Here is a 72,089-nt window from a genome sequence, read left to right on the forward strand (position 1 = left end):
ACGAGAATATAATTCATTCTGATTAGCTTCATGCAAATACAAAATTAGTTCAGATTTTTCATCCAATGTAGTGTACAAATTCCGGCCTTAAAGGACACTGATCTTGACGCTGTGTTCTGTATTCACAGTGAATACATCAATCATTTACAAATGATAGCATTTATAGATTTTTTTTTTATGATTACTTGACTCGAAGCTCTCCTTAAAGTTGAAAAATGAAGAGGATTGTCGCAGATTAGAACAAAAATATAATTTAACTCTCTTGCTGTATTTTGTGTAAATAAATAAATACATACTACAAAAGGGTAAGTATTATGTTTTTATTAAAGCTATTTAAAGGCAAAAACATATTAAATTTGTCTTGTTTAAGAAAAAATTAAATAAAATTAAAATATTTTTGTTCTGGTCTATTACTTTTATTTTTATTTTTATTTGTTCCTTAAATTCAATCATCGAAATACAAAATATTATTGAAGTACCGGTAAAGAAAAACGAAAAGTAAGTTAATGTAATTTAACTATTTTATAATAAATTAATTATCGTTGTTGCTTAATCTTAAGGAATAAGTATACAGACATTTTTCAGACAAGAAATTATGCTCCAACAGATAAACAATTTAATTTTTTGAATAATACCAAATAGTTATCTGAATTTCTTACTTTATAATTTTATAATTGAAATACCTATTATATCTAAGGTAATAAAGAACTGAACAAAACACGATACAATTTTAACTTAAATCATAATTCAAAAAACTCCATTTATGTTTTTAATACTACTGGCGTCGCCGTGCAATCTATCAAGGTTGCATTACAAAAAAATGACTTTTTTTATTAAAATTCATTTAAAAAGAAATAAAAAATTAATGTTTGCTTGGAATTTTTTGTAATTATACTAAAGAAGATTAAAAATTGAATTTTATCTAATGGTAAAAGTGATTTATTATCACAAGACTTACGAATATCTGATGTCAAACTTTTAACACAATCTGGACAAATTTAAACCTTGAGTTTGAATTTTGACTTCAAATTGATAAATTTAAATCTTATTTTTCAATGGTTGTGTTTTTATTTTGACGTTTTTAACTTAATTTATTAAAACAAAATTTATCCTTTTAAAATAAAATTGAAATTGAATCTCAAAAACAAAACGTCTCGTCGAGTAGTTTCCTTGCTTTCTTAATTTTATGTATGATACTGTTTTAGTGTTAAAAAGCTTAATCTACTAAAAACGTTTATGCAATTTCCGTGTTCATATAATTTTAAAACGTTGTCTTCAAAATGATATTAATACCTTTTTTTATTTTGTCAACTTGGAATCCAATTTTATATCAACGATGGGGTCAAGTAGTGGAATCCCATTTTTAAGTGCTTAAATTAATTTTTGGGACAGTAGAGAAAAAGAGGAAGGTTGGTACACTCTTTACACAAGTTTTCTTCATAAAGGTTGAACTTATTTTGACACTCTCGTTTTGTGGACGTTCCCATCGAAAAGCATTTAAACCTTAGATTTTTATTTTCCAACTTCCTGATATGATATGGCAATTTTTCCATTTTAAGCTTATTATAGTTATGTTATTACATAGAAATAAAAAAATCGTAGGATAACAATTAACACGTGTTCTTTTTTTTATTATTATTTGAGTTTTGTTTGGATTTAACAACATATAATTTTGATTTACTTATTTCAATTAACATATACAGTTTAACAAACCCATTTATTTCACAACAATATATAAATATGTATGTATATAAATATGTAGTATTCATAACAATAACCAATTTGAATGTAGGTACACTGTTTGTTTCTCTTCTTCTTTATTTCTAAATAAAAATAAAATGTGTAACTTTAGTATAAAAGATTTTTAATATTTTTAACAACTTATGGCAGAGAAATGTTTTATTTTTTAATTTCAAATATTGACTCATTTTGCTTTTAGATTTTAGAAAGTAAAGGCTGGTGACATCAGTAACAGAATTGCCAAACAGTCAATCTTCGAGTTTTAATTATAAAACAAAACAGTTGTCGAAACATTGCAGGCATTACAATCTTTTACACACGCTTCACTTGCGTAGCCGATGCGTAACAAAAATTGTGATCGTTCGAAGTGAACAAATGGTGAGAGGGAGATATGTAGGTAGTAGTAAAATAGAAAGAGAGATAGTTACGTTCCGTATGCTACTGTAGCAAGGGAGAGCAGTGCCCGTTCACATTTTCTTTCTCTCTTTCTCTCATAGCCAGTGCATGGAATATACAAAAGTATTATATTCCTTAGCTAGTAGTTCGTTTGCGAATTTGCTCGTTACGCGAGCCGTGATTGCTTTCTTTCGAAACTTCATTTCATTCTTGAACAATTTTATGAGTTATTATTTATATAGAAAATAAATTGTAAATTTGTTTTGAAATTTTTATTGCAAAAAAATGATAAATAAATCGCAAGAAAATAACAACAAATAGGTACCTAAAGAAAGATAAAAAGTAGTCGTTGTTTTCTTGCGATTTGCTTAACTTATTAAGAACAAATTATCCAGGTTAAATTATGAATTTGATATATTTTCCAACTGATTTATAAATTAAGCCATAGTAATACTTTTTTATAACCAATATTCATATTCAATTAATGTTTTTCGAGTGGCTTTTTACTTTTGTATAGGAAATCTATTATACGAAAAACCAAGCCATAAAAATGTATCAGCATATATATGGTGTGAAATCTGGAGAGTAACTAATCAGGTGCCAATAGACCAAAGTAGGATAATTCTGCTACGATCTATACGAAAGAGATTTCTGAAAACTAAATATAAAAATATTTAACAATTCATGGATTTAAAAACATAAACTTTCATAAAACGTTTTATTTTTCTATTTTTAAACAGTCTAAGTTGCCAAACAAATCAACGAATTAAATTGCAGGCAAAATAGAGTAATAATCTAAATGTGGAAGACCGAATACTATTTTTATTTATAGGTACACGGGAGCTTTTGGCTTCAAAGCTTAAAACGCATAAGGTTTTACATAGAGTTTCCAGAATCAGAGCTAGCCAGAATTTATTTCATTATAAAAACTTTATTTTTTGGTGATTTTAATCGTTTTTCGCTGACTTTACTAAATCAACTGGCTGGAAAATTGTCTCTTGGCAGGTAAAGCTGTGTTTACACTTAAGCAATAGGCAATGACTTTTTCTCGCTGAATTGTTTCACAATTTGTATGTTATCACATTCTTAAGGTTTATTTTAAGAGTTGTCAAAAATGTACTAACCATTTTTCCTTGGAATTCTTTTTATTGGTTCTAAGCACTAAAAGCTAAACATAAACATTATTCTCTGCCTCATCCAACCATTTCTCTTTTCCTAATTTCTTTCTTATCCTAATTTAGTATTCTAAAAGACAATAGTAAAATAAAAATTCTGTGTTTTTTTTACAAATAACAATGTCACACACTAGGCGTCTCTTATTTTTAAATTAACTTTAAAATTTTATTTTTATTTTGTCCATTTTTTGTAAGTTTTTACTCATGTTTGTTATTTTTTTTAATTTTAATTTCTTAGGCGTTTTAGTTTCCATCGCTATCTACTTTTCAAGTGCCGCTCTCGTGAGATTTTTATTTTCATTTAATGTCTTTATTTTTTCAACTATTTATCTTCTAAGCAAAATATTATGATTAAAGAGAGCGCCATTTAATTCAAACTGCATTTGCTATAAATTATAGCAAAACAGTTTTTGTTTTTATTGTTTTACTTGTCTTAAACTTTTTTGTATCGATTTTTTTTTATTTCAATATTCATTCTAATTTTTCTTTTTTTTTTGTAATTATTTAAATTTTTAACTTTTCAATTAAACTGACTTTGTGTGCTGAATACAATTACTAGATTTTGTTGTGTATATTTTCGAATAATAAAAAGTTGACAAAGTGTAATGACTGGTGAGAATTTTTTTTGGGTTTAACATTAATTTAAGTTGTAATTGAATTTTTGTTTTTGCTATAGGTAAATAAGTTTGAAGGGATATTTTGTAAAATAGGAAAAACTAAAATAATAACACAAAATAAATTAATAATACTTAAAACAAAAGTGTATTAGTTATGTATACTTGGGGTTGACTACGTCGTCGCTTAAACAATTTCGAAGGGCTGTTTGCGAATTTTTCAAATATATTAAAATATATATTTATTCAATTTAAATTATTTTCATTTTAATTTTTTTTATTGTCAGTTATAGTACAAGAAATAAAATATACAAATTAAACAATCTACAACCAATTAGTTTCAATTTAAAAACTATAAGCACTTGATTATAAAACCTATATGAGAACAATATTTTTGTAATGTTAAGTATTTTAATTTTGTTGTTTCTAATTTTTTTTTAATTTTTAGTTCTTCTTTGAAGTTTGATATTTGATTTTTCTTTTTTGATATATATATATGTATGTATGTATATCTACGTTTTTATATCTATTAAGCAGTTTTCGTTCTTTGTTATTCAGTTTTTTGTTTTCTTATTTATTCAATCAATTTTAAATGTATGTATTTTTTAAGTTTATTGTAATTTCTTGAAGACTACCAAAATTACAAATTTTGAATGAATTTATGAAGAATTTTGAAAAAAATCAAAACGACACGTAACAACAGTTAATAAAGCTGTAATAAATATTAAGGGCAGTGGACGTAGCAGGGAGTATCTATTTAATTTTAAGAGCGATTCGGCATTGTTGCACAAATCGGTTGTACAAGCACAATAAATAGCTTGCACATCGTGAGTACCTAATCGTTTATTGCATTCGTGGTCATCACGATCATCTGGGATATATCCGCAACCACGAACAATACGAATTTTGCCATAGACTGCAAGAGAAAAAATATAAACATGAATATAAAATATAATGATATTAGATATGGTTTTTCTATAAAAAAAGAAGATATTTATGTGATATGTAAGATTGGAGAAAACTACCTCCCACCTTGAGCTTTTCTACTTTTAAACATTCCGAATCAAAACATTTCCAACTTATTATAATCGATGGTACACCGAGTTTCAAAAATAGACACATCAAATTATATTGGGACTTTAAAGAGCTTGTACAGAAAAAAAACTATTTAAATCGGTTGATTAGTCCTTAAGAGCTCTTATATTTCTTTTGGCGGTACCCCTCTAAAGCAATACGAAAATATGTGTATATATTGAAAGAAGCTAAATTAAGAAAAAAAATTTGAGCGAAGATTAAAAAAATATCTATCGGTTCCTTACTGAAAAAAAAACGAACTTTTGATTCTTAATAACAAACATTTTTATGGAAATTACTGTTATTCTTAGACTTAAGAAATGAGATCATTTATCAAAATGAGAAAAAGGGTCGGAGACAATGCGGAGCCCTGGGGCACACCATTTTTAAATTATGAATTATTACCATGGTTCAATTTCTTAGGAAACAGAAAAATTGATGGTCGATGTTTTTTTTTAGTTTTTACTCCTTCATTATTAATGTTTTCCTTAACCTTATGCACATATGATTTATATAACACATGATTTAGGAACTTAAATTTAAAACAGATTGACCGAGTTACTTTGAGAGACCCGTACAAGGCAAATTTGTGTAAAGTTTCATCAATATCCATTCAGTTGTTTGCATAAAAGAGTTAAAAACATCCTTTCTTAAAAACTCCCACTTTTATAGTATTATATGGCGTTTTTCTTTTTTAGTTCAGATCTGAACACTGAACAGAGTGTTAGCGAACAGAGTAGAGTATAGTAGAGTTCTGAGCAGAGTATGTTCAGAGCTTTCTGTTTTAATTATGAAACAACTTGAACACTAAACTGTCATGATTTGAAATGTCGTCTGTTTGAATGCATTAAAAATTTTCTTTAATCAAATTAATTAAAAAAAAAAACAGTCATAACGTTGGTCCATTTGACCGCTAATATAAATTTGATTCATAAAAATGGTATATGCAATTTCTTTTTTCTAAATTATCTTTCCTTTTGCTCTAGAGCGGCCAGACTCTTCCACCATTTTTATTGTTTTGACGATGATTGTTTTTAATTTTCCGCCTTTCAAATATCAAATTGTTTGTGTTCAGCATTTTACTCCGTTTACTCTGTTATTTTATTCTGAGCTCACAGAGCGCGCTCGGAACATGTTCAGAACTTAAAAAAAAACACGAATTAGAAAGCTCTGGATGGTCAGAGCTAAAAAAAGAAACAGAATTATTTTTTTGACAGTTCGAGCTCTGCTCTGATCTTTAAAAGAAAAACGCCAATATTAGAATAAGTAAGACTAATAGGATTAGCAGGAGAGTTTCAAAACATTTTTGGAGAGATGGGTTTGGTTAAATATCGTATTGATGAATAAATATTTGATACCAAATACACAACTTTTATTAGTTAGTGATCCAGTCTTGGGAGATGGGATTTTATATAAAACCAAAAACTATCATTCAAATAATTGTATACACATGTGGTGGATATAACAACACTGTTGTCGATGTACAGAAAGTTCGAGATTAAGAACAGGACTCTACCACCGGCATCCAGTACAGTAAAGCAACACCGACTCCTATTTTCTATAATTAAGTAAAAATAAAGAATTTAACTCAAAGCTTTTCTTTTATTTTTCGCACCACCAAACATAAATCACTTTAATGTCCTAATTTACTTGAGCTATACTCTATTTTTGAAAAAAATGTCAAAAAGTACAAATAGGCTCAGATCAGGCCTTTTAAATAAAACAGTTTATCATATGCTAGTTTCGAATTAGATCTTCCCTGTCGCCAAAATATAAAGCTAACAAATTTTAAACAACCTATTTTTAGGTTATGCTAAATGTTTAGCAATTTGCTAAGGGACTCTAAAATTTTAAACTTTTGCTAACTAGTAAATTGCTTATTGTCCTTTAAAAACAAAACAAGCACCCAAACATGTCTAAATAGTGACCGTTCTTGAAAATTAAGAAAGCAAATTCGCTTAAACGGACCTAATATGAAATTCCCAACTGTTGACCGGACCATTCCATCCACTGCTCTCATAAGAAAAATTTTACGGATGTCATATGGGTTTCGAAAATTGCTAAAAGTTAAAGTAGCGTTTCCGTGATTTTAACTTTCGCAAAATTGTTAAAAGAGTAAGATGTTGAAATCGTTTGAAATTAAGTTAATCGTCTTTTAAGCTAAATCGTCTAAAATTTTTCGTCAATGTATTTACGTTTACATAAACATAGGCGACCCAAGGGACTTAAATATGGAAGCGTTTTTTATGTATCTACATAATAACATTTAATATTTTCTATGGTTAGCAAAGAAAAGTTCCAAAATTGAAATTAATAAATCTGAAAATCAAATTCGTTGCTTTGGTCAAAATGTTTGGTCAAATTATTCAGTTGTAAATACATGAATGCAAATATAAATTAAGCTTTCAAAAACGTTCAATTGAACAAAATATGGATTCGCGCGCTGAACGAAGCGAACAAATTAAGATTGTTTCTATCTGTCTAATGGATCTTTCCGCTTAAGGTCTTTAAAGAAAGTATGAATAATTTTTTTGATAAGATCACCAAATATATGATTTTAAAATTATTATAAAATTCATCAACTCTATTACAATGGTAAATAGATTTTATTAACTTACTCTTTTGTGTTGTCTTTCGGCATAAAGATGGCTTGTATTTGTCTTTAAGATGTTCAAGAGGTTCTTGTTTGCTACAATTTACTTCACCTATGGAATATGGTTCGAATGGGTCTCCACAACGTGGATCATACTCGCTGTTGCAATCATAGCAAATTAGTGCAGTACATTCTGAAATTGAAATACAAAAAGATTTTTTTTTCTTAAATACATGAATATAAAAACCACAAAGAAAAAAAAAATAAAAACGTCATTAGATTTCAATGCAATTTGTATTTTGAATTTTTTCTTTCCATGTTTACGACCAAAAAAAGCGCACTCGCTATCTAAAATTGGCTATCTTTGGTTGCAACTAATAATCCCAAAATAGCTGCCAACTAATTACTGTGAAGACCATTTTCATACATTAAAATAAATGCCTTCTTATATGCATTTAATATTCAGGGTGATGCTCCTGAACGAGTAAAAGGTTAAGGTTGATGTTAAATAAAAACTAATATTTTAAGCATGCCAAAAATAATATTCGAAAATTATTTTGTGTGTCCAACATTTACGTATGCCTATACAGTAGTATAGTCGCAAATAAAAAATAATTAAAGATAGAGGAATTTTAAAATTGTTTCGACTTTATGAGCTGAGCGTTTGTTATAAAATTTAACAAACTCTTATAATATTTACTGTGTTTTTATAATCTCAGTCAACTTAACAGCAGACTTGTAAAAAATGCAATCTTTTGTGAATTTTATTTTTTATTCCTTTAATTTTCCTTGAGACATGAGGCTTCAAATTTTGTTACCAAATTTTCCTCCAACCACTCGACTGTAATTATTTTTCTTGTCTTGTCGGTCTTTCTTTGTATATTAAAGACTGCAAAGACTATAATTTCATTTAAAATCATCAAATGAATCCAAGGAATCTTAAATGATTAAAATCAATTGATTGCAGTCAAACTATTGTAATCTCTTTCCGTTTCCAGTCTCAAAGACAATTCAATGAATGCAATCTTAAATTAAGATTCAATTAAGCTTTAAAAAATATTTGATTAACTGTTGTGGTAAGGATGTGCCCTCAATACATCTAACTACTTTTGAAAGAAAATAGTCTTTTATAAATTAAATACTAAAGGATTTTTGAATTTAGTTGCCATGTAATTATATAAAATTTGACGTTTGCTTTTTATTAGCTTGCAAGGGTAGGTATAAACGTCAAAAAAGTGTCAAAAGCTTCACTAAACTAAAGAACTCTAACCTAACATAATTAAAGCATTCGTGGAAAATAGGACTTAGGTGTATTTTCGTTACACAATATAATGATTATTGTATGAAGAACAATAGTTACGTAAAAGTAAAAGTTTTTTTTTGTAACTAATGGTTACCTCCACTCCATATAAGGAAAACCATACCTATCACGTATAAATTATGCGAAACCGAATTCCATTTAAGCTACTTTTAGGTATCGATTTGTGCTAAATAATTTTTGTATTTTAAGCAAAAACAAGCTGCAGGCATCTAAAACAAATCCATTATAATGTAAATACGCAAAACAATTTAAAAAAAATATGTGTAAAGCTTCTTCTTCTTTGACAGAGCGTTAATTACACACAAACACACAAAGATACAAATTTTATATTTTTTAAGTTACGTAAAAAACGAACATCGATTTAATTGAAATCAATTAACTCATTTAAAAATCATTGAACAATATCTTATGCACTAATTTAGGAAATTAAGAAACAAAATAACTTTAAATTTAATATTAAAATAATTTACGATATTACATACCTTGTAATTGAAGGCAGAAAACAATCCCAAGTAAGATGAGAATTTTTTGAACAGTAGGTGACATGGCTTAAAAGTTGTTGTTTCTATTTATTTATTTATTTATTAAAGTTCAGATTTTAGTTTTTCACCACTTAGTTTAAGTTTTTTTCTGTAGAATCACTGTTGTTTTTAGTTCTTCAATTTAATTTAAAATCACTTAAATAAACTTCAAATGAAAATAAGAAAAAATGTTTTAAATTATTACATAATATTAAAAAGTTTTATGATTTAATCTATTTATTTAAAGTTTTAAAAGGAAACTTTATTTTATTTTATTTTATTTTTTGTTATGTAGTTTCACTTCTTTTTTTAACGTTTGTCTTTTTTAGTTTTATGAATAAAATGTTTAGTTTTAACTTAATTTAAATTTGGAATTAAACTATCGGAAGTAGGAAGTTTGTTTTTTTAAACAAATAACTTTTTCATAACACCTTATTTTTCTTATTAATGTTTACGTAAGCCCTCATTCCCAAAACGAAGCACGTCGTCGTCGTCCTTTCGACAATTGAACACACCACTAGTTTAGCTAACAAAGATATATTTGACAATTTTAGTTAAAAATCGAAGGCAAACAACAACAAACGACAACGACATAAAACTCAACTCAAAAGGGGAACACCATGCAGCACATTTTAAGATAGTGTTGAACTTGCGCACTTATGAGGAGCTTCGGTTCTTTTGAAAGCTATTGCACATACTATAATAAGGGATGTGGGAAAAGAAAAGAGAAAAGCATACCGTTCTCTGGCTTCTCAGAAAAATGACAAATGTGGTGACCCTTTTTTGGTTTGATTTGGTTACGGTTTATGGATCACCCGCACTGCGAGAAAATGAGAGAGTGACCTTATGGTAGGTATGGTATCTTTTTTCCAAGGACTCACCAGTTAAAAGGTCACCCAATTTTACCTTTGACACTTACCTATTAGATGTCGATTGGCACACAAAAACGGAAGATGAATGTGAGCTTTTCAATTGTTTTCTTTAACTTAATTGGCTTTATTTTTGTGGAGGTAAAATAAGTTTAAACATAAAAAAATTATACTGATTGGCAGAAAAAGAAACAAACCGGTCATGTTTAGATTTTCCTAGAGGGCTTAGAGTTTCCGCCATAAATAAAATACTCTGAAGATTATTAACATAGTTAGAGCCTACAAGTACGTAGATATAAGGGTTTTATATATATATGCTTTATGGTCAAGCTATTATGTCATACAAATATGAACGATTTTATATGTGAAAGAACTCATGAATCCTATGTATGCCGAAATAATAGTTTTACGTACTTATGGAAAGTATCTTTATTCATGCGTTCAACATTTGTTTAAAATAAAAATAGTAAAATTGCATACTTATTTCTTTTTTAGAAATAATATATATGAAAATGTCAAACTTAGGATTTCTTAAATTTTTGAAATTTGAAATTTACAAATTCACAAAAAAGTTGCCGTCTAAGGCCCAACGTTGGGCGCCACAGCTTTTAGTAGCCCTAAACACTTGTGATCTACTCCAACAACTTTGGTCATTTTACACTTTGTGTGATCATAACTAGTTTAAGTTGATTATTCCGAATTTCGCGCCTTTTCAAAAACCTCACATAAGAACGTTTTTGTACGTGACTTATAGCTTACAGAAAAAAATGCAAAAATACAATAAAACGGGTGTCAACGATGTTTTTTCTTTTGAATTTGGGACTTACAGAAAAAAACACTGATATATTTTAAACTTAAAGATTATATCGGAAATAAAGGAGATGAAATATTTGAAATCCATGAGAGTTTATTAACAAAGGTGGTATCGGAAGAATGGTGAGTATTAGTACATGGAACTGGTTTAGTTTTTTTTGGGATTTAAAGAAATTTGATTTTAAAGTTGGAAACAAAGATACTGATTTAAATGAGAAGATTATTTAAAGGAAACAGGTGTAATTTTTGTTTGACAATGACTATATGCACAAACCTTTACGAGCTTGGTAAGCTTTTTCAAAAGAACACGCAAAATTGATTTGACCTATAATAACTATAGGGAAACATTCAATCGTTAAGAGTTGATATACATAGTTTGAATTTTGAGGACTTAACCTCTTTCAATCAAGTAAGACTTATGTAAATATGATTATACTTGTATTTTGAGTATTAACCAAGCTGTTACCAATTCGAAAAACAATACTGCCGCGGCATATCGTAAAATCACAATCTTAACCGACTTATGACACGAACACCCTTTTTGTGTTCTATTTTTTCCACCTTATTACTTTTAACAAATCAACGAAAATAAGGATAGATAGCCTGATAATATTTGTCTTGAAATCGAAGTAGATGGAATAATCCATCAACATTTATCAGCCAATTTATCGGGAATCTAAGACAATGTTATAAGGTCACTGTGGGTATTTCTGAATAAAAGCGATTATTCGAGTACTTTAAAAGTCTTTGAAAGTCCATGTATGATAGAAAAAATTTAAAAAATCTAATTTTTAACAAAACCTGGTAAAAACGGTCAGTTTCGTTAAAAGAAAAAGTTGTCAATATTTAACTTCTCTTTAAGTAAAGCTACTCAAACAAAGAAATTTAACATTATGCAACCACTTCCACAAGCTTTAAATAAAAAAGGAGTAAATAGACCCTTGGAAGCAAAAAATGTTATTTTCTAAAAGCGAAATTCTTTATTCAATTCTTATTAAAGTGGAATGAGATCATATTTTGTGAAAAAAATTGCATTATGACTTTATAAACTGCTCTTTTTTTAAAAGGAAAGTTAAAACCTCTCGCAGTTCTTGGTTTAAAACTTTTGACACACAAGAAAATAACTAAGGAAAAAACCATGTGATGTAACTGCGTGTAACTAAGGATGCAAAAGAAGGCAAAAGGTCTATGGAGGAGGAATTGAGGGCACTTTATTTGTTGACCCGGAATGATTGTAACAAATTTTCAAGAGCTTATCCTACTTCTGAGCTTCTGTGAAGGAAATCTAGGCATTGGATTTTTATTTATTTTCTTTTCATTGAAAAAGTTAAATCCTTTTCCAGAAATGGAAACAATCTTATTACCGAATCCTATTAGCGTTTTTTTCTTCGATATTTATTGTTAGGATATTTCCCGTTTTTGAAAATGTTTAGTATAAAGCAACCACTAGACGAATACCATCTATTGGATGATTCATAAAATACTTATTCTGAAGGTTCTTATACTTCCAATCAAAAAAAATAACATTTAATGTGAATATTTTTCTTTTTTTTAAGTTAGAACAGACTTTTTGAACAGAAACTATTCAGCAGATATATATTTCTAATTCACCGTAAAATGATTACGTTCATCATTAGAATTAAATTAAAAGTAAACATTTAACGTTTCAAGTTTGATAGGTATATATCTTAATAGTTTTTTCTTTTTATTTTTTAATATAACTTTTAGTTAAAAATCATAATACACGCACTCTTTGTTTACATTAATTTTGAAAATAAAATTGAAAATGTTTATAAGATTTCTTCGCTAAATATTTTTATATTTTGAAAATATCGTTGAGATTCGTTCAAATAACAGTACACACAATTCAACACTTAAACCCAAACTGAATAAGAAGGAAGCATATTATTTGGAAGGTCTTTTCGTTTTCGCCAATATTCAAGTTATCCATTTTCCAACAAATACACGCTACGGTCGGTATCTAATATAGGTGTACCTGTGTATGTGTGTATTTATGCTTTTGTTAAGCTCTCATAAATCTGTAGATACGTTTTTCTTTTTCATGCTTTATTTTAAGCTCAATAGATATTGCTTTTTCCATCCGGTGCTACTTAGTAATATGTATTTTTATTTATTTTTTCATTGACACTATTAAATATATATTTATATTTTGTTTACAATTATAAACTTAAATCTTTCTTTCTATTGCTGGTAGTCTCGGTCTGGTCCAGTATACTTTGGAGGGTAGTTTTAGTTTTGTTTTTGTATGAACAGGGAGTATTTGGGGTTAGAAAAGCTTTAGAGAACAGTTATGAGCGTAATAATGTTTTTTTTTTTTTTTTTAAATTAATAGGTAAGTATATAGAAGTGTTTTTGATATGTGTACTTTAATAGAAGGGTCGGAACTATTCTAAGGTACGTTCTTAAAAAAGAACAAAGAACTAGAGGGCTACCATTCTCAGTCATTGGTTGGAATGTTTTATGGGGGGGCCTATACTTTTATATCAAATCAAAATGGCTAATTTCACTTTGTTTCCGAAAAATATTAAAAAGTAAACCTAGATCAGTAGCATGACTATCCTTTTAACTATCTATCATAATTGAATTGAATCAATATAGCTTCGCATAATTTCAAAAAAATCCTTAAGGTAAGTTATCATTCAAAATATCTACCTACGTGATTTCTAAAAACAACAAGGCTTAGGTATAGGAACCAATAATGACTCGGATTGTTTCCTTGAGTCGGGCGCACAAGAAGTAGCATGTAGCTCCGACCCATTCCAAGTCAGTTTCGTTTTGCGGATTTCTAATTTTCTAGGGGTCCAAATAGATGCATTATATAGGATTAAGATCTTTTGAAGAATTAGATTTTCAAACACTTTAAAATTAAAATTAACTTGAAACAATTTTAAATAATCCAATTACTTTGTTCTGATTCAGATGCCTCTACTGTAGCAAGTTTTTTACCTTATCCTCTTTCCTTCCGTTCTATGCTCCCATAAAAGAAATCCACTAAAGTAGTAAATTAGGTAAGCTTTTTCTTTTCTTAGGTTGTGTTACACTCATACACACAAATATATAATTTTGAGGATATTAAAGCTCTTTCGTAGTGACGGACGACTGTAGCGCAGCGCAGCAGCGGCGGCGCGGCGCGGAGCAGCAGAGTCGCTCGTCTTGATTATTGTTTTATTTTTTATCATTTGTATTTTCTGCAAAGGAATTCATGTTGAGGGGTTGTTGGCTAAAGATGTATATGTATACGTGACACGTGTATCCCTTCATGCGCATATTATAACCTTAATGCATGCTGTTTGTCCGTCGAACGTATGCTGCTGTGGAGCTGATGACGAAGGGCATTTTATTGTCAATTGGTTTGTCGGGTCGCGGGTGGGATAAATGGAATCTGACGTCACCAAGTTTTATTTCCTTGCATAACGGTGTTCTTCACAATCGCAACCCCATTTCCCAAACAAGCATACATAGGTATGTAGTGTAGGTATCTCGTGAGAAATAAGAATATATAGGATTGCAAATTTCCAATTTTTGTGAGGGGTGGAAATAGACAGAGTAAGTGCAGAATTCACTGAAGATAGCCCAACATACCTATTTGGTAAATAAATATGCACTTAAGCACACACAACATGTATATACGTATAAGAATACAGGAAAGAACATAGTACCTACTAACATAAGCCGTGTTAGCTTCTCGAATAGCTTTTGTGTTTTATAAGGGTGAGAATTTGTTAACATTTTTTTTTCATACCAAACAACTTTGCTGACCAAAGAAGTTGCTAATACCTACCACAATACCCTTGTGAATCGTTTTTATGTATTAAGTTGTATTCTATACCCTACTACCCATCCTATCAGCTAAATTAGCAGCAAACGGGGTAGCGTTGAGGCGAATGGGAGCATTGACACAAATTTATATTGATTTTGATTTCTGATTTTAGTGCTTTTATTTCTCTGTCTCCAAAATAAAAAAAAGACTAGATAACAGTTTTGACATAATCTGGTTATTTTGGATGTGGTGCATTTGACATTAATATAGCTATCTGCCTAATTATAAATTATTGCATTTTATTTCTTACTCGTATTACATAAGTGCCGAAATAGTTAAACATACATCCTTTTGATCTAGGACGTAACTGCATAATAGCTACTATTTAAGCTAACAACATATCATGGAAAAGCTATATTATATGATAATAACGGCTTATATGCTGTCAAACTATTCAATTAAAAATTTCAGGAGTAGGTATATAAGAGGATAACTGTTTTAGTGGTGGATAAAATAGTTAAAACAATTTTGAAGTAATTTTAGCATTGCGTAATAGAGACATATCCATAAATGAGAAAAATTATGTTACTCTTTTTCACGGAAATGGTAAAAGAGGTTGGAATGCAACACGCACTGACCTCCTTCTGTTGATTTTTATAAAAACTCAATAACTTTTTAATAACAACATTTTGTATAAGATAGAAAAAAGTTTTATTTTTGTTCTCACAATACTTTTTAGTCGAAAACCATTTCTTATCAGTCTTTTTGTTGTTTTTCTTGGCTTTCCTGTTTTGTAAAAAAAAAATTAGATACAATATAGAAACAATATTTTGCATATGATTTTGATGTCAAAACATATTTTTGTTAACGAGATTTTTAGTTTTATGAAGGTTCTTTAAAAAATAACTAAATAAATTAAGTGGCGTAACAGTCCGTTGAGAACTAGGACCTAATGACTTAATATTCTCCACCATTCCTGTGTGCGAGTAATTTTGACAGGAATGAAGGGGACCTACAGTTTTAGGCTGAATTCGAACGGCTAATTTGAGAAAGCACTTTTCATGACAAGAATTACTCTTGGAGAATTTGTTAATTCCTCGCAAGAGGCAGTATCCGTGAAAAAAGTTAGGTGGCACAGGCAGTACTTCTACGCAAGACCTCTAGCATGACAGTCCAACGCACTTTTTTTTTAAATTTATTTTTATTAATTCTATCTCAAAGCTATCTTAAAGCTAGACAAAAATTCATAAAACTAGCCTAATTAACCATAACTTACAACTAACTAACTGTTCCCATACGGACACTCTAAGTTAAACGATACCACTTAATACTAATGCCTTTCGGCCCTTAGATTTATTTTAGTTCATTTGAATTTTATTTATTTTGTATTTAATAGAAAATTTAAAAAAAAACTAATACCAATATCTTTTTTTTTTATTTTTTACTTAAAATTAGGTCCTTAAAATAAAACTTAAACTAACTACCTATTCTCCCTATAAACTACTTAAAACTAGAACAACCACAGCAGCAAATACATATAGGTTTATTGTTTTCATTTTTCATTTTGTTTTTTTCATTTTCTTCTTTCTTATGTGTTTTTTTTTTTATTATGTTTTTGTGCCACCATGCCTCTAATACTTAAAACTAAACCCTAAAACTATAAAACAAGTATGAAAGCCGGCCAAGGCTTAAAACCTCATCCCTACTACCCACTATCAAGTGCCGATTGAAGCCACCAAAACTGGTTCTTCTGCTTCATCCTATCAGTTAGGGCTCAGCCCTACTGAACCAAAGGAGCTCAGCTTCGCCTTGTGCCATGACGTCCCGATTGTACAGGAGTCGCCTATCCACAGTTCGTCGTCTTACGTGGTAGATTAGCGGAACTGCCAATCTATCCTGTATCAGGACCGCATCTATATAAAAATAGGAATGCTTCTAGTGGAATGAAGCCTCTCAAGCGTGCACTCTCAAGATACTTGTCGTTGTCGTTCGGATAGAACGCCCCGACAATTAAATTGTTGTTCAAATACATAGCTCTTGCAATGTGATCTCGAACGAGTTTTATCACTAAATTGTCAATTCTGTTGATTCGTGGCCCGTTGTATATGACCTTGTTGAAATAGTAATGCACGAAAGAAGATTCGGCTGTTCGATATAAACCGGTACAGCGTCGTAAACACTGCCCCTCGAACACCCGAAACTACTCCATCTGGGAAGGGTCAACGTTGAACCACACGGGACAGTCATAAACGATCATTGGTCGTATGAGGGCCATGTAGCAAATTACCTTCACTCTGGGGTCAAGCCGATTACTGTAAAATAGCCGTTTAGTCAAAGACAGGCTCCTCTGGCTCTGGTCAAAGCAAGATTTATATATCTGTCGAAATATAAAGACTTATCTAACCAGATACCGAGGTACTTCACTACACTTTTGCTCGTTAATCGCTGTCCGTCAAGATCAACGATGACCATCTTGCGCCAATTCTTGTACGTATCACTCGTGAGCCTAGCCAACGAAGTCCGGAACAGAATTGTCTCCGGCTTCTGGACATTTATTTTCAGTTTCCAGTCGTCCCAATATCGCTGAAACTTATCGAAATCATAAAGTATATACAACAATGGTTTGCTTATGCCAAGCCTGCTCAGTTTTAGGTAAAGACCTTCTAACCCTTTGTGTCAAAGACCTTTTCCAAATCAACCAAAACAGCACCTGTACATTGTTGTTTTGATATATTCCATTGGATATCAGAAGCTTGTTTAGACGCAGTATGAATTGTGTCATGACCCGACATGCACCCGAACTGTTTTTCCGGAATTATTTTGTTGTCCGCAGCACACTTAGTCAGAGCCCTATTGATGATCTTTTCGAAAACTTTGTTGATGCTCGGAAGAAACTTATCGACCAAAGATTTGAAGGGTTGGAATTGTCCTTTCCCTTTTTCGGGAGAGGGTAAACCACAATGGTCTGCCGATGCACTGGATAATATGCATTTTTCAGTGCATTATTGAAGAGTGTGGTATAAATGCCATTGGCCTCCATCGGTAAATGTCTTAGTACAACGTTGCTGACCTTTTGTTTTTTATTGAATTAAAGATGAACTGAAAATCAACCATCGTCATTAACAAGGGACTTGGCCCCGTTCGGTTGGCCATTATGGCATTCGCAAATGAATTGTTACTAAACCGCATGGAACCGCGGTTCTCAGATCGCTATTGTGTCATATCATTTTGAAGGTAAAAGTGATTGAGTAGGGCTCTGTTTTCTAGGTCGTGGATGGGCGAATGCTTATATTCACCTTGTACACTTGTTCCGGACGCCAGCTCTAGAACGCACACAAATATCAACGTACTCGTATGCTTATTCATTTTACACAAGTAAGCTGCATAAGCCATGATACCTTAAACCCGTAATGGTGGAGAGGAATGCAATTTAAAGTGTTCAAATATAGATTAATTTTAAAATATGTTTAAACTTGGAGGTTACAGCATAATACTTAAGGTTTACTTTTCTTGGGAGACCGTAAGTCCAATTTTTGTTTTAGATGGAATAATTTGGAAAAAGTCGTATAAGTTGATATTAATTATCAATTAATTTGGGTGGCGCAACAGTCCGTTGGAAGCTAGGACCTAGTAACTTACAACTCTCAACCATTCCTGCGAGTTCTGTTGTCAGGGATGGAGGGGACCTACAGTTTTAAGCCGAATCCAAATGGGTAATTTGAGAAAACACTGACAAGAATAACTCTTGGAGAATTTGTCAAATCCTTGCAAGAGGCAGTACCAGTGAAAAAAACTTTGGATGCATAGGCAGGGATCGAACCCCAGACCTCTGGGATGACAGTCCAATGCACTTTTTTTTTTTTTTTTTTTTTAAATTCATTTTTATTAATTCATTCTTAAACCTATCTTAAAGCTAGACAAAAATTCATAAAACTAGCCTAATTATCCATAACTTACAACTAACTTAATGGTCCCATACGGACACTCTAAGTTAAACTATAACACTTAAAACTAATGCCTTTCGGCCCTAAGATCTATTTTACTTCATTTTAATTTTATTTATTTTGTATTTATTAGAAAATTATGAGAAAAAACTAATAACAAGGTCCTTTTTTTATTTTTACTTAAAAAACTACTTAAAATTAGGTCCTTAAATAAAACTTAAAGTTAACTTAAACTACCTATTCTACCTATAAACTACTTAAAACTAGAACAACCACAGCAGCAAATCTAACGTGTTTTGTTTTTATATTTTACTGTTTTTTTTGTATGTTTTTTTTTTTTGTTTCTTTGTTTTTTTTTTTTTTTTCTTTGATTTTTTTTTGTTTTTAATTTTTTTTTTTTTGTTTTTTTTTTTTAATTAATTTTTTTTTGTATTTTTTTTTTGTGCCACCATGCCTATTCTACTTAAAACTAAACCCTAAAACTATAAAACAAGTATGTAAGCCGGCCAAGGCTTAAAACCCCATCCCGACTACCCACTATCAAGTGCCGATTGAAGCCACCAAAACTGGTTCTCCTGCTTCACCCTATCAGTTCGGTCCCGTTCGGACACAGCCCTACTGAACCGAAGGAGCTCTGCTCCACCTTGTGCCATGACGTCCCGATTGTACAGGAGTCGCCTATCCACGGTTCTTCGTCTGACGTGGTAGATTAACGGAACTGCCAATCTATCCTGTATCAGACCGCATTTGTCTAAAAAGAGGAATGCCTCTGGTGGAATGAACCCGCTCAAGCGTGCACTTTCAAAATACTCGTCGTTCGGATAGAACGCCCCGAAAATTAAATTGTTGGTCGAAGACATAGCTCTTGCAATGTGACCTCGAACGAGTTTTATCACGAAATTGTCAATTCTGTTGATTCGAGCCCCGTTGTATAGGACCTCGTTGGAATAGTAATGCACATAAGAAGATTCGGCTGTTCGATATAAGCCTGTACAGCGTCGTAAACACTGCCGTTCGAACACCCGAAACTTCTCCATCTGGGAAGGGGCAACGTTGAACCACACAGGACAACCATAAACGATCATTGGCCGTATGAGGGCCATGTAGCAAATTACCTTCACTCTGGGGTCAAGCCGACTGCTAAAAAACAGTCGTTTCGTCAGAGCGAAGGCTCCTCTGGCCCTGGTCAGAGCAGCATTTATATGTCTGTCGAAATATAAATACTGATCTAACCAGATACCGAGGTACTTCACTACACTTTTGCTCGCCAATGGCTGCCCGTGAAGATCAACGATGACCATCTTGCGCCAATTCTTACACGTATCCCTCGTGGCCCTAGCCAACGGAGTCCGGAACAGAATTGTCTCTGACTTCTGGACATTTATTTTCAGTTTCCAGTCGTCGCAATATCGCTGAATCTTGTCGAAATCACGCTGCAAGAGAATTCTAATAACCTCAACCTTTCGGGCCGTTCTGTACGCAATTAGATCGTCGGCGTACGCAATTGCCTTTGTAAGACTACCTATCAGATCGCTGGTGTAAATGCTGAAGAGAATCGGCGAATTCACCGCTCCCTGTTGAAGACCATTTTTAATTGAGAATGTTGTGGTAGAAGTTACATTGCCACTTTTGACAACAAACTTTCTACCGTTAAGCATATCATAAAGTATATACAACAATGGCTTGCTTATGCCAAGCCTGTTCAGTTTTAGGTAAAGGCCCTCTAACCATACGGTGTCAAAGGCCTTTTCCAAATCAACCAGAACAGCACCTGTGCATTGTTGTTTTGATTTATTCCATTGGATATCAGAAACGAGTTTAGACGCAGCATGAATTGTGTCATGACCCGCCTTGAACCCGAACTGTTTATCCGGAATTATTTTGTTGTCCGCAGCCCACTTAGTCAGAGCCTTATTAATGATCTTTTCGAAAACTTTACTGATACTCGAAAGAAGACTTATCGACCGAAGATTTGACGGGTTGGAGTTGTCCTTTCCCTTTTTCGGGAGAGGATGAACCACAGCGGTCTTCCAATGCACTGGATAATATGCATTATTCAGTGCATTATTGAAGAGCGTGGTGTAAATGTCAATTGCTTCCATCGGTAAATGTCTAAGTACAACGTTGGATATACCATCGACACCTGCTGACTTTTTGTTTTTTATTGAATTAAAGATGAGCTGAAGCTCAACCTTCGTCACTAACAAGGGACTTGGTCCCGTTTGCTCGGCGATTATGGCATTTGCCAAGGAATCGTCATTGAACCGCATGAAACCGCGGTTCTCAGATCGCCATTGTGTCATATCATTTCGAAGGTAAAAGTGATTAAGTAGGGCTCTGTTTTCCAGGTCGTGGTTGGGGCGAATGCTAACATTCACCTTGTACACTTGCTGGAAAGCAGCTCCCACCGCCTCCACTTTTTCCTTCGGATCTTCAATTATGTAAAAGTCATCGTCAAAGATGGCTTCCTCTGGATCTATTTGCGCTGTCCTGAGTACGTCTCTGTTCTCTTCGGTTCTTTGGAGTTTAAGACACGGAAGGTCATTGTCGTTTTTTTTTCTGAATATCTTATTGATTTTGGGGAACATACCAGGGTCACTCGAATTAACTGACCGGATCTTGCGGTCCCAGTACTTGTTAATTGATAACCTGTAGTTCTCCTTAATCAACAGATTGACATTTTTTATTGACGATTTCAGTGTCCTAACCTCCAAGTCGCGTGGGTCTGTAAGTCGTCTGTACAAGTTTTTGAGTCTTGTCAGTAAGCCACTCTTGTGCCTACGTAGTGCGTCAATTGTCGCGTTTCTGTAAGCGTCCATTTGGTCCCGTTCTTTGTACTTTGGGATTGTCCGTTCCATCGTTCGTTTTATTGTTTCGTCCATCTGTTGTAAATGTTGGTCAATTTCTGTATTTGTCAGGTTTCTGTTGTTTGGTGGGGCTATGTCACTCGAACGAAGTTCTCTCGCTAAGGCGTTGGTGAAACGAGGCCAACGCATCTTACTGTAATTGTAAGAGTGCGTTGCAACGTATTCCTCCAACTCCACGCGTTCGTTCGGAATCTGCATTACAGCAGCCAGTCCGCAGTGATCACTGTCGTACTCGACTGTCTGTAAGCAGTTTCGCGGGTGATTACCCACTTTGTCTGTAACTGTCAGTCTGGTGTCGTACAGCAAAAGGTCCAGAAAGGAGCCGCTTCTTGGATACGATGGCCTTTCAGTAGCCAGCAGGTCGACGCCATATTCAACGCTGTAAAGATTCATCAAATTAAAAAGATGATTACCTCTGGGATTACTATGTTGATTTCCCCAATCTTCATGTTTTGCGTTCAAATCACCGGCCAAGATGAAATAGTTTTCTTCCAAGCTCAGTTTCAGTTCCCTAAAAAGAATCTCGAGTTCTGAAGCAAAGTAAGTAACCTGCGGAGCTCCAGCCGCATAAGCCGCAATCATATACATCCGCTTCCCTTGAGTGAGAGGGATGCATACAACGCAAACTTCTAGCGTCTTGAGCTTTCGCAATTCATTGTTGTATATGACTTTATAATTAATGCCTTTTCGTATAAAGAGAGCGACACCACCCCCTTGAGTGGAGTCGGGCCGGTCTCTTCTTACGATATTGTAATTTTTATGAGTCAATTTGTGTTTGTGGTTTAGCTTAGTTTCGCTAGCCATAAACACATCGGGACTGTAGTCTTTCAACAATTGGAACATATTGGCTCTTCGTTCAATCCTAATCAGTGAATTTACATTCACAGCTAGGACTTTTAGGCGCGTCTCCGGCAGCGCGCCCATTATGGTCTAAATTGCGCCAGGCCAGGCAACAAAGAGTAGAGATGATCTACCCTTTTGCCTTGCTCCTTTATCTGACTTTGCAGTCCTGTTAGTTGACCTTGAATGCTCAACAACAAGGCTACAATGTCAGGCTGCACCTCTGGTGCCTTAGGCACAGGGGCCTTTGGGGCAACCGTTGGTGGAGCCTGTCTCGTGTTTCCACTCCCTGACACCATTTGGGCGTAAGAGAATTTGGGATCCACGAATTTTTGTGTTGGAGCCTGTCGAACTGTTCGACTTCTTTCGGCTTTTTGACTGGCCTGTTTTTGTTTAATTTCTTGGACCTTAGGGCAACCCCTATAACTAGCCGGGTGCCCTTGGTTTCCACAAAGGACACACTTGAGCAGGGTCAAATCCTCAACCCGCTCATTCCCCAGCTTGCACTCTCCTTCTTTGTGGGTTTCTCCGCACCTCACACAACGCAACTGCATATTGCAGTTAGCATTGGCATGGCCAAACCTCTGGCACTTCGTACATTGTAGAATGTCGTCGTGCCTTTTTAATGTCTCCCAGCGTACAGCTTGATTGTCGAGAGATTCGATTCTCTCGACACTACTAAAACTGCTTTGGGGCGATAATGTTACGAGGAACATTGGAAGCCTATAACCCCCTCGCCTGGACTTCACCGTAGTGAAAGGCTTGACCCCGATAAAATCGAGATCGTCACTGGCTTTTTGGCGGAGCTCAGCTAAGAGCTCCTCCGGTTCCGTGCAGGAACTTATGCCCTTCAGAAGGACCGTCTTAAACTTTTCACTTTTGGGTGTGTAGCTGAAGAACTCAGCTGTGGCCTCTTTAAGCAACTCTTTTACTAGCTTGTATTCGGCCAGTGAGAAGCACTGGACCGAATAGCTCTTTTCTTTTTCATTCAAAATTTTTATAAGAAATTTGCCCTTAGTGGCCGACTTACATACCTGTTTTATGTCCTGTATGTCAACCCGGTAGGTCCTAATAGGTGGCACCTTCTCCTTCTTGGGCTGTGGTTGTTTCTGGTGTTGCTGCTGTTTCTGTTGTTGCTGCTGCTGTTTCTGCTGCTGCTGTTTCTGCTGCTGCTGTTGTTGCTGCTGCTGTTTCTGCTGCTGTTGTTGCTGCTGCTGTTGTTGCTGCTGCTGTTGTTTCTGCTGCATTGCTTTGCTTGATGTCGATGGGCCCTCAACATCCGGGCCTGTCACTGCTGATGGCGGTTTTTTCTTTTGCTCCGCTCCTGTGTTTTTATTAGCGGGCTTGGGTTGTGATTGTTTTTGCTGCTGTGGTTGTTTTTGCTGCTTTTGTTTTTGCTGCTGTTGTTTTTGTTGCAGTTGCCGTTGCGCTGCCTCTTGTTGTCGGCGCGCTTCCTGCTTCAGCTTAAGTTGGCTGAGGAGTGGCTCCATTTCCTCCTTTAGTTTCCTCAAGCTGTCTTCGAACTTACTGATGGCTGCCTGTTTAGTTTGCAGGGCCGCCATCAGTGAATTTTCTTCTTGGAGGATTTGGTCCACCTCCCCCTCCAACGATTTATTTGTTGGCGGTTCTGGCTCCGATAGGATCTTGTTCCTATATTTCGGAGACCTATACTGCCCTTCTCCACCCTCTGAGATGTAGTCTACGCTCCCAGCGTCATCACTTTCTGAGGTTTCGTGATCTGACGTCACACCTTTCGTTTTTGCCTGCATTTTTATTTTATTGGCGTTCCGCTTAGCAGGATTGGTCCGCTTCACCAAATTGGGAGATTGCCTCTTTCTCTTCACTATTGCCCAGTGGTCCGATGTATGGTCTGATTGTGTTTCGGTGATGTTTTGTACCGCTGCTTGCACAACACTTACATCACCTGATGTATTGGCAGAGGTATCTTTCGATACCCCTGCTTTCCTCTCCTTCTCCATTTGCTTTTTTTCCCAATCTATAAAATCGACGATTTCACGATTGTGAAAAAAAGCTTCTATATTTTTGGTGCGCTCCGCACGGGATTCGAACCCACGACCCTTGGCGTTGTGTTCGGACGCCACCTCCACTAGGCTACCGATTACTTATATAAAACAGTGGCACAATGCCAACTTAGCCACTGCTCAAACACTTTTAAATTTAAATTGCAAATAAAAAGAAAATTGATTTACACTTCTTCACTCGCTGGAAGTCAAAGAACGACTGTCAGTCCAATGCACTAACCATCATGCCATGGGTACTTAAAGTTGATATACTATATGGATGTGTGTTATCAGCCATTTAACGACCCCAAGAATAATGGTGTGTAAACGAAGCTCGGATTTAATGCAACAATATTATTACCTTTGAGTGACTTTTTCAATATCTGGGACAGAATTTTGCTGAGAACCATTCCATTGAGCGAAAGATTAAATGGAGCCAGCAGCAAATGGACTTCAAAAATTTAACAATCGCAATAAGATTTATTCGAAATTGCAAATAAGGAAATTTTAAAACAATTTTTACCATTGAAAATAAATTTTTAAATTTTTGAGTTATTGCAATACTTAAGTGCTAAAGGCATAATTTTCAAAAATTAATTCTTATTCCTACTATAAGTATTTTTGGCATGTGTGTATGTATTTTTGAGGCATTTTCTATTTGCATTCGTAAAAAAACCGTCCTCGATATTTAAATCAAACATAAGATTACGGTTGTAGAGAAATCGAATAAAGTGGTCCGGCTGCATGTGCTAGCTCCCATAGCGTAAACCATTGGATTGATTAAGTTTAAACTTGTAAATTGAAGATTTAACCCGATTCGTGATAAGCATTTTTTTCTGTTTCTGGTTTTGATTTTTACAAATAAAAGTTCGAAATTCAATATTTTAAAAACTGGTCACCATTTTTACAAAATTACAATGTAACACGTCTAATACAAACAAATATTTTTAAACTAAAATTAAAATATTTTATTTTTAAGAAATTAATTTGAAAAAAAACGCCTTAACGACTTTCAAATAAAATTTCTGAAAAATTACGTTTTCTTTTAAATCAAATGGTATTTAAATTTTTTTTCTGACACATGATGAAGTTCGTGTGACCCATTCGTGCATTTATTTCATTTATTTGGGTTCATATTTCAACCATCTCAAAGTGTATTAAATAAAACTGTCCATCATACATTTAATAGCTTAGTATTTTTTTTTTGTACAATGCACGGTTCTTACACTATAGCTCATAAGACTAGAGGTAGGCTCACAGGGTATCAAATTGTTTTTTGCTGCCAACACTACGAAAGCAAATCTTATTTGGGGAAATAATGATTATCTATTGTTTTGGTTTACCATGGACCCAAAAAGGACAAATTAAACCCAAGCACAGCAAACATCTTTTTTTGGTGACCTTGTGGTATTCACGAGAGAACCTAAAACTATTTTTTGTAGATTTTAATTTTGTATGAAAAAACTGACAGTTGAATTTTTATTAAAAATTAACTGTATGTTAAAAACAGTATTTTATGTGAGAACAAATAATTTTGAAGTCAATAATTTTAGATTTTGAAAAGACATTTGAGTCGAATGTTAATTTTTAACAAGTTTTAGTAATGCCTTTTTAGGCTTTTAATTTTTGTAAAAAAAAAAAACTTTAACGAATTTCAAAAACGTTATTATTCGTTTGAAGAATTCGGAGGGTGAATCATCTTTTTCAGTTTTTTTATTTACAAATATTCTTTTTTGTTATCGGTTGTGCGTATTTATTTTGCATAACACGTTTTTTCGAATCGACGATATATTCTAAAAATTAATGAATAATTTTAAAATAAAATCGAATCAAAATTTAAAAATATCGTATTTTAATATGAATCTTGGCATCACTGAAACAAAAAAACATTATAAGGCACTATTCACATGAAAGACCCGACTTAAAGGGTTTGTTCTCTTTCGGTCTACAAGCTAAATTAAGAGGAGTTTTTCCACAAGACTAAGCATGTTTTAGTTATCCAGTGCATTTCTAATGCAACCAAGCCCTTATGAATGTAATTTGTAATTAATTCGTGACTATCCTGGTTCCTTTTCAGTGTAAACTGTGCTAAAAATAATATTTTTCTGCTTTTGGCATACAAATTCTGTGATTTTGATGAATTTTTTTTTGATTTATCTTTATTGAATCTTATAACAAGGGGTATTACAAAAATGTGTCGGTCTCAGTTACTTTATGATTTTAAACTGATGCAATAAAGTATTGCATTATATTACATATTTGTTTGCAACATGGCTTTGTTCAGAATGAGATAGTAGATATTCTTGCTCAGGAGTATGACAGTTGCTTGTGACGTAGTGTCATTGATTTTGATGAGAATGTTCGTACTTCATGCATGAAGTATAGACGCACCCTACAAATGCAATGCAAACATGGCCCAATTTGAGTTGGTCCCAGTTATGACATATTAACAATAACAACGAGGTGAGTGTTTTGACAGCGAAAATGAAAATAAAACAAACGGAATGTAATAGAAATTTTTTCTTTCAAAAATATAATTGATGCAGATTTTCCATTTATAGCATCGTCAAATGGTTTTAGTTCGCAGAATAATTTAGGAGTATCAATCACAGAAGCACCAAAACTGTCGAAAACTGGATTGGTTAAATCGGCAGCATCTATCAAATCATCGATCGAGTAGTATCGCGGTCGTCGCGCTTAAGTTCACGATAAAGTGTACGAAGCTTAAAGCATGATGAGGATATCTACGATTTGAAGCCAAAGAAGAGGAATTTGTTGAAGAGAGCACTGGATTTAAAATGCAGTACAAAATTGAATTGACTTATTTACCCCTTTAAAGGTTGTTTTACAATATCCAAAACATCAAAATTATCAAGAAGCAACCTGTCTGATACCACCTCCTGAAGAACAACACTACATATCTATGATGATTTAGATGCTTATGGCCATAGTAAATAAAAGGGACTACCGGAACATAGGATTCTTCATTATGAGGACAAGGGGAAGTGCATGCAACACGTGAAGTGATTGTTCAAATTGTTGAACTCCAAGGCTGGGGTGATGAATGGAATGATCCTTTAATGCATTCCAAGTTCCCTGGTGGTTGTGCTCTTTCAAATCGTGAGAGATGCGGTAAAAATCGCAGCGACAGGCGTAGCCGCTGGAGCGAGCCTTTACAGTAGCTGGAGATAAGTTGGTTTAGGTGCATGTACCAACTTATCTGTAAGAAGTGTTTTGATTGATTGTTTGCCCAATCCTGAAAAATAGAGACCCTCTAAATTGCATAAACTATAGAGGAATCAGTCCACTTAACATCGCTTACAAAATCTCCACTGCCATAATATATGAACGTCTAAAGTTGACGATGCAACAACCTGATAGCGCTACCTTAAGTAAGTAAGCTCTTGATTGTTAAGGTTTTTGATTTGAAAAGAAATAGATTTTGTTAAATATTTAGACAAAACAAAATAATTTGCAAAAACTTACTTGAAGAATCTCAATTTGAATGTTTTGGTTTTAAAATCGAATCTGTGGAACTGTAATTTTTTACAAGAATTCCATAATTTGTTCTTGTACTCCAATCTGACATTTTGCCTTTTTCCACCACTCACGTGTATTCACCGATATGGAGTTTGAAAAAGTTCACCTCAAATAAAATTTGAGGGTGTTTCAGACTAGACGGGTACCCGTCGTCGGTTCTCTGAGAAGTATACATTTCTCTATATAACACAGTGAAATTCATTAGGTTATAATTATAAATTGTATATATATTTCTTATAGTAGTCCTATGGAACGAAAATTTTTATTTCATCTCTACGCCGTTTATGGCGCTGCGTGTATCAAAATGCTTGGTAGGAAATCAAGAATGAGGAGAAAATTACTAAAGAAAGAATGAGAAAAGTAAATTTGTTTAGGTTCCATAAGCATTAATATGTTCGAGGGAGATAGCCAAAATACAAATTTCAAACCAAAAAGGAATAATATTTGTTTACATTTTTGTTTTGCTTTCACGCGTGAATGTAGAGGAGATGTGCATATGTATTCATATGCTTGTAGCTATGTATACTTTAACGTTGTAGGTATTTTGAATTTAAAAATTGTCGTTAGATTTTAAATTTTCAATTTTTGTTAAAAATGAAATGTTGCCATATTTGGCATATACAAATACATATGTTTGTAGCTACATATGTATACAATAACGATGTAGGTATTTTGCAATTAATAATTCTCATTTCATTTTAAATTTTCAATTTTTGTTATAAATGAAATGTTGCCATATTTGGCATATGATGCATTGAAGATTTTAAATATATTCAGTTATTTTGTTGTTGTTATTCTTGCGTATTATTTTTTATTTGTACGCATCAAGTATAAACACAATCAAAAATTAAAATTTATTCAAAACTAGGTCGATTTTTGTTTTTTTAACGGCTAAATAGGGTGTACTGAATTGAATTTTAAATTTTTATATAAAAACATACAAATAAATAAATACAATATAATATGAAACTAGGTTCAAAAATTAACCTTACAGGTATCAATGCCTTAATTGGAAAGATATAAGCCTAATATATAAGATATCGTGATTTTGACAGAATGGAATTGTTTCTTGTGTGGAGATATCATTATGATAACATTAATTGCTTCTATGGAACTCTTCGATTCATATAGCCCAGAACATTTTACTTTTTTCGGTTTGAATCTTTTAAGGTCTTTTCTTGTAAAAGATACAAACATGCTTGTAAGTGTATTGCATGCCGAGTTTGCACCTTGTTTCAAGAGTTTTTTTTCGGCGGGCATTTTAATTAACATGTCTCGGAATTTAGCAACAAAAACTTCTCAAAAATGGATATCTTATCAGGACAAATAGCCCATTTGACTCTAGTTGGGATCTTACTAAAGAATTCGTAGATAGAGTCCCTTTTAAAGTGAAGGGAGATTTTGTACCTGTTATCTTTTTGGCAAGACTGGTTTAAACAGTAGACGCACGTTTCGTGTTTTGTTTCACTATCAAACGTCTTCAGTTTGGTCTATAATTGCACCATAATTCGTCTAACAAACGAACAACGCTTGCAATTTATTGAATTGAAATATAGAAAATTGGACTAAGCGAATGGACCCCTTGAGGCGCGGTCAAGTTCAACATCTGCATGAAATAATCTTCAAAAATTAAATTATATGGACCGTACTATCCATTCAAATAAAGATTTCATGCATTTTCCCGAATTGTATGCGTTTGTTTTTAACTTTCATATAACTTTTAAAAATTCATCCTTTATAAATATATACATATACCTACATATAAAACGGGCAAACTAAAGGAATTACATGAAACTACATTTTTGGTATAAAAAAGATAAAATATATTTTTTTTATTTAAGAGTCATATCAAAAATAAAGACACCCTATTGAATTGAAAAACAAATATATTACAAAATATATTATATTCACTACCTACCGCAAAAAATACTTTTGCTGTACTTTTTTTGCGTTGTTATTGTTTCTCTTATAAATACTTTTTCTATTTCTTGCCAAAGCATAACCGTAAAAACTTTCCTCTTTAAGTATAATATGCATACACACATATAATGTCAAAACGTTGTTGCTATTGTCTCCCTCGATCTCCTACTACATTTGCATATGTTCTTCTCTATTTTCTATTCTTTAATTATTGTTGAATTTTCCCTCATTCTTAACTATTGAGGGGTATAAAAAAAGGGATCAAATTCAATCATCTCCACGCCTCTCAGATGTCGCTTCGATCGTTTTTCTTCATAAGAGTACTATAGAAAATATATATACAAGGAATTATACGATCCCCCATTTTGAATTTTGTTTACCTCTCATATATATTCACCGATAGCGAATTTGACAGATTTCACCTCAAATGGACTTTGAGGGTGTTTCAGGTAAGACGGGTACGTCGGGACTCTAGATAATATAATTCCTCTATATGGACCAACGAATGGTCCTCTCTATTTTCTCAAACAATTATTTTGATTCGATTTCCTAAGAATTCTCTATTGCACATTTAAAAAATGAAGAAAGAACTGCAAAGATAATTTGATTGTTTGGTGAGAATAAATGGTGAATTTTGTCTATGTTTCTTTTACCTTCTCCTCAAACCGCTTGAAAAATGTTTCAGAAATCTTAGAAATATTAACTGCTCGCTCAATTATGAATGGTTTTAGTTCTCACAACGCAGTCCTATTATTGTATAGTAAGGGGTCGGTTAAGTAAAATCCATCCGTAAAATGTTTGTTTTTAGTTTTTGAACATGTTACAGATTTTTTCTAGCAAAAGATTGATGCAATAAGATGCTATGTTCAAGTTTTTTTTAAAGAAAGAATACATTTAAAGTTTTATTTAATTTATAAATTCATTTTAATTTATTCAATGATGAAATTTAATTTTACTGAACAGCTGACTGCCAAAGGCCAAAAAAAATCCATTTCGTTTTATTGGTGTTACTGTTGGTGTTTCAATTTTGTACTGTTCCGATCACATCATTAAAAATTTTACTAAAGAAAGCAACAGTAAAAAAAGCGAAGCCTCGAAGTGACATTTAATTGGAGCGAATTTCCTTCAGATTTTTTAAAGTTATGTAGGAGTCTTAATAGAACATATTTTAAATATTAAGGCTAGGAAACATATTTAAGTCATAGAAAAAAATATTTTCTTTTTCGGACCTAATCCTACTTTTTTTGTATTTCATTTTTTGAGCCTAAAACAAGTTTTTTGAATTGATAGCACGGAGGCGTACTAACAGCTAGGTATCCTCCTGCTTCGGATCAATATAGGATTTGGTTAGGGTGCGAGTTTGGCAAAGTACTTTTTGCATTTGAGCACTTAAATCAAAATTTTGCATTTGATCACTTAAAACAAAAAAATAATTATGGCAACACTGAACAAAAAAACAGGGAAGAAAATCAAAATCAAGCATTTTTGCATGTTTTGTATGTAAGAAAGTGAACTTTGAAAATTAATTTAAAATAGAAATAAATATTTCCTCGGCCTTAAATCGCTATAGTTATTATTTATTTGCATATATATATATCAAATAAAAATTTCGTACTGCGGTAATGGAATGTGGAGCCATATTATTTAATGACGTAAATTTACTGATCGCTATAAACGCTCATCAGTAATATATATCAGATTTCTCCTGTTTCAAATTTTATTGATGGATTTTACTGATATCTGTAACCGTCCCCTTAAAGATTAGAGAAAGTTTGTAATGTACTAGACTTTAATTTTTGTAGTTTGGCTTCACTGTTACATCTCAGCTGCTGTGTATTTTTCTTATCAAGACCATGCCCAGTAGCCAAGACAAAAAGAAAATAAAACTTTAGAAAAGTTGATCAAGATGACGGTGAAGTGAAGAAAATGTATTCAATTTTAATTTCACTATTAAATAATGTGAATACTATAATTAAATTGACTTTGCTAGTGTGATTTAGAAATAATTCAAACTTAAAATATAAGAAGACGCAAATAACAAAAGAAATACGACATTCAGAAGGAACACACAACAAGAACACAGAAATAAATGTCAATTTTCTGCTAAGACAACTTAGCTCTACGTTGTATTTCCAATAAGAAAAGGACAACTTTAATAAGAAAAAAACATTAATGGTGCAAAATAAATAAATAGGCAATAATAAACCAATTGCCATCTAGAGAAACAAAAATACCAGTGGGATCTATAATATTATTACACCTACATAAACAAAGAAAAATTAACAATAATAATTCTCAACAAGTCATCACAAACGAACAGATGCAATTTCATAAGATTGGTAGCAGGCAGCGGTGATAAAAGAAATTATTCCACTTGGCTTCTTGCAATAAGACGAAATAAAAACATATGAATACAACCAGCAAGTGAGAACAACAAACACTGAAAGCTGCTGCGAATTGTCTACTGCTGTTGGTTGTTCTTCCGTGACAAAGAAAGGGTAGATATATTGACTATAAAACTTTTTTCTTTTTGTTTAATTTAAATATTTTTCTTTTAAGTAAATCATTTAATTTATAAATGTATTCCCTTTGTTCGGGGTCTCCTGCATTTTATCTTTTCTATAATTGTACATTTATCCTCTAAAGGTCGTCAAGGGGTTATTCAATTATTGCCGGTGTGCGGTCCTAGGCTAATTTTGACTAAATTTCTTATCCTAATTAGCATCGCGACAATGATGATCAACATTAAATTATTCACTTATATTCCTTCTTTTGTCTGTTGAGTCTTCTATTGAAACTTATTCTAATGCTGAGTTCAAATAAAGTGACAATCAAATGGAATAATGAATCTTGGATTAAAGATCCATCCATGAATTATCTGGGATTTCATCATAGTTGTGAGATGAAACGAAGACATAATGTATGTAAGTTGGTCTTGATTTTATATTATAACCTCAGACATGTGCCAGGAAATTACAAGTTTAGTTTAAAAAAAAAAATATTTTAATTTTAAACTTTACTATTGACTTCAACAAAAAAATCTACAACCTAATGTGAAATCATGAAATTTATTGTTGAAATCCTTCAATTTAAAATGCAAGGATTGAACCGTAAGAACTTAAGCTGTTAATTGTGTTCCAATGATTAAAAAACATACACTGTTTTGAAAATTATGTAAATCATTTGTAGTAACTAAAGCCATTATACTAAAAGGCGTACGGGTGTCTTAAAACACTCCTATCAAAGAGTGAAGATAGTTTCTAATCAGTGTCATAACTTACTGCGTTCGTATTCACAAATTCGTTGTTATATTAACAAACACCATAGTTTTAAAACCCTTTACAATTTACAACTAATAATAGGAAATAACTTAAGCCCTAAAATATACTCTCCTTTCATAGCCTTTTAACCGCTCTTAAACAAGTGCAATTAAATTCATGTAGCATTAAATAACTCTCAATATTGTTTTGTGAAATTTGAATTCATTAATTATTTTGATGAGCGTAATACTCTGATTGAATATCATGATCCTATAATCTTTGCTGCCCAAGAAACGCACTGACCCTTTGACCAGGTGATAAGTTTTTTAAAAAAAGACTCAGCCAATGATACTAGTACTCAAGTTAGTTCTTTAGTTTTTTAACTATTATTTATTCTCCACTTTTCAGTTCGATTCCTTGCTTGCATTACAGTGACCATTTCCCTGTACTAAACTATTAAATATGGCAACCAAAGTTTATGGCCTATACAAAGGACATTATTCAAAAGAATTGAAGTGTCTTTAAAGCCAATTCCACATCAATTAAGTAGCCCTGTTGTAAAAATCAATTTGAACTACCGTAAACTTTGCAACTTTCGAGGTTGGTCCACCATTTTCTGGTGATTCCAAATCACTTGCCATTAACATCGTGGCATTTAAATTACACTTTTCAAATGGATTTTGATAGAATACATTCAAAAACTCCAATAAAAATCTATCACGTCAGGTGTTTTAGATATGACTTTTTGAAATTTGAAAAAAAACAAAAGCTTTTTTTAGCAATCTAAATTTATGAAGTATATAGTTTATTTTGCTAGTACATTACTTATTAGCAACAATAGCAAGTTATTAGCCAGTAAGCAAAATTTATAATGATCTAAACGACAAACAATTTCAGAACTTGTTACAGCATCAACAAAAATGCAAGTTTTATGTATCAAAAGCAAACTTTATTATTACCTTGGAATTATGACAAATAATTATAATAATGATAATTATAATAATGAATTTGTTAAGAACAATAAAATCTTCCTTAACCTGAAAAAATGTCATAAATCTAAAAACAACAATATTACAAGGTACGCAATGAAGTTACTAAAACAAAATAGTTTCTACTTCGTATGCCTAAGGTAAAACAAATTCGAAATATCAATAAATAAAAATACGTAATAGTCAAAAACTTTACATTTTGTAAAAAAAAAAATCACTTACCAAAATGTCCTAAAGTCGAAATCGACTTAACTTGTCAACCATAAAAATAAGAATCACATTGAATTACAATAGTTCAATATTTTAAATAAAGAAGTACATATACATTTAAATAAAAGTTATTTTGTAATATAAAAACATCATTAAAGTTCGGAATCAGCGAATTGGGTAATCGCAAATAATAATGAAACGAGTCTAAATAAATGTTTTTTTTTTCCTGCAAATAAAATTACTTCAATATCAGAACTAGATACAAATCAATAAAAAAAAGATATTTTAACAAAGTGAGATATTTTACAAAAATGTCAACTACTATAAATTGATCTACACATTTATAGCTATAACAACTAAGAGGTCACTTCAATAGTAAATTTTCACAATATCAAAGTGTAATCGACGAATTTTCTTGATGTCTTGTGACTTGTGAAGCGAAAAATTTAGTCTTGTAGTCTTGACTTTTATTTGCCAATGACCTTAAGTTGTATCGTGGAATAAAATGTTTATCTGATTGTCATTTACTTCTTGAAGATGTACTTAGATTAACAGAATGGTGTCAGTCTAATTTTCTCCATCTTAATACATATTTCCAAATGCCAAGTTATGTCGTGTTTTAGTCATAGTACCCCTATTCTAATCAATTATGAACTTAATCATGTAACTTTAGAACGCGTTGAATGTAAGAAGGACCTTGGGGTCCTTGACATTCCTGTCACACATTGACTGTATGGATAACAAGGCTAATCAAATGCTAGGGTTTTTAAAAAGAAACACAAGAGAGTTCAAAGATCCATATTCTCTTAAGTCAGTTTTCAATTCTCTGGTAAGAATTGTGTTGGAGTTTTCTAGTGTGTTTGGAATCCTTTTTATAGAAACTCCTGTAATACAATTGAAAAAGTTCAAAGAAACTTTACCCGATATTTAATTTTTAAAATACATTGGCGAATTCAGATGCCAACCTACAAAACAAGGTGCTTATTATTCGATATTAAAACTCTGGAAAGTCGGGGTACTTGCTTCTCTGTTATGTTAAAATGTCCTAATTATTTAAATCTTATCTTTTCATCGCACAGGCCTTAATGAGCCAATTTCTGATTGCATCAGGGAAACGAATGCTGTATGTAATAAAATAGATATTTTTAGAAGTTGTTCAAGAGATACCTTCAAATTGTATGTTTAAAATGAATTAACTATTCAATCAGCTGAACTTTTTTGTTAATTATAATTATTATTGTTGAGTTTTTGTTTTTCTCGTTCATATAAATATTATATTTATTATTAATAAATCAAAGTTATTATGTATATCCTAGTCTGTAAGAGTTAGATATCTGCTTGATGATTAAATAAATAAATATTCAATTGAAAAAGATCTAAGGTAAATTCAAGCTTATGAGATTCAATTGAGTAAAAAAAATCGATACTCGTTAAATTGATAATTTCAACCCAATGCAAATACTTTACAAAAATGTCACTGATTTTACGTCTTACATTTGCTTTGCTTTTTGTCTGCTCGGAGGAAAATCTTTAGAGAAAAATGTTTTTATAAAACTGAATTGACTTTATTTTCAGAAATATTTCCCTCTGTAAATTTGAATTGGGGAAATCTCAGAGGCTTACAGCGGACCTGCACAACGCGACAATATTGATGGGATATGCTTTGTGCAAAATGGTAGTCTTTCTATACAAAGATGATAAGACAAAAGCAGGTGAATTGCGATTTCGTGTAGGAATTTTATATTCTTGGTTGAGATTTTATATTTTTGATGATTGTATTAGGGAATTATAACTTGAACTATTATAGGCAAGTAAATATGTAGGTATGGTATTCTTATAAAATAATAAATAGACAGATAAATGTTGGTAAATTGTGCCAACTAGAATTTACTATCCCAAAAGCTGTTTCTTTTAGCATGAGTTTACATGTAGCTATCGGTATACCTATCTTCTCCCTTTGAGGTGAAATAGGTATGATGGTTCTATTTTTAGCGAGTTCATCGGCTCTACAATTTCCTGTGATGTCTCTGTGGCCCGGCAACTAACAGAGGTGAATGTTAAATTGCTGTGCCATCTCCATAAGAGACGATCGACAATCGAGGGCCGTTTGAGATTTGGTTGAGACACCGTCAAGAGATTTAATAGCAGCCTGACTGTCAGAGAAGATGCGGATATCAGAAGTTGATATCACGTTTTCTCTTAGCCAGGAGAGAACCGCTTGAAAGACGCTACAATGATTAGCGAGGCGGAATGAGATGCTTAGATTAACCTTTTCTGAGTACACACCACTACCAACTCCCTCATTTGTCTTGGATCCATCTGTATAAAGTGAATGCTTTTGTCATTCAGGAGTTTTTTGTCTTCCCATTCATCTCTAGATGGAAAAGATACCTGGAAGTTTTTTTTCCAAATTGGGGTTTTGGAATAGTGTAGTCTATGTACTCTTTGGTATAGAACCAAAGAGGTTCAAAATGATGGAGTGCTCCACATTGTTGTTGGTCCATTGAAATGAGGCGTTGAGTCTTATAGCTGTAATCGCTGCTATTTTTTTGCGGAAGATGTCGAGGGGTGTCAGATGGAGGAGAATGTCTAACGCTGCTGAGGGTGTGGTTCTCAATGCCCCGTATTGGTCGGATGACCTATGTGGATAGCCAATAAGTTATGCGAGGTTGAAAACCTCATTTGTTTCCTATGGCTTTCTTGTAAAGGAAAAGAACTACTGTAGCTTTTTTAACTCTTTCCTTAATGTTAGGTTTCCAACTTAATTTGTCGTTCAAGATATTTGGCTTCATTGGTTAAAATTAGTGGTACACCTTTTTTTTGAAGGATTAAATTAAATTAATCAATGTCTTCTATCGTTCACGAGCTTTCGAGAACCGACCATCACTTTTTACCAAATGTTGCGTACTATTTTTGGTAGATTTTAATTTTTTATGAAAAAACTGAATAGTGAATTTTTATAAAAAAAATTACTGAATGTCGAAAACAATATTTTCAGTGAGATAAAATTTGAAGCCAATATTTTTAATTTTTTGTAAAGATATTTGTGTCAATAGTAAATTTTTACCAAACTTTTAGTAATGTTTTTATTTTTTGTAAGAAAACTATCAATTCGATTTTTCTCAAAATGTGTCCGAATGTTGAAAACAATATTTCTTATAAAATAAAATAAGATGGAAGCCATAATCTCAAAGTTTTAAAAAGGTATTTGAGTCGTAATCAATTTTTATCTACTTTGAGTGATGTTTTTTTTTACAAAAAAGTATCAATTCGATTTTTCTCAAAATTTTACCAGATGTTAAAAACGTTATTCTCCGTTGCACAAAATTGTTTTTGAGATAAAATCATTTTTGATCATAAAATTTTCGAGGTGACAAATATTTTTGTTCAATTTTTTGTTTTATAAAAAAAACTGGTAATTGGATTTTGCTTCCAGAAATATACTTACGTTACAATATGTAATATAAAATGTAATTCAGTTCTCTAGTGCTATTTGCTCGTGAGATATTTAGGGTTGACCAAAATGTTTACCTTTTTTTAAATTGCTTTGGTAAAAAAAAATACACCCACGCAATTTTTTGAGAGTCCTATCTGCATCATTATCTGTATAAAAAAATGTATTTGAAGTTCTGGTTCTTGAGCTATGGACGACGTTTGTACAAACGTTCACACGCACGCACAGACATCTCTCTAAATATCTTCTATTTCGATTCTATGGACCTTGAAACGTCGCGAAATGTCAACATTTTTAATTCGACAAATCAGACCGATTACAACAACTTCCTATGGAAAGTTAAAAATATTTACTTCGACTCTATATTTACGAAAATATACTTATTGATAGTTAATAACTAAAACAAATTTCAAACAACATATATACATAGGTATGTCCTGTAATGTGCCCTCTAAGGTGTATTGTTTAATATTTATTTATTAAAAATGATACAATAGAAGTACGATTGGAACATAAATAAAAGGAATGGATTTGTGTTTTTATTTAAAACTACATATTTATAAATACTGTGCCTACCTATCAACTAATCTCAAACATGAATTCCTTATGGTATTTTATATTATTTAATATGATTTAAAATCACAAAAATATATATAAACCAGCATAAAAGTTTTCATATATGCGTTTCGCCCCGATTTAATGGTTGGGCTCATCTTGTCGAACTATCCCGAATAAATCGAGATTCCATAAGCAGACTTATGAAAGTAAAAACAAAAAAAACTAAAATAAGATCATTAACAGCTGATGCAAGCATACAAACATTTCTTTCATCCCCTTATTAGACACAATATTAAGACATTTTTGTTTTACTTTGTAATTTTTCAAATTTTCATTGATATAAAGAGAAAACAAAAACAATCGACCTTCGTATTTGAAAACATATTTAAGGATGGGCTCAAATAGAATGAAGGAAATTTTGACTTTTTGGGTGGACAAATAATTATCCCTTATTCTGGTTGTTTATGACTTTTTGGTCGCCTTAAAAGTTTCTGCTCATGAGAGTACTATGGTTTTCATATACAAAGTTAATAGTCATTAAGGTATGGGTTGTTCAAAAAACTAAAATTTAAATAGGAATTACAAGCATAAAAAAAATTCAAATGCAGGTTTAAGAACTTACTGATACCGAGAAAGCATTAAGTCACCTCATGAACAATACATCAAGTAATGTTGATCCGAAGAAAAAAAAGACGAAAAAGCAGTAGCAGAAGATACTTTTTAAACAACAAAAAATCAGCAATATGGAACCCATATTACTTTGAGATTATTCTTTACTTTTATTTTTCCTCTCAGTTGATCGATTATATTTTTTGTTGATGCTAAGGCTCTTAAGAGCCATGATCGTTGACAGTTAGAAAGAATTGCCGTTTTTTCTCATGTTTGTGAACATTATAGCTTCGAAAATAGCTTAGACTTCGGCAGTAACTATTAAGGTCGAATTTGCCGAGAGGTTTTTTGGAAACACTTGTAAATAGAAGATCCAATTCTTTAAAATTTGATAGCAAGAAACCTTTGTAGTGCGGTGTTTATAAACTCAGTTTTTAATTTCCATCCTGAAAGACCTTAAGTTGGTTTGAATTGGAATATTTGTGTTTGTCAGATAGCAACTGAACTCTCATTTACCTTCATTTTATTAATTTAATAATACAAATTAAATAAATGTTAAAATATTTTATTTATTTCCCCTTGCAAATGAAGACTAACTCTTGTTGGTTGGAGGTCTAAACAAGGAGTTTATTAACAATACAATCATAAAATGGGAAATTGTTTGAAAATCTCGAATGCCGACGATATATCTTTGCTGCGAGGCAGTGATAATGGAAGCGGACGTGATTCCTCATCTGATCAAATTGGACCATTGCCGATATATTCTGTAAGTTATAAAATGGGTTGTCATAAATCAATTTTATAATTTTTCGTTTCTTTTGTCATACCTAGGAAATTCTTCAACCAGTTTTCTACCCATCACCATCAGTTAGTCGACCAGTTTCACATCTCACTGAAGAAGAACAAATTAAAATCGCCAAACGAATTGGCTTAATACAACACCTTCCAATCGGTTCATACGATGGATGTAAAAAATCCCGCGAATGTGTTATTTGTATGATTGAGTTTTGTGTTGGCGAATCGGTTAGATATTTACCGTGTATGCATATATATCATGTTAGTTGTATTGATGACTGGCTTATGCGCAGTTTAACATGTCCAAGTTGTATGGAACCAGTAGATGCGGCTTTGTTAACAAGCTACGAAGCAACATAATATATTTCTATAATTTTTGTTTCTAATATTATTTTATGGGTCTTATATATATATACATACATATATACTACATATAATATATATATATATGTAAAACTACACTATGTACATATTTATATTTAAACTTAGGATAAAATTAGGTATTAAATGATATGTTTTATCAGATTATCTTGCTTAAAACCATTTAAAAAATGTATTTTTATTTAATGCGGCGTTAATACTGAAAATAGTCTTGATAATGATTTTGGTTCAGCCCGATTCTAAATGAAAATTCAAAGGGAAATATTTCCCTTTTCACTTTTCTCATATTCTAAACGAAAAATTCTCGGGAATTTTGTTTCCTTTTCTCTTTTCCCTTATTATAAACTAACTTCGAATGTGGGAAAAAATACTCCAAGAAAAAAGTAGGCATTCTAAATGTCAAAAGAAGGGAAATAAAAAAATGTATTTGGCGCGAATTTCTTCCCGATAAATTTGGTGGGGAGTTTAATCAAAATGTAAGTTTTTTTTAAACAATAAATGTTAAAATTTTAGTATTTTAGGTCTAAAACAACAAACAAGCGCCAGCTTCAAATTCAAATGCTTGTGGCTTCCAGAAAGGAAGCAAGGAGGAGGTGTTATTGTCTTGGCATACGGCTGCAAATGCTTTAAATTCATCTGGACCACCAAGCAAAAACTATCAGAATGGAAGAAGGTACATTTTTTAAACGAAAGTTCAATAATTTATTATTAAGAAGTGCGTGTTATTATTTTAGGTGTGGAGTGATCAAAAAAAAAATATGTTAGAGCCGCTACAAACCTTAGTGCCAGAAATAGTACTGGCGGTTGGCCAAACAGAGAACAAAAACTTTCCAAATATGATGTCTACTACTTAATTGGAATGAGAGAGTCGATAGAAGGTGTAACAGCAAAAAAACGTAAACATGCGCCCAATTTAATGATTGGTGGGATCCCAAAACGCTTTCTTGTTGGTTCTCTGGACTTGATGAGGACATCCAACACGTATTTAAAGGAAACCTTGTTTAGTCTTTAATACTTTTGAAAGCTAAGAACAAAAATGATTTTTCAAAAAATTTTGATAGACAACATTTGAATAAACTAATGAATGCTTACAGCCACTGAGGCAACTCCAAGGGATTCCCACTATCTCTTAAAGATCTTCTAATAGTCCTTGGTTTTACATGTTCATATTGTTCACATAAAATCCTTGCCGCGATTGGAAACATTTAAAATCATTTTTAATTTGAATGATGAAAATTTGTTTCGCGAGTTATTTTTCCTGTCAAACAATACGAAACAGCTGATTCGAAAATCAAAATTCCCCAATCCCGATTTCGAAGGGAAAAATGTCTTCCCGGGGAATTCGAAATTGGAGAATTTTACTCTCGGTAGAACTAGTTTCTCGAGGAGTTCTTTTCCCCGGGAATATTTAGAATTGGGCTAAATATGTTTGAATTGTATTAGCTAAGTCGACTGGGGATAGATGATAATCAAAATCCACTAGTCAGAACTGAGTAAGGTGATTCTAAGAAAGTCACTCTCTAAAGAATATGACGTTCGCGAAAATTGAAAAGTCATCTTTTTGTTTAAATAATCGTTCTTGAGAACTGTAAAATATGAAACCATCAGAAAGAATATGTACTTTCGAACATTTCACCATAGCAACCATTATTTTGACCACTCTCGTTAAATATTATTTAATTAAATTGAATTAAAAGTTAGGCATCGCATATCATTTTTTTTTACTTAAAATTGAAATATACTGCTGAGCCGTGAGTTTAATCAAATGAACTCATACAGACGGAAAGCTAGGTGATATTTAAATTTTGCTATCAATCAGTTCCCATTTTAGCCGATTCACCTAGAATTATGATTTGCTTGGCTTTTTAAATCTTTCATGGTCCGCAGTGTGAGGTAGTTAAAAAATTTGATGTTTTTTTTTTTTTTTTTTTTTTTTGAGAAGCATGAATTTTTAATGAATACTGAAAATTGCCAAAGTGGATCCCCAAGGATTTCACCCATGTGACGATGCATTGCCAAATAGCATTTGAATAAATGGCATTCTAGCTTCAAAATCTTCGAGTTATATTTTTGATTTTGAATTTCGTTTTATTTAAAAAATGCAGTGAGAGGTTTTGTAAAATTAATCAAAACTCCCAAATGTCACAACGATTGGAAAATAGGAGAGGAATAAATATATAAAATGTATACCATTTTAAAGGTAGTAATTGGGGCTTCAATATGCTCGAGACTGATTGGATCCTTTTTTTTTTAAATATTTGCTTTTGGAAGTGACGAATTTTCCATTTTTCGGTTATGTTTTTAAATAACAATAAATCAACCAAATAACCTACAAATTTTGTTGGTATTTTCTGTACGGTCAACTGAAGGTAAAAGATAGTAAAGTAAAAATCGAATTTTGAATTCAAAGAATGGAGTTGACTACAAACCGAGTCACTTATGTTGTTTGAACTTGTTTATTACTTACTTTAACTTTATGTGTTTATGCACTAATAACGTAAATACTTGATGACTTAAGGTAGCGCTACATACCTGTGTGAACTAGGGTCTCATCCAACAAGCTCTAATAACGTAATTTTATTATGATCTGTATTTTGTATCGTAATAAAATATTATTACAAATTTCGTAATGAATTTAAACATGAAATGATTGATATATTAAAAACAGGTCCATTCTCAGTAATATTATTGTTGGATATGTTGTTAGTCAAGGCTTATTTTCTGAGCTCTGTTATTTTAAAAGGATATACTCGTGTGTAGTAGTTCCCTTTTCTTATTGCATTGGTTGTTCATATATCGGGAAGAAAGGTACACCGATCGTCAAAACGAATTGCGAAACAAGTAACAAAAAGGCATATATTTAATTAAAATGTATTTAATTTTCTTTAGGTAATTATGATCTATTTTTTTAAAATTCAAAATTGACATATTTTGTTCTAGTTTTGTAGATGACCAATTTTCTAGGTCTTACCTCCATCCTAGTGTCCAGCATTCTGAAGTTGAAGAACATCATCCTATTCATGTTTTATCTTACAACAATTTTGACTTCGAAGCTTAAATGTTTCTCTGCCTTTTTGTGAACAGCTGGAATTGTTTTTATTTTTTGAAAACTATCTCAATACAGCTATCCAACTCGTTCAACAAGGTATCTAAAAATTACCTATCTAAGATACCCTATTCAGAACGAGATTGAACGCAGCCAATGTTTTGGTCAATTTTTGTTCAGTTTAAATTTTTTTAACTTACTTATAAATGATTTTTAAACATTATCAGATAATAAAGTTGAAATTTTTAAAAGACAATTATTTGTTCAGACTATTCGAAAATACATTCTTAAATTAAATTCTTAAATTCAACAACTTCAAAAATGGCATAAAATGCTATACGTTTAAAATTTCTCGCATATTGATTTCCGGTTTTCCCATTATTAGTAACCTGTCAACAAAGTTCAATCTTTCTAGTCCTTAAACTGGGTTGTCAAGAACTTGAGCAGGCACATTTATGCGTATAAAAGTTCCAATAATTATAATTTGTTGTTCAATTACAATTGACAATTTTTGCTGTAAATGTAAAAATGTGTGTTGGCAACTTATGAAAAAATGTATTTGAAATAATAGCGTTTGTGAGATATTCCAAAAGCAAAACAAATAAGTTTCATGTTTAAAGGATGAAGTTGACTGCAAATGAAGTCCCTTGTGTTGTCTGAACCTGCCCATTGATGCCATCACTTTACAAATAATATATACATTAAATGTCACATAGAACTACCTGATAGAAGCAATACATTCTTATTGAAATAATAAAAAACTTGTTGAAAAAAAAATTCTGTAAAGTCAGTGATCATAAAAACACATAAAATTAATATAAAAATAAATTTAGTTAATTTATTATTAATCCCATAGATATAAAATTAAGTATTCAAAAATGTTCTGGGGTACATTTGGAACCCATGACGTAGGAGGCTAACCCTCCTTTCTTTCGTCTAACAGCCTTTGCTTGTCCAATTAACAATCTTTATCCAAAACTAATTGTGGATAAGTTTTCAGTTGAAGTTTTTTTTTGTGTTGGGGTTTGTCATGGATGAAAAACTTATGTAGCCGTATAAATAAAGTTATGTTTTTTGGTAATATGCTGTTAAAAAGCGTACTCTTTATATGTTTATATTTAAACACAGTGCGAGCGTTAGGATAATAGAGAAGGATTTAAAAGGAGATACCGGTGCACATTGGTATTAAAGTCCTGAACATCAAAATGGGAGGGAAAAACAGAGTCGGCAAAAGCATTCCACATTCTTGATGTGCGATTTAAAACAGAATGTCTATACTTGACAGTACGCCCAAAATTGAGCTCAAGGGTAAACTGATGAGCATTCCTAGAAGTGCGAGTATTACGGCTGAATAGTTTAAGGCGTGGAATGCAACTGGCTAATTCGACAGAACATTGTTTGTAAAAATATCGATAAAACAACGAAAGGCATGAAACATTGCGGCGGTGTTCTAGCGATGTAAATGTTTCATGTCATTTTTAATTCAGTCATATGTAATATGTGATAATTCCATAAGAGGTGACCTGTAATACACATACCAAGTACTGATAGTTAATTGGTTTCCTGGATGCAAGTGCCACTCGTAGATAGTGGCATCGGGGGTGCGTTACGCTTTAAAAATGACAGGAGACAGCATTGAGTTTTCGAAGCATTCAATTCCACACGGTTTTTGATTTCCCTTTAGACAATGCTGTCAAGATCAGAATTTAATGAGTTTAGTATACGCTGCCGTTAAAGTTCTACATCCGAATGGCAAGGATGTGAATCCAAAAACGAATATAAAAAGCTGAGGGTACTGTCGTCGGCGAAACAGTTTAATGGATTAGAAGTGAAAGGAAGAGAGTCTGAGACAAAACAGAGCCCTGGGGGACACCAGCATTTATTTTATGAATTTCAGACTTGAAACCATCTAAAACCAACTTGTATTGAACGGTTAGAAAGATAATTTCTAATCCGACGAAGAGATTCATCAATACCAAAAGCACATTTTCGATAAGAGAGCTTGGTGCCAAACTCTATCAAATGCTGTTGAAATATTAAGTACAATAATCTTACTTTCTCCAAAAAAGCTTCCGTTCTTCTAGATATTTCTTAAGCTAAAAATTAATCAGCTTGGAAAGAAGGGACGTTAGTGCAATTAGACGATAGTTTGAGGGGGAGGAGGATTCGCCTTTTTTGGGGACAGGCTGAACAAATGCAGTTTTCCATTCACTAGGGAAGAGACCTGTAGAATAGGACAGATGGAAAAGCTTACGCAGTGGTTTTGCCAGCGTTGAAGAACAATAGGGGGAATACTATCCGGGCCAGCGGATTTTTTGTATGTCAAGGTCTTTCAATACTCTTCCGACTGCACGAGTGCGAAAGAAGATCCGTCCCATAGAATCATTTACGCTCTCAAGAACAGGAGGACTCATGACACTTTCCGGGAGCATCGAATTAATAGCAAACTGTGCTGCAAGCAAATTGGCTTTATCAATCGAGCTTAAATAGAGAGTGTCATTGAAGACAAGCGTTGGAACCGAGGATGACGTGGTGTTTTCGTTCGGTTTTTAGAATAAATATAGAGTTTGTAGTGATTGGCCGCTAAATTAATGGATATCAACATTTTAAAAATTAATAAGGGATTATAACACGTTTTTTTTCACGTTATGTATGACGGTGTGTATATACAATTTTTGTTCCCATTTTTCTCCGGCAGCAAAACAATGCGGATATTTATTCCAGATACAAATTCCAAGATAAATAATAAAGATAAGCAAGTTTGTAAGCTTTTTTAATTCATTTTCGTTTTGTGAATTTAAATGAGTTAACTTTTTAAGGGAAAATAAATTCAAGACAAGTCAAAGGCAATTTGAAAGATAAATATTCTGGAAATAGACAAAAGCGTTTCGACCTGATGTTGATGCGCTGAATTTGGTTTCGTTATTAATTTTTGTATTTTCTTTCTAAAAAATAAATAAACTAGGTGGCGCAACAGTCTATTGACTGGCTAAGGCCTAGGACTTAACCAATTCTGTGTGCGAGTCAAGTCATAGATGTAGGGACCTACTGGTTTGTAAGCCAAATCCGAGGCAGAACCCGTGAAAAAAATTAAGATTGCACAGACATGGTCTGAATGAAAAAATCGACATTGTCAACATCATCAAGTTTTTGGTTTACAGTCAATTTTTTGTTTAATCGTAAATTTGAAGTCGACCGTCGAGAATTATTTAAAGATACGAGGTTTGAATTTATTAATAATGTTGTTTCAAAAGCAATCAAATTACAAAAAAACTGTGTAGTTACGTTTAGTTAGTGGAATAGAATATTGAACTCGTAAAAGGATTTTGTGAAACAATCAGCCTTATTGCAAAGATCAACTATCAACCGATTGACAGTTGATAGACTATATCAATTCAAATCAAAATCGGTATTGTGAAAATTAATTGACAAAATATTGTGCTATTGTGGATGCCTTCAAAATTATTTTATTATTCTTGCAACTGACAGAAGTTTTGAAAGCAAATAAAAAAATTAAAAACAAAATAAAAAATTACTTCGCCGAATTATTTTTTGATGATGATGAGGATTTAAATTCTCTTCCTTCCTTTGGAACTGGAAAGCCAAATGTGATTATAAAGGTTTTGATTTTCAGACACAAATAACTTAATCTGTACCTGGTCTCATCCGTTTTCAGTTTTTTAAAACACTTTCGGCTATCCAAGGATGCATTTTATGATCTTTTTCAAGAAATAGAGGGCAAGTTAAAGCCCTGCAAAAGTATTCGAGCCGTGCCGAATATTTTAAAACTAGCAACAGTGCTAAGATTTTGTGCACATGGGAACTAGCAGTTGAGTTTGGGAAACGACTTTAATCTTGGTATTGCCCAATCAACTACATCGCTTGTCCTAAAGGAAATCCTTGGTGTAATTGAAAACTATGTGTGCCCAAAATGGATAAAGTTCCATTACACTGAGGAGGAAAAAAGAAGGGCAAAATTTTATTATTTTGAGAAAAGTGGCATTCCTCACGTGGTAGGATGCTTGGATGGTACACACATTAAGATCATAGGCTCAGACAAAAATATTCAACACTTTTGTTACAACCGAAAAGGATTCCATAGCCTTAATGCTTTGATCGTAAGTATTTTGAAATAGATACATTTTCTAAATAAAGAAAAACTTAAATTGCATTTTAAAGGTGTGTGATCAATTATTGTGTATTAAATATGTTGATGCTAAACATCCAGGAGCATCCCACGACTCAAACATATTAAATATGTCCACACTGAAAGCAAACATCGCAACAGATTACCGAAACGACTTTCGGCTTCTTGGTATGTACTCAGCTTCAGCCTCAGTCGTCTGAGAATTACAAAGTCGAATATGAAAAAAAAATCTTGAATCTGAGGCACGCAAAAAAAACAAAAAATCATACATACGATCATGTAATAAATAGTTAACATAAATGTAGGTGTGCATTCACATTCGACATTTATTTAGGTGTATTTACCTCCGTACATTTGTTGATTGTCTTTTTATGATTTGAATTTTTTAAGGAGACGGTGGATATCCCTTAGCACCGTATCTTCTGACTTCATATAAAAATACTGAGGAAGGTTCAGTGCAAGCAAGATTCAATAAAAAGCATGCTCAGGGAAGAAATATAATTGAAAGAACTATCGAGGTCCTGAAAGGAAGATTCAGATGCCTGCTACGGGCAAGGGAGCTTCATTACAAACCGAAAAAAGCAACACAAATCACAAATGTTTGTGCAGCACTGCATAACATATTAAATATCGTATTGAAGTTCCACAAGAGGTAAACATTGAGTATGTACCGGATTATATTATTTCCAACAGTGATCAAGATGAATCATTCGACGACAATTTCAACGAAGGCAACCGAATAAGAGACAACATTTTAAATTTCATGTAAACAAAATTATATATATATGTTTTTATTTGTACCAAACAAAAAGTAACATACATATATACATGTGACTAACCTAAAATAACAACTAAACAAAAAAAGCAATAAATTCATTTCATATAAGATTACAATTTAAACAAAATTAAAATCTATTCATTTGAAGCTTTTGTTTTTCCAGCCTCAGCATTTCTATTTTCAACTTTAGTTTGGCTTTTCTATCCCTCTCTTTGTTTACTTTATTTTCCTTGTAGAGTTTCAATTTTTCTTTTTTGATTTTCATAATGTCTTCCTTCTGTTCATTGGCGATTTGAAGTTTCCTTTTTGAATAATATTCAATATTCTTCATACTTTTTTTAATATCACCCAGAATATTCAGCATACTTTCGTGATAGTTCATTTGGTCTGCAGTCTGGGTTTTTAATAAGAATATTCTATCGTTTTCATTTTTTTTTCTTTGAAGAGGTTTTTTTCTGCTGTTGGTCAACAACTTCAACTGGATCCGGGTCAATTTGATTGGTTGATCGTTCATATGCGGTTTCTTCAGTCAATAAATCATTTTCATCTGAGGTGTTAATAGTTTCCAAACAAAATTCTCTTCCGGGTGGATTAACACATGTATTTAGACCCAATAAACTTACAACAGGTGAAGTCTATTTGGACCACCACCAGTGGCTGATATTTCGATTTTGTTTTCTTCTTCTTTGTTTTCCATTTTAGGTCTACCCATACTCTTTGCCACTTCTCTGAAGTATGTTCTGGCGGCCCTAAGCTATTCAGCTCATTTTGAATGTGCTCCAATTTTTGTGCAGAAGCCCTTAGTGAGTTCAATATTTTGTTAAATCAACTGGACTAATCTGCATATCTGTTTTTTGTTACTAATAACTTTTTGAGACCTTTAAAATACAAAATTAACGATTTTATAAATTTTTATAATTCGAAACTCACATTTTGTTGTTATTTTTTCAGCAAACACGAACTCAACTACAAATTTACGATTGAAAAAAAAATGCCAGTTGACAAGAAAGTCGATGAATTTTTTTTTCACCATACAAATTTTTTCAATTCACAATAGGTTATTGATACAAATCCACAATGTATCAACAATTCATTGAAAGTTGACACTAACAATACCATTTAAAAAATTTCAATTATTAATTGATAGTTGATCTTCACAATAAGTGTGAATATTGCTTTAGAGCCCAATAGCTTAGATTCTCAAAAACAAAATTCGATATCTGAGATTTCAATCTAAAATGGAAAACCAAAGAAGAAAATAGAATCGAAATATATTAATTTAGTGATGATGGTCCCAACAGGCCATCATTTTTTACAAAAGTAAGATCTTCATCTTCCTAAAAAAAGAGTTCAATGTTTTTTTAAAAACTAAATTTGGCACGTTTCTCTTCCTGATGGAAAATAATCCGTGAGACGCTTACAATATAAAACAAATTGGAATCATTCAAAAGCCATAATATTTTATCAATTCACTTGTTTCAATTGATAAATTCTATCAAGCTTTAATCGGTTGAAAGTCGATTTTTATAATAAAGGTGATTACAACAAACTTTTTGCCTGTTCGATGTCCCCAATAGGTATGTGACTCTCATTATACTGGAAAACTTCCAGAACAAATCAATGGGAACAAATAAACTGTGATCGCCTTACCACTATAAATAATTGATCCATTTTGACAGGGAGATTTGGATTTATGAACATTATTAATTCAGACGACTTGATTCAAGAAAGGCTTGATCGATCTGTTTGAAGTTCTAGGTCATTAACAATCTATCCAGCCAAATTGATTTAATGTGGCTTTTTATCAACACAAGTCTTAGAAATGTAAAATCTATCCGCTTTAAAAAAAGCTGAAGTCATAGAATTAGGAAAGAACAATAGAGTTTGAAAGGAGATGTCGGTACACTTAAGTTTTGAAATGCAAAGATACACTATGGTAAAGAATTCTTGTGAGCTCCTCTACTTTATGCGGTTCTGCTATCAACCGGTAGTATAATAATCCAATCACGGCAATGCTAAACAGGGAGCCTTTTGCAAATGAGTCTCGCAATATGTTTAACACACTTTAAGCAATAAAAAAAGCAAATTAGTATTTCACACTTTTAGTGTAAATCATACAAACATTAATTATTAAAATAATCAACGTATTTACTTAAACTTTTTTGCTTACTATACGGAACAAACTTCTGGGCACTGTTCTCAAGAAATTTACAATAAATTTCGAATAACTGTTTTCTTTCCTTTTCTGTATCTGGTTATGGATTTTTGAAACATCGATTTTAGAATTAGAGAAATGTGTTAAAATGAAATGTCTTCTTTGACGTCCAAGAGATTTAAGTCACTGGAATAGCATAGATAAGCGTTATGCCGAAGTTTTGGACAAATATAATTTCTATAGATAATAGACAAAGCAAGGTGGGGATATCTTCTTACATTCTTAGGAAACCTAATATGCGATTTTTTGCGACATCGCGTATAAAATATAGATCAAATATATGAAAAGTTCTGTTTCAAAAATAATGAGCGTACAAATAAATAAAACCAACTAATTGGAATCTATCTCGAATTCCTATAATTTTTGTTTCTTTTTGGAAAAGAATAAGATAATTCACTCTTTACAGTTCTATATACACGTGAAGCCTTTTTCACAGCTTTTCAAAGAACACAAATATTCTAAATGCAGCATATATTTCCACACACTTGCAATTTATAATAAAAATTTTAATATTAAACTTTAATTGAGTTTATAAAATACAGTTACAAACTAGCGAAATACTTCGTATTCACAGTTTAATACTATCGACTGAAATATATCATTAAACAATTTGTGATTGATACAACAGCGTTTCCAAACTTAGAAGAAAAGAAAACAAAACAAACAACAAAATTAAAATAAAAAAATCAACAAAATTTCAATAGACATATCTTTGATTACATACAAAATAAGGCATATTACAATTTCAATTTTAATAGTATGTGAATTATTTAAAAGAAAGTTATTAATTTCTATTATAAATTATTATTTATTATAAATACTTTTGAAAATGTTTTAAGCCTAGTTTTACATTATATTTTGTATCAATAAATTGTAATTCATTGGCAAAACAAACAATAACAAATAAATAAATAAACTTGAGCACAAATGATTTAAAATCAGATTTTGTAGGTAATTATTTTATTTAAACAAAAAGCCATTATTGTTGATAGATAATGATCTTAAAATAATAATAGGTTTGAAAGTAAGCATTGATTCACAATTCTAAGGACATCTGCACTGTATATAATATATAAGGCAGATAAGTTTGTGAGTAAGTCTAACAATCTTGCGGTCATTCTAAGTTAAGTTACAGAGAACCACAGTAAGGATCTGAATGCTAAAATTTGTATCTCCATGTAAAAAAGTGATTTCGAACTTATCGAAACAAGCTTACTTACAAGCTTAGGATATGTCGTCTAACCATGTCTTTCTTGTTTATGGCTGAAAATGGTGTGTTTGAGTGCTACATACAAATCTAATTGACCGACTTTCATACAAAATTAAAGACATTTGAGATGCAGCTCAAGATGGAACTCGGTTGGTTTAAGTATTTTCTTATTAAATAATAATGTAGGCTTGAAAGATCAGAATACCTACTCAGAAACGCAAAGCTTCAACATCTCTTAATTCTGAATTAACATTGTGTTTGATTAGAAATATGAAAAAATATGTAGCCATAGATTATGAGACTAATTGTGAATAAATAAAATTAATAAATTTGTGCCCTCCATTGCGTAACAAATAAAATAAAAATGTAAAATATTACACACAATTATACATAATTATATTAATCTTTGTATTAAAATATCAGTTATTTTGAAAATATCTACATAACAAAAAAACTATATATATAAATATAGATATACTAGATCCTTATTTTTCCGTCACAAAATCGTATTACCGTTTTTTTTTATTGGCTTTGGTCATTTTACGTTTTTTAACAATCATATCGTAAAGAGCTTCAAGGCCTTCTTGAAGGCCTTCACCAGTTATTGCACATGCTGGCTGAATGTACCAACCTTTGAAGTGTTGTTGATGGTGTTGCTGTGAACCAATGCCAGAAGTTTTAATTGTTGGTGTTTGCTGTTGCTGTTGATTGATTGTTATAGATGTTTGATTATGGTGATGATAGGAAATATCACAATTTGCGGCTTTGGTTGTTATATTCGCTGTTGTCGATGCCGACGACAGCGCCGAGGATGTTGATGTTGAGATTTGTTGACTAATTGATTTATGGTGTTGTTGATGATTATGATAATGTTGGGAAGTTGGTGTTATACAAGGCATTTGGCCAGAATTGGGCGTTGTTGCCGAATTGTTAGTTGCATTTGATGATGAACTAGAACTTAATGAGGTTAAATTTAAACTTGGATAGAGTGGTGAAAGTTCATGTAATCCAAGAAATTTCTCCAATTCTTTGGGATCCCTTGCTCCGGGTAAGTCCTGTTTATTAGCTAGAATCAATACTGGGACCCCCTAATAAAAATGAAATCGTGAAAAGATGAAATTTTATAAGAAATGTTTCAATTGGATTAGTATGATTTAAGATCAAATTGAATGTAACAATGTTAACAAAAAAAAAAACTAAAATATCTTTTAAATATATTTTAAAATGGAAATACTTGATTATCAGGACATTTTGCTGTACGCATTAGTTCCATTTTAGCCTCTTCCATTCGTTCTACATCAACTGAGTCCACAACGAAAAGAATTCCATCTGTACATCTTGAAAACAAAAATAAATAAACACAAAATCAGTCTTGGACAAACACTAACTTATTTTAAATTGCTTGGCAAAATCAATGAAATAAAAATATAATCGAATGAAAAATATAATAACCTTGTATAACTACGCCAAAGCGGTCGAAGTTTTTCCTGTCCCCCAACATCCCACACTAAAAAATGAACTCCTTTCGCTTTTCCAACAGTTCCCTGGATCTGTAAGTAGATACAAACATCAATATAAAATTAAAATTGTAATTAAATGGAAATAATTGAGAACACTTTTTATACACATTTATCTAGATTGAAAAATGAGAGAGTGTTGAAGATAGAATAGAGCCCACCAGCACACCAGCATTTATTTTGTGATTTTCAGACTTGAGACTATCCAATACTGCTTGTATTGTACCATCCGAAAGGTACGCATTTCCGATAAAGAGCCTGATGCCAAACCTTATCAAATGCTTCTGAAATATAAAGTGCAATGATTTTACTTTCTTCAAAGCGATGTAAGGATTTGCTCCACTGTTCGGTGAAATGGAAAATCAATGGACCTATTGCTGCGAAAGCCGTACTCACGGTCATTGAGGAGCTTTCGATCTTCAAGATATTTCCTTTATAATAATAAATTAGCGTTTGCATGACCTTGGAAGGAAGGGAACTAAGTACAATCAGTTGGTAATAAAAGCATGAGGAAGATTCGCCTTTTTTAGGGATGGGCTGGACAAATGCAGTTTTCCATCCGCTGGAAAACTAGAAGGTGGAAAGAACATTTTTCCTGTTTTAAATCAAGCGTTTGAAAACAACGTGATGGCTATGCTTTCTAAAGTGCCTGAACAAACTAGTCCCCGAATCCGCACCGCGCCTCGTTGCCGCAATTCAAGCCCTTAAGAACAACAAGCTTTTACAAGCAGCGACCGTCATGAAGCGAACTGCTTCATCTACTTATAAAAGAAGCCTGGACCACCGAAAGCTTCCCCGATGAGTGGATGAAGGGATTGATTGTCGAGCTCCCAAAAAAAGGAAATCTTACACAGTGGGAATACTGGAAGGAAATGCCCGTTCTACCTGCTGTTTCCAAAATTGTGGCAAAAATCATACTGGAACGCATCGGGAAACACCTTGAGGCCACACTCGATGCCGAACAAGCAGGATTCCGCGCTGGATCCTCCGGTATAGATCATATCAAGACCCTGCGGATTATTTTGAGCAGTGCGTTGAATATCGGGCACCACTACGCCTGCTGTGTCCATCGACTTCGAGAAGGCTTTTGATAGCGTTAACAGAGAGTACATTTGGTTAGTTTTGCGGAGGAGAGGCATTCCAGAAAAACAAATTCTATTATGAAAGCAACACATGATGGATCCAAGTGTCAAGTTTTGCACGATGGTAGGTTGTCAGATGTTTTTGAAATCCGTAGCGGAGTACGATAGTGCTGTATTCGGTCGCCGATACTGTTTTTGTTGGTGATAAGCGATGTACCGCGCGCAGCAGCAATGGACTTTGACATCCTATTTAAAGCACTTGGATTACGCGGACGATGTTTGATTACTCTATCATATTATCATGGATCTCCAACAAATGACAACAAGTCTGGAGAGAGGAGCATCGTAGGGCTGAAAATGAATTCCAGCAAAACAAAAATGATCAGCCTCGTAATCAGACTATCCTTTCAAATAAATATGTTCTCAAAACCCGTGGAAAAATTGGAGAGCTTACAATGCCTTGGAAGTATGGTCTCCATCGAAGGTGGAACCTAACAAGACATCATCTGCCGTATGCTGTCGAAAATTTGGAGGAGTAATTTTTTCAGCTTAAGAACAAAGCTACGACTGTTTCGCACAAGTATCGAATCTGTACTTTTTTAAGGATGCAGCACAAGTAAGGTTACTTCAGCCATTACAAGGAAGTTGTAAACCTTCGTGAATAGATGTCTTCGCAACATTCTAAGGATTTTCTGGCTAAACCGTATATCCATTGAGGTTCTTCATAGGAGAGGTCAGGAACCTATAGACTCTATTATACGAAGACGTAAGCAGCAATGGATTGGACATACGCTTTGAAAAGGTAAAGGAATCCGCTCAAATAAGAAGGAAGGAGATCTGGACGACCGAAAAGCACACAGCGCAGGAAAGTCGATGAAGATTCAATGTCACTAGGCAAGAGTTGTAGGGAGCTAAAACACATCTCCGGAAACCGCACACGATGCCGCGTAGGCATAGTAGAAGCCATATGCTCTTTGAGGACCTAATCAATCAATCAATTCAGATAGATTGATTATCAAGGTGAACTTTTCAAGTGGTTTCAATAATAACGAAATAAAAGTACCATAATGTCTGGCATTTGATGATATTTCGTTTTTGATCGAAATTTTTTTCAAACAAAGAATCCCATCACATTGTGACAATAACATGATATTGCTAGAAAATGATATTCACGCACATTTCGTGTTTTGTTTCACTTTCAAACATCTTTAGTTTGGTCTATAATTTAACTATGAATCGTCTTCCAAACGAACAACATTGCAAATTATTGAATGTATTACAAAAATGTGTGCTCTGTTAAGAAAGTTCATTGCGCGCTTCTTCCATTTTATGGTCAGTTTAATCGACCCACTGAATGGGTACGTTAAAAAGCAGAATTGTCGATTTTTGAATGAATATCAGCCAGGAGCATTGCAAGAGCTACCAATGCATCCAAAAAAGGTCACAGTTTTTTTGCGGTTTATGGGCTGGTGGCATCATTGGACCGTACTTCTTCAAAGATAATCCGAATCGTAACAAAACTGTGAATGGTGAGCGGTACCGTGAGATGATATCCAACTTTTGCCAAAAATGCAAGAGCTTCACTTGCATGACATGTGGTTTAAACAAGACGGAGCCACATGTCACACAGCACGCGCAAAAATGCACTTATTGAGAGGTGAGTTCGGTGAACATTTTATTTCACGTTCGACTTAAAGCTTCCTCTAAGTGGATCAATAATGATATTGGAAACTTAATTATTCTGAATTCGCTCGTACCTTATAACGTCGATTACATTAATCAGTTCCCTTCCAGGATTACCTGGGAGAATCAGTCATTCTTTCAAGACGAAGTGATTCCATTCTATACAATTGTTTCTGAAACCAGTGTCATTCATTTCATCTACCCAATCACTGCAGCGTGCAGAATTTATAGCCATCCCCCACCGAAATACGCATCTTTTCGGATAGTCAAGTCAAACTGCCTTGAAGTCATTGGATCATGTGGAGGTTTATATTAGATTTATTGTTTGATTTCTTCTTGTTTAAAGTACAAATTAAAGTTACAAAAATTATTAAGCATGGCTTGCCGCTTAAAAAAAGAACAAATATTTTAAGTGGCAAAGATGGCAAATCAATTCAATATTTACCTTATTTGGGTGCTGAATCATAGATATTTCAGGAAACTGGGTAACAAGTCATCAGTATACGTTTAGCTACTTGTAAACTTGTGGTAAGGCATAATATCTACCCTAAGTTAACAACCTTTTCTACTTGGAGCTACATGGATGATTAGAAAGAGGAGACAATATTCTACCATCTACGAATATGAACGACATATGAAACTCCGAAATTTATTGTTTCAAACATTTCATTGCTACAACGGTCTAAGTGTTCTACCTTTTCACCTCAAACCTACCAAGGCATACATATACATAGTTCCTTACATTACTATTTTATTAAATTTAAACACATATTCTTATAACTTATTCTTAACTCACCTTCTCACAATTAAATCCAATGGTTGGTACTGTATTTAAATACTGATCAAATTTAAGTCTATATAAAGCTGTTGTTTTTCCTGCTGAATCCAAACCAAGCATGACTACGTGCAGAGTTCCCTGGAAAACAATAAATCCGTTTCTTTTAACATTATATATATTATTTTAACATTATGAATATTTGACAAAAAATACAAAATTAGTTTATCTTTATGAGATCGTATGCCAAAAACTTGTGTGTTATTCTTACATATACCATATTATTTCCTAACTTGTCATTACCTGTGTTGGTAGCGAATCCAATAAATTTCCACCACTTTTCCCCATTGTTGCCCCCATATTCCAACAATATTTACGAAGAATTTGATTCTGTTTCTTGTTAATTTTTGTTTTAAATTTATTTTACTGTTACATTTACTTTCTGTTGTTGTTGTTGCTGTTTTTGTTTTATTATTTTAGTATAAAAGAAAGGCTGATATATCACAGTACCATTCACGGCAGGATGATCATGATCTATATAAAAAAAATATAAAATATATTAACATATTTAACCAATATACCTAGAAAATTAATTCGGAAATAAATGACAAAATATAAAATAATTGCTACATTGTAATTAATTGCCAGACAAACGTATACTATGCAAAAAATATTAGTTTGTTGTTTAAGCAAAGGGTGAAAATAAAACAAGGAGTAATTGTTGTCTAAGCGATTACAATTCTTGAGTGTGCACCACTAAGACAGAAAAACAGCTAAATTACTCAGATATAAATGTGGCCTGTTATTTTTTTTAAATTAATGTTATGTACAAACAAAATTTTTCAAGTGATACTGTTAAGAGCTGTTAGAATCGTTTTAGAAGGATTATCGTTAGAAATTTTTGATCAAACTATAAATATCAAAAACTGAAAGAAACCGTTTTTATACCTTTAAATTACCACATTTAAACCACAAGTTTGCAAACGAAAATCGTACTAAAATTCATCGCCCTTTTAATAGTTGTATATAGTGACTACATTGTTGGTAGGTTTATTTTAAGTCGATGCACAATTAAGAACTTAAGCTTGGAAAAGCCAGAGATTACTATTCTACTATTTTCTGTTAGTTTCTAAAATAGTGTTTTTAATTAGAAGTGAAGACTATAAATTAATAAACAAATAAAAACAAAATCTATAAAATAAACCAAAAGATTAGTAATTTAAATGTAGAATTTTTTTGTATTAAGGGATTGTTTTGTTTGATCTCTCAAGTTCAAAAATTTTGTGGATATTTTTAATCTGGTGAAAAAAATAAGCTTATGCTGATAAACGAAATAATCCAAACCCAGGAATTGTAAGTGCCCAATTGCGTTACCATGGTTAATAATCTATCGTTTGGGTTTGTTTTTTAACTTTGAATTATATTTCAGCATTCTCTTTAAAATATGAATAAAAATATCGGATATACGTTTGTAAACTTTCTTATATTTGTAGTTAGCATTTAAAATTGCATCTAATTTTTTTTAAAGTAACTGTAGTAGCTGATAGTGTATCCCAGAACTTTATATAGAAAAACAATAAATACAAAAAATATCTAACGAAATTGTAGGTTCAATAATTTGATATTGAAAACACCATTCGAAAAATATATATTTCGAAGCTATAAATAAACATCGACATACAACGGGATTAATAAATTCATTTTAATTTCTTTGATTGATTATTTATTATTACCCTTCAAAAGAATTATTTCAAGACATTTAAAAAGTAAATCTCTTCACATTTAAAAACATAAAAAATAAAAAGACATTAGCAATTGTAATTTATTAATTATATAATTATATATTTAAATGTTTAAAACCTTGTTTTATTATTACTTAACATGAATTTACTTCAAAAAGAATAAAAGATTGTGTAGTATGAAAGAAAAATATGCAGGATAGTAGAAAAGGTAAGCTAAGAAAAGTATTTAAATAACAGAAACCTTTTCACTAATACTAAAAAGGTAAAATTGAATGAAATAGTTTAGGTAATTTTGAATTTTCTCATTCACTAGAAGACATCAAACTATGTATCAATTAGAAATTTATAAGGCTATCAAATAAATAAACGCAATTTGCGCTTGTTTTTTAAATTTGAAAAACAGTAAGTCTTAACTTCAAGGGCCATTCATAGCTACATTGGTTTTCATCAGTAAGGCTATGTTTATGAAAAGCACATTCAATTGTTTTCCTGAATTTCGATAACATTGTATTGAATAGTTGAGAATCATCGTTCAAGTTGGTTTTTGAATACGGTCGCAATAAATATTTTTTAAGGGGATATGCTTCCTTAGAGATATCATGGAACCACGTCAAATGTCCGGTAATCTAACAAATGTTAGATATGAAATATGGATAATAATGAAGATGAACCGCATACGCCAGATCCTTTAGACATCACACCCAATCGCCCTTCTTTCAGAGTAAAAAGAGAGCGTGATGAAACAATAGATTTTCTGGAGTTGGAAAAAAGAATACTCATGCTTCTCGAACATGACAAAAATGAGAAAGACGATGATTATCATTTGTTAATGAGCTTTAGGAAGCTTATGAAAGCCATAAATAAACGTAAGAAATTGCAATTCCGTATGAAAATACAAGAAAATCTTTGTAGCGTGATGTATGGAGAAGATGATGGCCATAGAAATCTCAGAGCTGGCAGTTCCACTGCAACTTTGTTGCTTGATTCTGTAAGTAGCAGCCCAACAATTATACAACAGAATCAAAACAGTTTTAGGTTTGAACCCATAGATGAACAAGAAGGTCCACAATATCATAATGCTTTGTATAATATAAATACACTTGCTTACGTAAAATTATTAGTTTTTGTAAATGTACATAACTTGCCTGATGGTCAGTGACAGTCTTTCCGTAGCATCAATTGGTACTTTCTGATTTCTGTTTTTTTTTTTCAATCATTGCCGATATCTAATCCAAGATGTACTCAAAAGTTTCTTTGCTCATGCGATATTATTCCTTAAATTTTTCAGGAAATTTTAGCAGTCGTGAATGAAGATGATGAAATTCACCATAATTTCTTCTTTCTGTTACAATTGGATGCACTTGAAACCTCTTATTTATGCTTTTATTAGTTAAATATTTTGTACGCAATAAAAAACTGGTTTCTAGTAATAAAACTTTCCTAGTCAATGCTCGCATTTTGCTTTCTTCACTGGCAAAACTTAAATAAAGTTTTAATATTTCAAACATTCAATCGCTCGAAGTTTCGCTCTACTATAAACACTCAATAGCTAGCGACAACGCAAGCGAAAATGTAACAAACGATCGGTCATAAAGCCTAAAACATATCATTGGATTTTTTTCACAGGTCGGTTATGGCTTTCATTAAAACAAATGTTCCTGATTGGAATCAAGTGCTTCCTGGTTGGAATTAAGTGCTTCCTAATTGGAATCAAGTGCTTCCTGATTGGAATCAAGTACTTCCTGATTGGAATCAAGAACTTTCTGATTAGGATCAAGAATTTGAGGTTACAGTTAATTATTGAAAGTAAAACTGACAGGTGGGAATACAAACAAAGTAAAACGCTTTCAATATAACAATTTGTTCTGAAATGTAAATTCAACATTCAGATGTTCATTAAAAGCGATTTCATCATTGAAACCATACAAATTAACTGTAAGAAAAGTTCTGAGTAATGTATTTTTTTAGTAGAAAAAGTTCACAATTCATTACCTTGCTTTGGACACCAAATATATTCAATTTGACTTCCTAACTATATTTTAAATCTAGAAACAAAATTATGATTAATGAAAACTAATGGCGGGTAGGCATAGCTGACCCTTATTTATAATTTTTTTTATAAAAATTTTGATTTCGTACGCGATTTTTTAAAAAATAAATTTTAATTTTTATTAAAAACTTTTAGCTTTCAAAACTGGTTTAGTAATTTGAACGGAACTTTAATGTAGGACAACGTCCTAAACGGGAATTTTTGAAGCTGGAGGAACTGCTGCGGAGTAACATTGCCAACACTGCAGGGGATACAAATATTAGCTCCAAAACATAATTATGTAAAATAAAATACATTTTTTAATAGCGAATCAACTAATGAAATTGAATTACATGAACAACAAAAAAAAGAACACTTACATGTTTTTGAGTTCCATTAAATTAAATTAATCAAGACTTAAGTCTTACATAATACATTTTTAATACAGGGATTTCTTGAGATTGTCACTGGCCGCCAACGATTTACGACTGCATGATCTCGACATTCAATTAACAGACCAATACGATCTGCGAACTTCTAGCGCAAAATATAGGCATGCGTTACAGCCCTACTGATAAATAATGTTCCAGAAATGTATTGTTTTTAATGAAGAGTACTAATTGTATCCGCTAGTTTTTGGTTCCGATTGCTGCAACAATTGCTAATTGATTTTATTAATTTAGGGGACAATTATGAACAACCTAAAGAACAGCACTATGCTTCAAACTCAATTAGTCAAAAGTTCTGATTAAAAATAAACACCATGAGCATGAAATCTCAACGTCTCATACATTAAAGCCAGATCATTCTTAAAATTTTAACATACAAAAAAGAAAATACCTACAATTCATCAATTTCGTCGCTTGGAAGTTGCTAATGTTATAGATACGTTTACATTGCGCTTCTTTAATTAACAACATTTCTGTCCATAATTCAGAATCAGATCAGGATTAGAAAACACCAACAAACTTTTGCTGTCCAAGTTCACTTTTGGTTCACTTAACAAAGAAAAAAGTATTTTATTTTCATGGTACAGGTAGTAACAGGAAAAAAAGAAAAAACAAAAAATGGGAAGCTCATCAGATCCACGAATAATTATTGACGTTATCCTTTCCGTATAAATGACTTTGATGCACACCCCTTCTCCATAATAGCTTATTAGTTGAAAAATAAGCGAAATGTTTTCTGTAATTTGTTGCCTTCTCAAACAAAATAAAACAAAACAAAAATTGTGTATTTATGAATGGAAATAACAAGAACTACAATTAAGATATTAATAAACAGTGTTTAACACTCACCGATACTCTACTGAGCCAAGCAAACGGTACATTGCACTTCCTCTCTTTTCACTCTAGTCTTTGGATTCTTCATGTTTTTCTTTTGTTTTTGTTGTTTTATTCAATTTAATTGAAATTATCACAAAACAACACAAAATAAAAACAAAACTCTACAAACCAATAAGATTTCTGCCAAATATTTGATTAGTTTTAATTGAAGTATAATTGAGAAGAAAGGATACACCAAAACAACAGGGCAGGATGTGCGTGCAGAAAGAAGAAAATAAGAATTTACTGATCGATTACAGTTTATTATTAAAAGAAAATATGTTTTGTTTACTTTATTAAGAGTTATGTTAATGCAGACCCAAAATTGAAACGGTTTTCTATATTTTTACTTTGGTATCAATCAAAAATCAAAATAATGAGAGCGCAAGGCTTCTTTTCTTCCCGAACACTTTTATGTGTTATTTCTCAATTTTCAACTTCAACTAGCCATTGGAGACATTTTGATTTAAATTGAAGTTACAAATCGAAACATTGAAAAGGGTATAGTATTACCTTCCTTTTTCTTCGACTTCAGCTACGAAGGTAAGGACTTTTTGTCCGACTGCTGACTCTTTCTAACTAACAACAGTTTTAGTAGAACACAAAATCAAAGAGAGTGTTTTTGCTCTATATGAGAATAAAAACCTAGCTGTCATTCTGGTTTTCCTATTAGCTGAACGCATACCCATCTAATGTTAGGTTGAATTTACTGCACACATTTAAAGTTGGGATCCATTCTTCTGTACTTAGTTGCAATGGGCTTCGGTCTTATAAAATATATATACAATGTCACAGTTGTGCAGATTGAGGGGGAAAACAATATGTGGTGAATTCAGAGATTCAACAAAAAGAGATTGGATGAGTTCAAAATTTGTAGAATTTAAGAAAATTAATATTGTAAAACGAAAATATCAATTTTACCATAATTGTACAACTTAAATTTTGCTTATTCCAATATGAAGAAGCTAACCACTTGTATGTTTAAAAATATTTTTTTTTGGTATTTTAAGATTTAATAATGTACCTGCTAAAATTGATTGCTTCAAAAAATTTAACGCCATTGGATTTCTCAAAAAAAAACTTAATTTTTCTAAAGGTTTATTTAGAAATCGTGAGAATGATTCCGTTTAAATTAATTTTTATGCATAACATTCTTCAATTCGAGTTTAAAAATATTTTTATCATACAGTTATTTAGAGCTTATTAATATACGTTTTGTATTCAGTTTCGTAAAAAAATGATGACCCATTTGGATAGGGTATATTGGATTGGTGGAATTTTAGATACCTTGTTAACCGAGTTGGAAAGCAGTATTGAGATAACTGTCAAAAATAAAAACAACTTTCAGCTGTTCACAAAAAGCAGAGAAACATTTTTAAGCTTTGAAGTCAAAATTGATTCGTCGGACGATGATGAATTTATAGGTGCGTAACAATTTGATACATAAGAGATAACCTTAATCTGTAATCTATATTAAATTTCTTTTGAGCTCAATGGTGATTCTATAAGATTAATAATTTACTTTCGAAATCTCCGGTTTTAAGCAATTTACGTTTAAAAGAAAACTATCCTAACAGAAACGAGGACTATTTGGAATAGACCATAATTACCTTATAAAATTCTTAAGAGCCTTGCACATAAGAGCGAACAACGAAAAGACGAACAAACGTGATTTTACACATTTCAAAAAGTGAATTTCAAACAAAAACACATTTAAATTATAAGAAACCAATTGTCAATAATGTTAGGATAATAAAATTTGCATTTTGTTCTCTATAAGAAGACAATTTTGTAAAAACAATTTGGTAGTAACGAACTGGAGTGTGGTTGCTACGAACTGTCAAACTCTATTCGCGTTCCACATACCATCCACATTGCAACGAATAAATTGTTCGCGCTCAACTTAACCTCAAAACTATACCACTCTTGTTTTGTTTGTTGAATAGGGTAATTATAAATTGATAGTTCGTCGCTGTCTGCGAATAGAGCCACAAAGAAATAGAAACTCAAGGTAAGTGTGTTAATTTAAAGCACAAATTATATGAATACTATTTTGTTTTTTATTTTTTAGTTAAAATTTCACTTGAAGACAATATTTTGTTCCTAGCAATCAAATTGCTCTATTCTGATAGGTTCGTATGTCCTCAATTTTAACCCGAATTAGAATGGCAGAAGATAAAACCGGTCTGACATACTTTATTCGTCGAGAAGTATATACGTGTCGAAAATGTGGCTATGAAGTTAAGGGATCGCTTTATTTGTTGACACTTTACCTGGTCATTCATTGCCAAGTAAATTGGATCAAATAGAAGCTGGATCAATTGAAGCATTTGATAGCAATAGCACACTCACGTCATGTGTCACCATCTGTGCAATGCAAAGTACATCTTTCAGCCAGCGACCGACAGGCTAAAGGCCCAACTATAATAGGCATAAGCAAACCTAAGATTATGTCAAAAACCCAACGAAAATTCATTTAAGTTTGTGAAATTACTGCATAGCCAAAAGGCAATTTTGCTTACGTATCTACATGTCAGATTTTACTTATGCGGTGATCTACTGGGATCGCTCTTGCTTAAGTTTGCTTAAGTTAACGAAACTGAGAATAATTGAACGAAACGGAGCTAGACTTCATTATGTTCACTCGTATTGAGATTCTTTGTATTCGCACGTTTACTTATGCGCGCATATGCTAGCTTAGGCCTATTATAGTTGGGCCTTAAGGATTGTATACAATTCCTTCCTCAAGATGTGGGCAGTCATTGATTTAATCTAATCCACCGGGAATTGGCTAATTGCTCTGTTTCACTTAATTCAAAAGTATGATGAAGTGAAGCTTAAGCTTATGGGAAGTAGTAGTAGGATATTTTTATAAATAATAAAACAGAAACTATCTTAATTTCATCTCCCTTTTTTAATATAAATTGTAGGTCTTTGAATTTAATTTAAATGTCTTCCAATTCCTTAATGATATATTGCTGCCGATGTCAAAATATTCAATTCAATTTAAACCCAACTCCAGGAATTTACTTCATCAATGTAGATTTTTAGATATTTTTTTTTTTATTTGTTAATTAGAAGGCACTTATATACATATAAGGCTTTTTATGGCTATGTGTGTTATTACACTTAGACGTTTTTAGAAAGACGCAATAAGTGCGAAAGAGAAAGTAGGTGAAAAAGAAATACTTTAAAAAGTCTTGGACGGTTTTTGACGTTTCTCTTTATTATATTATGGCATTGCTTTATTGTTCTTTATATTGTTACCGAGTGAACAAGAAATATTCCACCGGACAAATTCAAGTGGAGCAAAGACCTTATAATGAAATTAAATGAAGCAATGATTGAAAGAGTCTAGCATAGTAGTTTAAGCTTTGGAATATTTCACCCGTTGAAACAAAGTAATAGCGAACTTTTCTAGGACTCAAAATTGTATTTTTGTATATCGTTTTCAATGAAAAGCAGGTTTAAAGTTTCTTCATTCATCCTTTTATAATTTAAAAACAATACTTTATCATTTGATTTTAGTTCTTTTGTCAAGAAAATGAAGGATTTTCTCCAGATTTCAATCCAATTCCTATTTCTTACATTATTCGGAATTTTTATCCGTATTCATGATGTCAATAATCATTGCTGTAGTAAAAAGTGCAGTTTTCTTTAATTATGTTCACACTTGGACTTTGTGGATGAGAACAAAAAATGAAAGAGAAGTGTCAAAAACACGCAACCGAAAAACATCCTAGGGTAATAATGCGAGATTGATGGGATGGGTGTTTAAAAGAAAATATGCGAAACACGCAGCATACAGAAAGTCTGAGTGTAATAACACACTATCTAAATTCATAAAGTATATGGATCTACAATAATATTGGCATTCTCGCTTACTTTTACGCCCACTTCAATACATTCCACATTCTCTGGAACGAACTGTTTAGGAAGTCCGTTAAAAGATGTCAGGCCGAGCGTGCCTCCTCATGATAGTAGTTTTAAAATTTGTATACAAAGATAAACATGAGATCCTTAAGGTAGTCTTAATCAGTTTCAAATTGAAAATGTCTCAATGCTTGCATTGTTTTAAAGAAATATCCAAACATTTTAGAACAGTTTTAAAAATATATATTTTTAATATTTCAATTTATTCCTACAAAAACATACGAAGTAATACAGAAAACATGTGTGCTCCCGTTGAGATCTATTTATCTTATACAATATTGTTTTGATTGTTCCTTAGGCCACCGAAAAAATAGTTCAATATTATTCCTTAGCCGGTTCAAATGGTATTGGATAAAGTCTTACACTGGTTTTTGAATTTGGTGAAAACTTAGGAGTGAATTGTGACTGCTGCAATGGAAATCCATCTCTGAAATTAACTAAAAAAATATATATAATATTTAAAAAAATGGTAGGTATACATATTAACAAGGAAGCATCAAAACATAGTTTGAACTTCATTGGCGTACGCTATTCAAAAATGAGGCTATGTACCAGCATCTTCTCCATTTGATGAAATTGAATTAACCAGTGGGGATTGCCCGGTTAATGCGCACCATGTTTTACTCATTGATTTATGATTCTGCGGCAGCCAAGATGATAAGACATTATTGTTGTTGGTGCTACTAGCAGCTGAACTCAAGCTCATCCAATTCGATCTATTGAAATATTTGTTGGTATTCATCGCTAAATTGTGTGGTAACATTGGTGGTTGCAGCTGTAAACGTCTGTTGCGTTTTGTAAAATCTAAAAAAATATATTCTTGTGGATTTTCTTAAAGGAAATTAAATTTCTACCTCTCCAATTACTAAAACCTTTTCTCTGATGTGCGAGTTCGATATTGCGGCGTGGCCGAAAGTAGTTACTAACGATGTCATCATTATCTGTCAAACTGTCAAATTTCTGTAAAGTTTTAAAATGTTTGTTGTGTTTTGGAAGAAATTGCAGTTACCTAAATTTATATTGGAATCAAAATGAGCTAAATATTTAATAAGAGTAAAAAATACCATGTACTTTTTAAATCAGAGCAAATTTTAATTAAGTTCGGGAACATAATTTGTTGTTTCTTATTTATCATTCAAAAGTAGTAGTAGTCCAACACAAGACATTTGCATTACGAAATAATTGCGGAAATGTAGGAACCGTTAAACTTTGTTTGATATTTGGTTCTGTTTTTTTTTCTTAAGTTTCAAATTAGTTTTTAGAGTTGCCATTATATATTATATTAAAATCAGATATTACTTTTTTGAGTAAAAAATGATTATCACTCCACTTTCTGCATTAAATTAATATACTCTGCAGACAAAGTTTCACACATACACATATGTATATTTAAAAAGTTAATATCTCGTGAAGTAGTCACCAAAGAAATTACAACATTTTATTTGTCAAAATCAAACAAATGGGTATATGTAAATGGGTATACATTTAAAAAAAAAGTTTTCTTTAAAACTCAAACAATTCAATTTAACTCAAAATTGAATTTTAAATCAACAAGACAAAATTACGAACCTGTTCATCTCCGGATCCATTACTGTCTTTGCTTTCATTATCTGTCAAAAATTGTTGGGTTTGAGAACAGGGTGCCGAAACTAAAAATATTATACCAATTTTCAAAAAAAATCTCTGATATTGGAAGAAAAAATGAAACACAATCAGTGATATGAATATAATTTATAAAAATATCTACCTATCTAAAGTGCTTATATGGTTTTCCATTCGCTAGAAAATAATACCTAGGTAGTTTGATTTCAAACTTGATATTAATCTGACGGAAAACCACATCAATTAAGAAAATAACCACAATAGCTTAAATGTAAAAACAAAACAACAACAAAATTTAGGAAACATATGCTAACCCACATTAACTAAATCTTAATTTTTAGTCATTGAGAAAATGTCCATGTTTATGTGCAGCGACAGACAGTGCCATCTATAAGAGTGACGCTACGATTGAAATTTGTTCGGTAAGGAAAAGTCAATGGATACAGAGCCGAGTGAAGACGATGGGTGCTGCTGGTGCTAGTAACTGTATACATATAAAACGAACTGGAGATGAATAAAGCTTTGGCTTAGATTAAAATTTGAAGAAGAAGGAAATTAAATATCCATACTCACCAGCCAATGGTAGCTTAAAACTATTCATTGAATTTTCGGGAAGTTTCCAGTTTTTGAGATCATCATTCCATGTAGAAGATCTCATAATTTCATCAGGATCCCTGCATTTAAACTAATAATTTAGAAGATGCCACATAGAAAAAAACAAAAATTATTACCAATATTTCCCATCTTTTCTTAAAATAGGCAATGCCATTTCTATGATTTGTTGGTAAAATTTCATGTTCCTCTCTAATCGTCGAATAGTTTCTAAGTAATCAGCCCGATCTAACTGAAACTCCGACTGCAAATCAGAAACTTCCCGTTCCAAAGCTTTAATTTTTTGACGATAGTTTTTGAGCGATTCGTTTTTGATCTTAAGTTCTTGTTGAATATTGCTGTAATGCCCTTGCAGCAGAATCCTATCGTCAGACTGCTCAACACGGCTAAGTGCATGAGCTAATGCACTCAATCTTCCCTGAGCAGCAAGTTTTTTCTTATGTCGTTTCTCCTTGAGCTGGATGTCATTTGCGCGTTCACCACCTATAAGAGCTTTTTTGATCATTTCAATACGATTTTGAACTTCAAGTTGGATTTCATTGGATGCAGAAGAAATTGATAAACGAGGTTCATTGAGATTACTCAATTCCAAGATATTGTTGTTAGTTTCAACTCTGGTAAGGTCTTTTAGTTGGTTGTCGTAATGAGTTTTCAAACGTTCCATGTCCCGTACTAGTTCTTCTTTTTCCCTTTGCTGAGCTGCATGGACTTCCCTCAGACACTTTGTTTTATTTTCATACTCTTGTTGGATTTTAGCCTTTTCAGTTTCTAGCCATCTTGTGTTGTCTTCCATAGACAAATTTGGCTGTGTTCCCGTTTGACTCGATTCAAGCATCCTTTTTAATTTGATTATCTCTTCTTGGTAATTTCGTAGCAAGGCTTCTTTTGGGTCTTCATTGATCTTTGGCTTATTTGATATATTCTTAGCTCTAGAAGCATATCGGAGTGTTGACAAAGTCTCATCGTAGTTATAGTCTGCCGGTGATATGCAAGCAATCATTAGCGTCTTTGTATTTCCTCCAAGTGAATCTTGAAGAAGTCTTGTCAGCTTTGAGTCTCTGTAAGGTATGTGCTTAGTCTTTCCATCTACAAGGGCTGAAATGACATTACCTAAAGCTGACAACGATAAATTTATCTTAGTTGCCTCTTTAAGTCTATCACCAGATGCTTGAGTCTTATTTTGTCGTTCCGAACCAGCCAAATCCACTAAATTAAGCTTTCCCTTACGAATTCCAGGCTTTCTTTCACTACCTTCTATTGATGATGTTTCCATTTGTTCCAAACTAATTGTAAAAATCGAATGTGATCTTGAACTACCAGCGTTCATAAGAGTTGCCCCAACCATTCGATTTTTCCCTCCAATGTGTAACAATTCATCACATTCTTTGGCATTGTGAACTGTATGCGTTGACAAACTAGGAACTGATATCCCTTCACCGGGAATTTCTTTCAAGGCATGATTTGTATGAACATTTTCATTAGGAGCTAAAAGATCCCGTATACTTTCATTATAAATTTCCAAATAGGTAACTAGCGCCAAAAATTGAACTCCGGTTACGACGGAAATGGCTTCAAATATATGATCAAATGATCGGGATATAATTCCACGTTGGTTAGACAAAAGATCAGCAGCTATATTTTCCGGTCCCTGCATTGTATGTGATTTACCGCATCCTGTCTGACCATAGGCAAAAATCGTTCCGTTGTATCCTTCAAGGACATTTTCAACCAAAGTATAACAAATGTCATTGTAGAGAGCTTCAGTGGGTGCGTTAGACGCATATGCATTGTCAAATGTAAAGGTCTTAGCTGGTGCGGTGTAATCAGAAGGATTTCTTATAGTAACTGAACAATCATCCACTTTTACTATTTCCTTTATTTTTAATGAAAAAAAAAAAAACAATTTCAAAAAATATATTAAAATTGTATCGTAAAAACTGAAAGTGCGTTTAATAAAGTCTACTTTTATGTCAATATCAAATCAAAAAATTGATTACTTCTTAAAAGTATTTGAAAAACAAACATCTGTTTGCACCTAAACCGTTAGGTGCAAGGATTGAATGTTGTCTGTTGAATCTTATAGGGTTTTCCATGGGTAAATGTATTAATTTATTCTTGATCCAGAACTGTCAAAATATAAATTTTTGTTATTTTTGCATTCCACGGAGCAAAATAAATTGAATTATTTTTGATTTAAGTTCAAATCTGCAGATCTGGATTTTTCGGCAGAATGGCCCCTCTTTGCACCAATACTAATACATTTTTTTTTAAATGTTTAGCTGGGAATTTGACAGTTCAACCGAACTTGTTAACACGTACACGAATTGACACTTATCTAATTACAAACAAAAACGATACAATTCCATTCGTGTTCCTTGCGTCACGGAAGGAATCCGAAACTATCACATGGAAAACCGCATTATTGTGATTTTATAGGAGATCTTAGAGAACAAACAAATCGAATAGAATAATAATATAATTGTTGAATTAAATGTATGATGAAAATAACAAAGTCGTTGATTCTGAATGTTGTTATTGATTCTAAGGCTGGTTATGCACGACAGGGACAGGGAAACTGGCGAGCTAATTCTACTCATTGAGTATTATGAATATATAGAAGTATAAATAGGTTCAGCATTATTTTCTGAAAAACAGAAGAGTAGTATAGTAAAATCATTACGAATTTTGGACCTATTTGTAAAAATATTTAACTATCTTACGCGTATTAGCTTAGCCATAATCACGCTATAACGAAAGATTATTTCAAATTAGGAACTTGTCAAAGGTTTCCAGACAGGGGTAAACGAAGCTTGACATTTTTGTTGCATTTATTATAATTATCCAGTTTTGAGTTCCCATAAATCGAGGATTAAGTTAGAAAAATAGGATAACGCTAGATAAAACCAGCTTTTGTTACTCTGAAAAACCTTAAGAAAACAAACATTTTAAGAATACCATTTCTTAACTTAGTGGAATGGTTTATTGCTTTTTCTATTAAAAAACATGAGTTAATAAAAAATACATTTTTGTCATTCTCAATCGATTGATTTATTGGTAATTAACTATTCTCATACTCACTTTACAATTAATGTCAATTTCTTTCTTGTTCATAGGACGGCAGCGAACAACCACTTTCACGTTCTCACCCATTTTGGCGACAGATAATAATTCTAATAAATGTCATTAAACTTAGTATTGACGTTACGTCTGTTGTTAAAATATTTATAAACCACAAAAGTTCGTACTTTTTTAAATGCCAAATAGAGATAGAATCATAATCGATAAAAGGAAATTTAAAATGTTTCTTGTTTATAGACCCACATTAAAGGTTATATTTATATTATTGATTAAAAGTAAGTAGAGAATTTATAGTTGAATTTTTTTTATTCATCATTATTATCAAACACAGAACACTGTTAATGTTATAGAACACCTTATCTGCGTTAAGCCAATAAATTCTCGGATGTTTGGTATTTCATAAAAAGCTTAATTTTTATAGAAACCAATATAAGTTCACTTTTAAACCATGACATAAATATTTTTGAAAAATATTTTAATATAGTCTTCCTTTATTCAACTAGTTCAAAATATTTATATATAAAAAAAATAGAAACAAAGCTGTATTTGGGTCACTAAAAATACTTCGCTCGACCACCACCTTGCTTGCTGACCGAGTTATTCTGACCTCTTAAACTCAATTTTTGTTCTCTCTGGTCAAACCTGCATTAGCATAAAGACAGAAAGCAGCCTACATCACCTACAACAATTATGGCAGTCAATTTTTCCTAGCCAATAAAAAAATTATTTCACCCTTCAAACAAATATATTCTTTAAGCAAACCACCCCTGACCACAGAATACCATATTCAAATTGATGGAAACAATGTACCTTTAATAATGAAGAGTGGGAAACACTTGCTAATGACCTATAGATTTTTGTTGTAAGCTTTATTCCTATCGTTACATTCATTTTTTGTTTAGCATATTTGGCAAACTGTCTTTAGGATATCCACGTAAGGATAAATCTAAATTAATTATTTATTAGTTTGAAGGAATTCACTTAAATGTATGTAATAACGACCTCTTAATTTACACCCTTATAAGGTTTT

The 72,089-nt window shown here is 32.2% G+C and overlaps 4 protein-coding genes across 19 annotated transcripts; 1 reads left to right on the top strand and 3 right to left on the bottom strand.

Annotated features, from left to right (window-relative positions):
• Nucleotides 1-1,604: 1,604 nt before the first annotated feature.
• Nucleotides 1,605-13,015, bottom strand: LOC129953409 (uncharacterized). Of its 4 annotated transcripts, none has more exons than XM_056066600.1 (4): nucleotides 12,867-13,015; nucleotides 9,396-9,600; nucleotides 7,618-7,785; nucleotides 1,605-4,841 (listed from the first exon to the last, which is right to left on the bottom strand). In XM_056066600.1, exons 2-4 carry the CDS (start codon nucleotides 9,457-9,459, stop codon nucleotides 4,585-4,587), a joined length of 489 nt encoding a protein of 162 aa, XP_055922575.1. In that variant the 5' UTR covers nucleotides 9,460-9,600; nucleotides 12,867-13,015; the 3' UTR covers nucleotides 1,605-4,584. The 4 variants fall into 4 exon arrangements, with proteins under 4 accessions (XP_055922575.1, XP_055922578.1, XP_055922577.1 ...); XM_056066603.1 differs by having other exon boundaries at nucleotides 12,878-12,995; XM_056066602.1 differs by lacking the exon at nucleotides 12,867-13,015 and adding an exon at nucleotides 9,866-9,884.
• An 18,853-nt stretch (nucleotides 13,016-31,868) lies between these two features.
• Nucleotides 31,869-40,363, top strand: LOC129953340 (RING finger protein 11). 2 transcript variants are annotated; one of them, XM_056066458.1, is made up of 4 exons: nucleotides 31,869-32,527; nucleotides 32,676-32,953; nucleotides 39,701-39,875; nucleotides 39,941-40,363. In XM_056066458.1, the coding sequence occupies exons 3-4, from the start codon at nucleotides 39,759-39,761 to the stop codon at nucleotides 40,262-40,264; spliced, it is 441 nt and encodes a 146-aa protein (XP_055922433.1). In that variant the 5' UTR covers nucleotides 31,869-32,527; nucleotides 32,676-32,953; nucleotides 39,701-39,758; the 3' UTR covers nucleotides 40,265-40,363. The 2 variants fall into 2 exon arrangements, with proteins under 2 accessions (XP_055922433.1, XP_055922432.1); XM_056066457.1 differs by lacking the exon at nucleotides 32,676-32,953 and having other exon boundaries at nucleotides 31,870-32,527.
• A 10,562-nt stretch (nucleotides 40,364-50,925) lies between these two features.
• LOC129953283 (ADP-ribosylation factor-like protein 4A) lies at nucleotides 50,926-62,284 on the bottom strand. 5 transcript variants are annotated; one of them, XM_056066298.1, is made up of 8 exons: nucleotides 62,127-62,284; nucleotides 61,808-61,975; nucleotides 61,354-61,708; nucleotides 57,042-57,272; nucleotides 56,760-56,879; nucleotides 53,134-53,231; nucleotides 52,916-53,018; nucleotides 50,926-52,769 (listed from the first exon to the last, which is right to left on the bottom strand). In XM_056066298.1, the coding sequence occupies exons 4-8, from the start codon at nucleotides 57,096-57,098 to the stop codon at nucleotides 52,191-52,193; spliced, it is 957 nt and encodes a 318-aa protein (XP_055922273.1). In that variant the 5' UTR covers nucleotides 57,099-57,272; nucleotides 61,354-61,708; nucleotides 61,808-61,975; nucleotides 62,127-62,284; the 3' UTR covers nucleotides 50,926-52,190. The 5 variants fall into 5 exon arrangements, with proteins under 5 accessions (XP_055922273.1, XP_055922274.1, XP_055922272.1 ...); XM_056066299.1 differs by having other exon boundaries at nucleotides 61,350-61,708; XM_056066297.1 differs by lacking the exon at nucleotides 61,354-61,708.
• Nucleotides 62,285-65,927: 3,643 nt separating this feature from the next.
• LOC129953338 (osmotic avoidance abnormal protein 3) lies at nucleotides 65,928-71,774 on the bottom strand. 8 transcript variants are annotated; one of them, XR_008782498.1, is made up of 7 exons: nucleotides 71,060-71,765; nucleotides 68,101-69,854; nucleotides 67,943-68,043; nucleotides 67,337-67,416; nucleotides 66,622-66,727; nucleotides 66,247-66,571; nucleotides 65,928-66,194 (listed from the first exon to the last, which is right to left on the bottom strand). XR_008782498.1 is itself a non-coding variant. In XM_056066454.1 (7 exons), exons 1-6 carry the CDS (start codon nucleotides 71,129-71,131, stop codon nucleotides 66,312-66,314), a joined length of 2,373 nt encoding a protein of 790 aa, XP_055922429.1. In that variant the 5' UTR covers nucleotides 71,132-71,765; the 3' UTR covers nucleotides 65,928-66,204; nucleotides 66,295-66,311. The 8 variants fall into 8 exon arrangements, 5 of the variants coding, with proteins under 5 accessions (XP_055922429.1, XP_055922428.1, XP_055922427.1 ...); XM_056066454.1 differs by having other exon boundaries at nucleotides 65,928-66,204; nucleotides 66,295-66,571; XM_056066453.1 differs by having other exon boundaries at nucleotides 65,928-66,204; nucleotides 66,320-66,571; nucleotides 66,640-66,727; nucleotides 71,060-71,764.
• Between the last annotated feature and the right edge of the window lie 315 nt (nucleotides 71,775-72,089).

Source organism: Eupeodes corollae, chromosome X, assembly GCF_945859685.1.
Source record: "Eupeodes corollae chromosome X, idEupCoro1.1, whole genome shotgun sequence".
In the NCBI taxonomy this organism is placed as follows: Eukaryota; Metazoa; Arthropoda; class Insecta; order Diptera; family Syrphidae; genus Eupeodes; species Eupeodes corollae.

What these genes read in the sequence shown, in the direction of transcription:
- LOC129953283 (XM_056066301.1), bottom strand. Translation starts at nt 57,098, where the DNA reads ATGGGGGCAACAATGGGGAAAAGTGGTGGAAATTTATTGGATTCGCTA. An exon ending in TGGATTCGCTACCAACACAG is followed by an intron (nt 56,880 to 57,041) that starts GTAATGACAAGT and finishes ATTGTTTTCCAG; the next exon opens with GGAACTCTGCACGTAGTCAT. An exon ending in CTTTGGCGTAGTTATACAAG is followed by an intron (nt 53,019 to 53,133) that starts GTTATTATATTT and finishes TTTGTTTTCAAG; the next exon opens with ATGTACAGATGGAATTCTTT.
- LOC129953338 (XM_056066452.1), bottom strand. Translation starts at nt 71,131, where the DNA reads ATGGGTGAGAACGTGAAAGTGGTTGTTCGCTGCCGTCCTATGAACAAG. An exon ending in ATGGATCCGGAGATGAACAG is followed by an intron (nt 66,728 to 67,336) that starts GTTCGTAATTTT and finishes AAAACTTTACAG; the next exon opens with AAATTTGACAGTTTGACAGA. An exon ending in ATCAAATGGAGAAGATGCTG is followed by an intron (nt 66,205 to 66,319) that starts GTACATAGCCTC and finishes ATATTTTTTTAG; the next exon opens with TTAATTTCAGAGATGGATTT.
- LOC129953409 (XM_056066600.1), bottom strand. Translation starts at nt 9,459, where the DNA reads ATGTCACCTACTGTTCAAAAAATTCTCATCTTACTTGGGATTGTTTTC. An exon ending in TTTCTGCCTTCAATTACAAG is followed by an intron (nt 7,786 to 9,395) that starts GTATGTAATATC and finishes TTTCAATTTCAG; the next exon opens with AATGTACTGCACTAATTTGC. An exon ending in CCGAAAGACAACACAAAAGA is followed by an intron (nt 4,842 to 7,617) that starts GTAAGTTAATAA and finishes TTTCTCTTGCAG; the next exon opens with TCTATGGCAAAATTCGTATT.
- LOC129953340 (XM_056066458.1), top strand. Translation starts at nt 39,759, where the DNA reads ATGGGAAATTGTTTGAAAATCTCGAATGCCGACGATATATCTTTGCTG. An exon ending in GACCATTGCCGATATATTCT is followed by an intron (nt 39,876 to 39,940) that starts GTAAGTTATAAA and finishes TGTCATACCTAG; the next exon opens with GAAATTCTTCAACCAGTTTT.